This window comes from Labrus bergylta, chromosome 10 (genome assembly GCF_963930695.1).
Source record: "Labrus bergylta chromosome 10, fLabBer1.1, whole genome shotgun sequence".
Classification (NCBI taxonomy): Eukaryota; Metazoa; Chordata; class Actinopteri; order Labriformes; family Labridae; genus Labrus; species Labrus bergylta.
Window position 1 is genome coordinate 9,072,243 of NC_089204.1, and position 60,948 is coordinate 9,133,190.

General features: G+C 38.1%; 2 protein-coding genes across 4 annotated transcripts; one reads left to right on the plus strand and one right to left on the minus strand.

The window, feature by feature from the left end:
• Window positions 1-469: 469 nt before the first annotated feature.
• slc2a15a (solute carrier family 2 member 15a) lies at window positions 470-27,996 on the minus strand. 3 transcript variants are annotated; one of them, XM_065959745.1, is made up of 12 exons: window positions 27,741-27,996; window positions 21,660-21,758; window positions 17,584-17,744; window positions 16,226-16,350; window positions 14,886-15,031; window positions 14,251-14,383; window positions 13,442-13,629; window positions 8,236-8,346; window positions 7,543-7,644; window positions 6,999-7,074; window positions 5,293-5,420; window positions 470-4,319 (listed from the first exon to the last, which is right to left on the minus strand). In XM_065959745.1, the coding sequence occupies exons 1-12, from the start codon at window positions 27,783-27,785 to the stop codon at window positions 4,080-4,082; spliced, it is 1,554 nt and encodes a 517-aa protein (XP_065815817.1). In that variant the 5' UTR covers window positions 27,786-27,996; the 3' UTR covers window positions 470-4,079. The 3 variants fall into 3 exon arrangements, with proteins under 3 accessions (XP_065815817.1, XP_020493915.2, XP_029133968.1); XM_020638259.3 differs by lacking the exon at window positions 27,741-27,996 and adding an exon at window positions 23,733-23,936; XM_029278135.2 differs by lacking the exon at window positions 27,741-27,996 and adding an exon at window positions 23,321-23,720.
• Window positions 27,997-57,132: 29,136 nt separating this feature from the next.
• Window positions 57,133-59,705, plus strand: lbx1a (ladybird homeobox 1a). The gene is made up of 2 exons (XM_020638205.2): window positions 57,133-57,744; window positions 58,609-59,705. Exons 1-2 carry the CDS (start codon window positions 57,435-57,437, stop codon window positions 59,139-59,141), a joined length of 843 nt encoding a protein of 280 aa, XP_020493861.1. The 5' UTR covers window positions 57,133-57,434; the 3' UTR covers window positions 59,142-59,705.
• Window positions 59,706-60,948: the final 1,243 nt, after the last annotated feature.

Sequence of the window (60,948 nt, forward strand, 5' to 3'; positions counted from 1 at the left end):
CTTCACAGACCTAGACTGCGCCGGGCTTGACTAAACTAACGCTGGAATTGGCTGATAATTTAGCATTTTCTTACCACCCAGTCTTCTCCAGCTTCACCCTCTCTTTCAAGTATTGTCACTTATGGCTCTGTAAAACCAACCATGCAGCAGGACTCCAAACACTGGTCCTCAGGTCTGACTGTTGTTACTGTGGCTACACTCACTATGACCCACTATGACATTCTTCAGTCCTAAACTTTGTCAATGATCAGGCTGTTGTTAAATTTGAACCAATTAAATAGTCAGTCATAGGTGTTTCAAAATTCAGAACCAGCTAGGGAGAATATATTTTGTTTTGTGAAATATATTTCATGATGACAGTTGTGCAGTTTATAGTTTTCGTCTTATTTACAACATAGATATTTACAATACTGAAGAGACCATTTACTATGTTTGACAGTATTAACCAATAAAAAAACACAAAGCCACAGTTTTTCAATATCATTTCATTCATGTAGTTATCTTTCAACAAATGAAAAAAAGCTTACGCATATTTTCATGGCATGTATTTAAAGAATGTAGAAGTTGCTGTCAGTACTAGATATATTTAAGCACACTTTATTGCAATGCTCATAATACAGAGTACTCTGGTACAGCCATGAAAATAACTGTTATCTAAAAGCTATGAGCTGGTGAGGAATTTTATTAACTTACAAGTGAAAGTACAACAAGTAATAATAAAACTTAAAATAAAAAGAGTATGTCCTTCAAACATGCATAAATAACCCAGTTTCACACAATAGATGATTTTATTCTAATATACAAAAGATTAGAAATATATCTTTTAAAGTTTTATTTCTCTCAAATATGAATTCTGCAAACACATGCACACACATTTTTTTCCAAGCTGCTGTGTCTGTGTCCGCAGACTTCCAACACTGGAGTTCACCCAAAATCTTTATCCTGACAGACATGGGGTTGTTTTTGTTCCAGTGTGTGTTACCAAACTGACAATCATGTTTGCAACTTCAGCAGTGTAATCTTTCAAACAGTTTATCTATAGTGGCTTGCAGCTAGTGGTCTTCATTCTTAATCTTGCCTACAGAGCTTAGTCTGATAGTTTCTTTAATATCAAGCTCATTTAGTCTGGTCTCATTCGCTTTTTGAGATGTTGGCAATCACTTAAGTGACTTCAATATTATAACTTTCTAAAACAACTAGAACGTAAAAAATAAAGGTTACGTTACAAGAAAGCAATCCTTTTTCTTTAAAAAATTATTTGCAGTGAAAGCTTGTCTGATGGTTAATAATGGCATATTTTTTTAGGTCTTATGCATGTTTGTGCACCATTCCAAACAACTTGACAAGTTACTCATCAATGAATTTCTGAGATCTCCATATTAAATACTTATACACACTCCTAACTAGAAAGTTGAGCACAGTGGGTAAGAGATGATGGAAGTCAGTCTACAAAACAAGTTGGTCAATTATTTCTTTGACTGACTTTAAGAAAAATAAATAAAAATGATGCTGTGAATCCAAAACCATTACTATTGTGAACACTGTGCTATTGATATAGATAGGAACAATGAACAAACCAATGAAAATAAGACCCAAGTTTAAAATAACTGGAACTGTACTTAAATGGCTCAAACACAAATAACTGAAAAGTGGTAAATACTAGAACTGTAATGCATATTCAGCAAAGTTTTCAACATGTGCAACAAATCCAGCTTTAGTGAGTCCAGGGGCCAGATGTATAAATAATACAGACACAAATAAAGCATGGTATGCCTTTCTATTTAAAAAGTAAATAATGCAATAAGAATGTGACCCTGGGTACACGAGTTTAAAGGAAATGTGATGAGAAGATAAAATAGGTCATGACAGTAGCCTCTGAGTAAAATAATGATTATGTTGTGTCCCTATATCTCTGACTGTTATTAATTTGGGGTAATTGTTCCTTAAAATGTCTCTCAAAAGTGCAAATAGATTATGTAAGTGATAAAGACTTCAACTTTTTGTGTACATTCAAGACATTATTTCCCTGTGTTGATAAACTTTAATCTCATCACAACAGTTCTTTTAGTTATTTTCTAATTTCACAGATTTTTTTTGAACCTGACTTTTCAAAATATGTCTATGATCTATGAGTCATTATTGAATTTAGACATTGTTTTTATATACATTCAAGCCATTATTTCCCTGTATATAATAATATATCCACCTTTTAATTATATCTTGAAATGTGAAGCACTGACAAAAGACTCTTGAGAGTGAACACATATCTATATTCTTAAATACAGCCAGGTGTACAAGCTAGATGGAGGGGCAAATTCAGATGGACAGGACAGTCACTAATGGCACCAGTAACTTCTTAAACGACTGATACTTGCCTTGTCTTAATATTCAGTTTCAATAATATTGCACCAATAATCTATAACAACCATGCTCATAGAAATTGCAGCTCAGTTCAATTTGCTTTTGTTATGGATCTGATTGTGGAGACATTTTCAGCAGCTTGACTCTCTGCTGTGAGAGCTGCTCTCTGAGACAGAGCTCCATTTCATTCACGTAGAAAAGACGTGCTGGGATGGGACACAGTATAGTGGCCCTGAATGTCAAAAAAAAGAATTATAACTCACAAGACACAAATATTTCACAATACCTGACGTTATGTTCATTAAACACAAAAATATTTGATATTCATTCACGCTTTTCAAGGAACCCCTATTTTTCAAGACAATGCCGCCTAGCGATTGGATGACTGCAAAAAAGTCTTAATGACGAATAGGTAAAAAAATGTTTTTTTGAGTTGCCTAAGCTGTAATGGCTCCACATAATTTTGTAGGAGCAAATGCAGCCATGTCCACTTAAAAGTGCTTATTTTTGCCGCTGAAATTTCCCAAAAAGAAGACATAGCAGCCAATGTCACGATGGTCAGCTGAATGAATCAACTGGAGACATTTTGAACCTATAGGTTATTTAGCCCTAAAAACTATTCTAAACAGGGCCCAAACTTTATAAACATGTCTCTTTTAAACTAAAGGTTATTTGACAGAAATTTGTATTTGAGTGAAATACCCTTTAAAACTATATTGAGAAACACAGTTTTATTCATTAATCACTTTAGGAAAATGTATTTTGATTGAATAAACCTTAGAATCATTTGGGTGAAATGTTCCCTAAAAATCATAAGCTGGTGGACAGAGAGTTGCCTCATTGCACATTTGGCTCATTGCACTAGGGGGCACTCTCACACAAAGAAAAGCTCTTGGAGTTGCAGTCCTGCAGTCTATGTTACAGCAGTAACAAAGTTAGGAGGGATGGGCTATGTGATAATTACAACTAAGTAATTGCTCCTTCCTCTTCTGTTGTGTTTTTTGAAATGTAAATGTGATTTGTGAAATGTGTGCTTTCATGAAGAAGACACTTCTGTGCAAAGCACATCAGATCTGAGATGTTGTGAAATGTCTAGTTTTTGTGTAATGTTTTCCTTTTTGGAAATGTTATTGTGTTTTATGAAATATCATTGTTTTAACACTTTAGGGCCACTTCAGGACATCTCTATTTTCCAGTTTAATGTTGTACCCAGACTTAACACATCTAATACAAGTTTCCAATGTTTAATGCAGCAAGTCTGTGAGATACTTATGAGTATGTGTTCATGTGGCAGGCCCTGTCTCTAGTTAGCTCCAGACCAACTGAACTCTGATTGTAATAGTAGTAATGTCAACATATCAAATTCAGACGGTGGTTAGGGAGAATGGATCATGATCACAAGAGATTATGAGCCCCTGACACCCTTTCTGGATACTGTGCTGCAGTTAACACTTACCTGCTAAGAAAGAAAACATTTTGAAACATTTTACTCAAACTGCCTGTGGCTTCTTTTTCTGGCATTTGTGAATTTGGACATGTTTGGCATTGAGCTCCATTCGCATAAATGTTGGCTGCACAATCCATTTGTGAATTCAACCCAGTGTTTTATGCATCTGGCCCCAGGTGAGGTGATTTTTGGTTAATGTATACATTTTGAAAGTGTAGAATGGAGAATGTAATGAATGATTTTGAAGTCTCAGTGAGAACTTGGAGCCCGGTTAAGGTACAGAAGAAGAGCTGTCAAACTCCACGCCACCATAGCCGTTCATCTTCTTCAGCTTCAGCTGGTCCACATGGATTAGGCCCTGGGACTCCAGAACTGCTTCTTTCTTAGAAAACATGCGGCTAATTTCCATAAAGGTCTTGTTTTTTGTTTCTGGGATGAAAAAGTAGACGTAGATGGCCACAGAGAAACAAATGGCCGAAAACACCAAGTAGCAGTAAGACCCCACAGACATCTGTTGGTCGGATGTGGCAGATGGATGGAGATTCATGGGGGAATTGAGAGAAGAGGATAGAAAAACAAGAATAATGAAGGGGTTGACATTTGACTAAGAACTCACATCAGTGGGCAAACAGGCATTACAGGTGATCAATGATTGTAAATCCTAAGTTTTTTTTTATGAGAGCAGAGGGGGCTCAAAACACAGACCAAAGCTAAGGGAAAGTTTTAGGAATTCATGCTTTGATTGGTGAATAGCAACAGGCGGACATGATGTAGTAGAAGGATACAATAAACATTCATATTGTAATCATACTTTGGAAAAGCTTTCAGAAAGCTCTCAATTTCCAGCTTCACACTTTACAGTCACAATCTCCGACTTTCCTAAACTTGATGTGGCGGTGCCTAGAAATCATGCATCATAACTAACTTCATTTTCAGCTAGGAATTCAAATGTTTCATTTCATATTGTGTGATACAAACTGTATTGTTAGCTAGGAAGTGGTTAAATGCTAAGCTAAGCTATTGTCCAGGAATAGTTTACGGGTTATGAAATATGTTTTATATTATTTCAACTTGAAATATGGCCTATGTGAGACTGTGTTAGTTCAAGTAGGCTGGAGTTCAGAACTGGACTCAATAAATGTAACTCATGAAAGAGATTTTAAACTATTACTTGATCTTTCAAGCTGCTTTGCAATCATTCATGAATCACGAAAGAGGGATTTGTTAGTCATTTTATAGGAACATTACAGGTCCCAAAATGTAACAGCCTCCATTTGCAGCTTTCAAAAATGTAAGTGAACAAGAATGAGGATTAGAACATATCGAAGTGGGAGGTCAGTCATCAGATGGGTTAGTTCTAATCACATTAAATTCTTCTTAGTTAAAAGAAGCTTGAGTGTAGCCAGTGGTATTAGTATTCAGGACTGAGAAGAGCTAGCACAGAGCAACACAGCATGTAGCTTTCTTTAGCATTAAGCTGTCACCTGTAAGAAGGGGAAGACGAAGCCCACGGTGAAGTTGGACACCCAGTTTAGCAATCCTCCTACAATGTAAGCAGCTGGGCGGTGGGACTGTTTAAACAGCTCTGCTGTCATCAAGAAGGGAACCCCAGCTGGAACAGGAGAGAAGAAAAGTATTCAAACATCAATAACAATCAGTCTGGCACCCTTGATTCAATCTAATACTGGAATAACTTTGGTGACATTTTTATTGAAAGATCACAACAAAAAAGGTTAATTTTTTACAGAAACACACTAGAGATTGCTTTAAATTCCAGTAATTAGCTATGACAAATAAAGTGATCTTAATGTTTCAAATCAGTGACGTGTTTTTGTAAAGGGACAAGTATGTGGCTCGTAAACTGATGCCTCACACTACAGTACAGCATTTATAGCCTAAGCTAGTTAGCAATGTGCTAAAGTGGCACGTCACTTCAATAAGCTGCTGATCATGTTTGACATAATGTGTTTGTCTTTAATAACTTTACCATTCATACTCAACTACAACGTAGCTGGTGTCAAGTTCTGATGTCTCTTTTAAAAAGCACAATTGTACTTAATTGTGGAATATTTTAATTATTATTTGAAGTGACCCAAGTACTTAAACAACTGTTTTGATAAGAATAAGAATCAACTTGGAGCCATGTGGAAATTGAAAAATGATTTTTCACTTGGAGCAGTGAGCATGTCTTTTTTCATAAAATTGAGGTGTGGGTAATTTTTCTTAAAATATATGTGGGCCAGCATGTAACATATTTGTGTATGCAAACTATAATTTATGGTCGTGATTTTATGATTCATGTCCACAGATAAACTTGCACAGCAAACAGGCAAATAAAAGGCTAATTAGAGTGAAACAGCATCAGCCTGTGGGGTACTGGTCAGGCCAGCATATAGATGAGAGTCATATATCAAATACTGTATACCACTAATATTTCATTATAATATTCTACCAAAGAAACTGCGTTATTTATCTATCTTACAGGGGGGCATTGAACAGAGATATTTTGCATCATACATAATTGCAGAAAAAATAAATAAAATATGCATATTTATCACTAAATGTAACACGATTTGGAAAACAGTGTTGGCTTAAAATTAGGGAAACAATTTACATGTATTGTGTACAACACAACTATGGCTTCTATCAATTGTGTAATATATAATGTAATGATTAATTGATTTAAAAAACTGCAATTTATAACATGACATGATAGAGCAGCTTCAACACATTTTGAACCTTTCTTTCCCTCTGTTAAGTTTTTACAGTATGGCCTCTAGAGGGAGCCATTTAATAACACAAAGCAACCTCTTACTGTTTGAAGTACTGTTTGACACATCGAATGTGGATAGGTCTATAGGCCAAGGCAGGAAAAGGCAAACTTTGTTTTAAAAGTCAGTTGGATTTAAAAAATACGACTTCAATAAGATCAGATGACATTAGACACATACATGTTGCCTCACTTCCCTCAAGTTCAATGTTCACAAATCAGGACTGGACATGGGGAGCCCCTGCCCTGCATATGCTTACACAGTATTAGTTGAAGTCGTGCAAAGCATTAAAAGAGGTTTCACTAACACGTGGTTTTGGTGTTGCATAGCTAGGTCTTTTTCACAAGGGTTGAATAAGAAAATGTGTTTCGATTTTATGGCATTTTTAGTTCTTTAAATGACACAGAAGAAAAACTAACCTGGACCAATACAGAAACCAGCAATGATGCCGACCACACAGGCGACACTTAAGTAGTGCATAAATGGTAAATGACCCTGCAGGGAGAAGAAACAGGACAACACAAGACAGTCAGTTTGATAACTTTGGTTTTCTGTAATCGAGAACTTACTGTAACTCCATCCTTTTCCAAAACTCATTCACTCCTCAGTCAGCTGCTACAATTAAACTTTTGTCATTTATAGTTCCTCAGGGCAAAGCTGGAGTATATGAATTGTGATAAATTACTGAGGCACAGCTGTTCATCCCCACTCAGTTGAAATCACAGATTGTATGAGCATGTGACAAATAAAAATCTTGAATCTTGAGATGATTATTAGTTATTCCGATACAGCCTATAGTGTGGTACCACTGGTATTGGTGAGTACACCAGTAAGGCTACGATAAGATACCATTATTTATTAGCACATCCAGAAGTCAACTGGTTTCAGGTGTAAATTTGCTTACTTATAGTTTCTTCATCTTTAAGTCTGTGATACACATGACACAAACACACACAAACCAACCTGTAAAATCAGGGTCAATGTGATTCCAGCACTGCAGACGCCCATCATGGTAAAACCAAAGATCATGAGAGGCCTCCTGCCCAACCTCTCTATGGTGAAACACTAAAAGAGGAAACACAAAGCTTGTCAAACATCGAATGAATATACACAAAAACTTGTTGCCTAGTGTGCTTAAATGAAAAGGCAATGATATTTGTTTTTCTTTCTGATGGCTAGATAAAAAAAAAGTTCAGTCTTCATAAGCAGAAAGACTGGAAACAGAGGTGAACATCTAGCCTGCTCTGTGACCCCTGTGCTCTGAATCCACCAAATGTGATGGACTCAGTAAAATAGGGAAACGTATTTTAACCTTAATAGAGTTTATGCAGAACGATAACTAACAACATCTTTATTTGACTATTTTTCATCAAGAAAAAGTTTGTGTTCCAGGTTCTCAGAAACTAAAAGTTCTCACTTTTACACCTTAGCTAGTGTATACATAAAAAAATGTTAATACATTTTTCTACATTTACTGGTACTTTAGAGGTTACCTGGATGGCTTTTGAAATCTGCTTCAAGTATCAATGCAATGGAGCTTTACTTTCCTATTTTCCAATCCCACATCAATTTATTCATAAAGGCCTTCGAGGAGCAACTTGAATTTAAAACAGCATCAGCATCAGTTTAATATCGATCTCTCCTTTGAAAGTTTACCCCAACAAGTCCTGCGATGATCTCTATGATTCCCGTTCCTGCTGTGGTATACTGGATCTCTGCCTCTGGGATACCTGCATCCTCAAAGATGTCATTTGTGTAGAACCAGATCTGTGGTGGACAAAGGAAAAACTTAAAGATCAGTAAGTTTTAATCAATTTCCTCAGTCCAGCTGATCAGACTTCAGCAATCATTTAGACAAGCCAAACCTCTTCAGGTTTGCTTTGCAGTTCATGTTAAATCTGTCAATTTGATCACGAGTCATCAATTTTAATCAGATCCACCAATGGGCGCACTTTGATCAGGGTCAAGACAGAAAAAATACAGCATCACACTTAAAACAGAGATGTTGGTAATGACAATTGTGGTCGGCCATTCATCACATGAAAATTGACTGAACTAAGCAAATGACTGATACTATGGGAATTAAACATTTGCTTTCAATGTTATCTCCTGAATGTAATACTGACATTACAACCTGAACTTGCTTCTACTAACGATTCAGAAATAAAGTGTTGGTTCTTTGAAGCCGTTATTAAATGAAACCCACAAAATCTCATGTTCCTAATAGCCAGATATTTATTTACATTGTACTTACTTTAATTATACTACACTCAGAAGTGTTTTAAAACAGTTTCAATGCATCCATCTAAAATTTGTGTAGAATAATTAATTAAACCTGGAATGTTTGATGTGCAGATTAGTTTATTTGGTCATTTAGCAACTGATGCTGGCTGAGCAGAGCGACTAACCGCCAAGAATGAAAGAGCTCATACGAATCACTTGTACATTTTTAATCTGTCTGGCTGGCATTGATGCTAAAAAAAAAGTGGAAACATTTTACCGAACTAAAAATGAATATATGATTAGTTAAAGTGTATACGTGATTTTGGAGAGGTACGTGTTTATCTTACCAAAATGAATATAGCTGTTTGTTGTGAAAAAATCTTTTAGCAGCTTTCTAAAATCATTTAACCAGTTAAATATAATGTTTAAAAAGATGGTAAAAGGACTGAAAACACAGAAAATTGGGTTGATGTGGTGTTCAACTGAAAACAAACAAACCAACGGAACCAAAAGTTAACGCTTTTGTAAAAACAGAAGCAATAGAACAAACTGGTTCACCAGGTCTGTTAACATGGGTCAACATGCAAAGCATCTCACAAGCAGGGCTAAGATTCCTAAGTAGGTCCACATACAACACCCTCAAGTCCCAGGAAAAGCCAGCGCTGCAGAGGAATAATAAAACCAGGCCATCAAAATGGAAGCGAACACATGAGGTGTATAAACAGGAGACAGCATACGGTGAAAGTTAGCGGACCAGGTAGATCAGCACACAAAGACAATTGGCCAGGACAAACACACACACATACATACATACATAGCCCTGGTGAGCCAGAAACACATGCACTTAGGGCTTAATATCAACTAAAACATCTTCCACATGCCTCAACACAACTGCCATCATTATAACATCAGTGTACTCAAGAAGGTTGCTTAATAATCACGTTTTTTTTCATCAATATCAACCTGGTCACTGTCATCCCGCTTACATGTGTGTCACTATTCTCACCCTTAGCATTCTCATTCCAAACAATAATGTACACAATACCATCAACATTATTTTTCACTTTCACCTATTTTGAGCAAATATTACCAAATTCACCCCCATCATCATCATCTTGACTAGGTTACTATGAGGGCCATCATAACCATCATCAGCATCATGCTCAGAATCAAACTATCACCAATATTACTAAATCACCATCTCCACCACCATCTTCACAATCATTAAAATCAAACCCATCTTGATCAACAGAAACACTGTGATCATCCCTTCTCTAATAATCACCATTATGATAGTTGTTTTTCGCAAATATTATTATTAGGGTTAGGGTTACAGTTAGGTCACAATTATAAATATTACTTTTTAGTCAGCCACTCTGTTGTCAAGGTCATCTTTATAATTCTTGTCCCCATCATCATTTTCATCCTCCTCACCATCAGTGATCATCATTGATAATGTTTGTTGCTTCATTTAAAATTCATTTTATCATACTTTTATATATTACAGTATACATCATATATATATATTTTTTTTACCCCTGTTTCCATGACTATTATCACCACCATCAATATCAACACAACCCTCTTTATCCTCTGTATACCTCTTCTCTGAGTATCTGCATGTTTCAGCACTGCAGAGCTAATTAGCAGCTCAAAATACAGCCTGGAGATCGGCGTGCTAATGAGTTCAGCACCAGTGCTTACAGTGTGCACTTTCTGGCCCGGGCGCCCTGGTACTCATTGGAATAATTAATGAATCTTTGGGGCATAATTCAGAGGGGGGATTTGGCTAATCATATAGGCAGAAAAATGATTACATCAGCTTTTGGTTTTATTCAGAAGACCATAAAAAGCTCATGAAACAATGAAGAATCGTTTGGGCCTATTTCCATCTCAGTGTCTGTCTGATAAGCTAGATCAATCAGATGAGGGAAGAAACAAGGTTAGTGGTCACTGTGGAAAAAATTAGTGTAAAAGCAAATAGAGAACTATTAGAAATAAAGTGTTGGTTAGAGACATGAAATGTTTGTTAAGAGAATTCAATTTACCACAGCGATCAGATCTCCATGTAGTTTGGCTGAACCTGGAAAATGCCTAAGTATCAGTCCCACACCAGTTCATTACCTTTGATCACTACTTCTTCCATAGTCCAACAAGAATTGAAAACATAATATCAATCTATTCCAGAAACATATACAGTATGTCGGATGGAAACAAAACAGTCAAGTCCCAGAGCCTATCAATCAAGAAAGGAGTAATTGGAAGAATATGTATTCTATTCTGTCAACAGGCAGAAGATCCTGGTACTGGTAGTGCAGTCAGTACAAAAATCTTTGGAGAGTTTACCCCACTGATCTCACAAACAAACTCAGAGTCTTCTCTGTCATCGGAACAAGAGAACTGAGGGACAGGAGAAGAAAGAACTAGGCGAGCGACTGGGAACATTTAGGCTGGAGCAGCAATATTAAAAAAATAATGCCATACAATGCAAAAAAAAAAAAAATGCAGTTTCTCAAGTGTCCACTTAAGGTTGCCTCATAGAGCCAGTGAAACTCCATGACAGCCCATATAAAACTGGCCATATTTACAGCTAAATTAAATGTTTGCAGCCAGGAAAAAAAATGGTTTCTTCCATCTGTGTCAGCTGCAGCTAGCTATACAGTAACAACCCTGCAGCTGACACCGATTGGAGATGTTTTGGGATTTAAGGGGTGAAACATCTTGCAAAGGGTACCTCCCATTTGATCTGCAATTGGCTAATTGGCACTGGTGCAAGTGCAACATCATGCAATGACTTGCAAGTAGAAAGTCCCTGTGCATTCATCTATGATATCTGACTGACACTGTACTCAGGAGTTTATGCCAGTGTGTGTGGTTGTAACTATGGCCTAAAGACCAACTTTGGGCAGCCATCAGATGTTGGTAAGCATGTACATACAAAGAATATAGAGACAGAACAGATGGAATATTTTGGGCTTGTTTAAGGGAGGTCTAGAGAGAATGACGTATTTGAATTAATGCTTAATTTCTCTGAAAATAAATGCTTTATGATAAATTCCTCAGGCATTGGTAGCATTGATGTTGAACAAGCAGTTGAAACCTTCTCCTGTACACGTTTTTTTTTCCACAAACACAACCCCTAACAGCACATCATTTAACTGGACATAAAACGTTGATCTTTTACATACGCACCAGTGGCATCCACAATTTTAGTAAAGTAGGTGTGCAACAATGAGATCAGAGAACTGTTTTACAAAGGATACTTTGTAAAAGAGACCTCTGATCTGCCAGCAAAGACTCTGACATTTTCAAACTCAAAGAATGCTTTGTTGTCTCCACTTTCTGTAACTGCTTTATAAGAGTATTCAACCCATACTGTTTTACTGCTTCTGACCAAGCTGCACTGTATTCCTTCAGATAAATATAAATTAAAAGAAGATCCATATATCTGATACCAGTCACCAAAGCACATGGAAAACACCAAATCCATTCCATAGCCCTTTGAGTGCACCCCAAGCATTCTTTAGAGATGTTTTGGTGTGTTGTTGTATGTTAATGTATCTAGCTTATAAAGGCCCTTAACAATGTTCTTATTGAAAACAAATTTCAAAGATGTTTCTATGAAAAGCAGAATTTCCTTTTTTTCTCACGTGGCCCGATCACAAGAGGACAGCTCTGACTGCATTCAGAATGGATCCTCGATGGATAAAGCCACATTTGTTAAGCAGTTTGTACAAAAAGTGTCCAGGGCCACATTAAAGGCCACTCAGTCTATAAAAGCAGGGCAACAATCCTGCCGAGGGAAAGATGACTTGCCTTACTTTCAGTCATAGAATAACAATAGGCTTATTGATCAAGACAGTTTAAAATTAAATCAATACATTCACTTCTTCCCTTCTTTCAGCTGTTACTCTGTATCATATTTTTCATCCACTGACGTTTTTTACGATGAAACTCACTGATTATTCAGTCATAATTGGACACTGAATATGTAAATGGAGACGCATTCCGATGCCAAGACATACTAAGAGCAGTCCATCTCTTATCGTTTTATGGTCTTTCTTAAAATACATGTTAATGCCTGATGTAATCAGGGCTCCTGATTGTTACACAATTATTAAGTGATTATCACTATTCAGTGATTAAGTTATCACAACAGTCACACATTCAAGTCTTTTAAAAACCAGTTAACAGCATGTCACGTTATCAGGATAAAGACCACTTATTAAGGACTTGAATCTGGTAACAGCTAGTTGATGACCGAGTGGTAGATTCAAATGCAAAAAATGAACTTAATATTTCTTTCTGGAGTTAACTTTAGTCAAGAGATCAAGTGAGGGCAGGGGGTAAAAGAAGGTGTACGCTGCACATGCATCAGGTGAACAGAATGTGTCAAACTATTTGAGGCTGCAAACGTTTACCAAACTTTTTTGTCTTGGAGCTGATACCATATTCTATGTATGACATCCATGCTTTATATTTACATGGACATTTAAATAGGAAGGGGGGTTTCATCCCTGGATAAGGATCTTGAGATGTGGTGAAATTTGAAAATGTTAGGACTCCATGATTCCATCAAAAAATCAACAACAGCCCTTTGTTTTAATGTATACATTACTTAGTTTGAAAGAGTCCTTACAGCATCAATGCCAGACAGCTGCATGCCGATGTTGATGACCACCACGCAGAGCACCTGCTTCCGGACTCGGTCATCCAGCAACAGTTTCCATACTGACAGCGTCTCAACTGATGAAAGGGAGCGCTGCTCCTCCTGCATCTCCTCAATCTCAGCCTGGATGTTGCACTTGGCTCTGTAGTACTTCAGAGCTGAAAAACAGAGAACAGGATGCTACAGGGTTACAATACAACATAGAAAGATACTAAAATAAAGTTATTCAAGCTACACAGTTGTATTCTTTATGCTGATCCTCTGCCACATAATTTATGCTTTGGTATCGTTTATTCTTGCTAAAATAAAGACGAACAGCTGCAGCTCTTATTTAGTTGAAATATGATTTATTTTTTTAAAGATTTATTTTTGGGCTTTTTGTGCCTTTAATGTAGAGATAGGACAGTAGATAGAGTCTGAAATCAGGGAGACAGAGAGTGGGGAATGACATGCGGGAAGGGAGCCACAGGCAGGATTCAAACCTGGGCCACCTGCTTGGAAGACTATGACCTCCATACATGGGGTGCGCACTAACCACTGCGCCACCAGCGCCCTGTAGTTGCAATGTGATCTTTGATGGTAGAAATAATTAAAAACTGCCATAGTGAGTAATAAGGAATACATTCAAATGTATTACTGCTGTCTACAAACCAGAAGTCATTTCTCCATAAGGTTGGATAATACTCCAATATAATTTGTTTTCTTTCTCAAAATGTTAAATGCAGTGTTCTTCCTGTGCAGTTTCCATTGTTGATGGGCGGCAGAGCAACAACACTGACCTGTGATAGTGGCATGGACGTTGTGCTTCTCAATCAGCAGGTACCTGGGGCTCTCTGGGAACCATGGCAACGCCATCAACTGGATGAAGGTGGGTATCACCACTACTGAAAGAAAGAAGGGCCAGTGCTCCTCCTGCAACAATGAAAACAACACAACTTACTTAAATCCATCATATTGAGATGGGCAGCAGTGACGGTGTATTGGCTAGAGTATCAGCATTAGAAATATAAATGGGATGATACTAATGTTGATAATGGAGATAGCTGATGAAATATCAAAATTACAGGTAAAATATACATTGATTGTATTAATGTCTGTAGCAATTTATCTGAATAAAAAAATAATAATAATGAACGTTGTCAACTTCAGGACTTCTTGGTTAAGGCTCAGGTACTTGAACTTCAATCAGTTAAAAGTCTAACAAAAAGATTTGTTAAGCGTTTTAACTTTTTTTACAATGAGAACATTAGTTACAAAACTACAGGAAAACTTAATACCATGGGGAAAGTCTGACGTTTTGAGACAGATTTAGCATTTAGTAAAACTCTTTATCAATTATAAGTACCCAGTTTAGAGGGTTCAAAACCTTTGCATTTGAGGTTTAACAATGACAAAAGGAAACAGTGTTCATTACCTTTCCTAGAAGCTCATGTAGGCCAAGAATTTGGGCGAGGAAGACTCCGGTGCCAATAAAGATACTTGGCACAAGACCCAGGAAACCTCGTAGGTTCTTAGGTGCTATCTCACCCAGGTACATTGGTACAACACTAAGAGAGATGCCTGAAGTGAAAAAAAGAGGAAGACCTATAAAACAATGCACTACTTTGTTAAAATGCCCAATTACTATTATTCAACACAAGGAAAAATATGGGGAATCTGCACAAACAGAGCAGATATAAAGACCCTAAAAGTCCAAAAGTATTTGGACACTGTAAGAATACAAGAACATTTTTACAGGTCACAGATGAAAGAAGTGCTGAAGATGAATGTTTTCAAATAAGGTTTCTAATTGAAAACTTTGAAGAGTAACATGTAAACAGTCCAAGAGCCTAATGGTGACAAGAGCTCTACCAACTCATCTCAGCCTCAGAGATTGATTGCTTATAATTTTGATAATCAATAAACCATCAAAGTCATGCATAAAAATAATGCCAAATATTTGCTGGTTTCATCTTCTTGATTGTGAGAATTTGCTGTATGCTTTTGCAATATTTGTTAGGGTGACTGTTTGACTGAACAATGTCTTTGGAAGACATGGAATTTAGTCTATCATTATTTATTATAAGAAATCAATCAACAAAACAATTATATGGCAATAAATACAGTATTTTAACTAGTTTAAGATTGCACTGAGTGTTCTGCTGAGTGTTGTCCCAGCCTAGCTAACTTCTCTTTCTTGTGACCCTTCATTCACCTCTTTCCTTTTCTCTTGGCAACACTTTAGATGGCTGGCATAGATACTTTTCAGCATCTGACACCAGTAGCACACACAGAACACCTTACAGATTAAGATTAAGATTAAGATTAAGATTAACTTTTATTGATCCCCGCAAGGGGAAATTTCAGTTTTTACACAGATAAGCCATTAGACCATTTTCAAGGTTTAGGCTTTCTTGCAAGAGTTGAACCTGGCAGGATTACAGGATTTTGCTCCCAATCCAGAAAAATGAGTGATATCTGGTGAGATGGTCTTGCTCAGAGAAGATGTCCCAGTTTATCGCAAAGGTAGATTGATCTGGGTCAGGGATCTGTGCAGGCCAGTTAAGTTCTTACAAGGCATACAAGGAGCAGCATTACTTTATTGAACTGGCTCTGTGCACAACAATGTTACATTTTCAAAAAAAGGAAAACACCTTAACTTAATTTGAATAGTAGTGTGCACAAACATTTGGCTGTACAGTGTACAAGCCAAAATGTGTTTGTTATTGGGTCCATTTGTTTTAAAGCTCTGTGTTTATGTGTGAGTGACTATACCTGAGTGAATTCCTGTGATAAAACGGCCAACGATGACCATCTCAGGTGAACCACATATCCTGCTGAAGCCCATGAGTGATCCACCAATAAACACCAGGAATGTTGTGTTTACAATTGTACCTTTCCTGAAAGTACACACATGCAGAAGGCAGACATTTAGAGAAAGAAATACAGAAACTGCATTGTTTTCAATCTCTATTCTATTCAGTGCAGTGCAGTGCAGTTCATTTATACTATTTAAAATAGTTAATTTATGAAAAGGTGATGTTCAGGCCCTGGCAGCTTAACTTGAACACCAGCCTCTGGGGAATGAGTGTGTTTAATACTTATCCACAAACTATAAACTATAATCTCACACAGGTGTTCCTGTCATGAATATACATAAAATCACATGACCCAAAGGTCAATGAAACAGCAAGGCCAACAGCAGTATATGGACGTGATATACACACACAGTCATGACGATAGACCTGTGTGCCTGTATAAGTCCTTCTAAGCCATAAAACGCCAACACAACTCACAAGGGTGGTCATGAGCTGTGATTAGCCATAAAACACCAGTGTGTGAAAAATTTGTTCAGCCTGTATAGAGGATTATAAATTGCAAGCTTTTCATTTGCATTTAATCAACACTGAAGTTCAATGAAATGTTGGAGCATAAGAGCTCTCAGCTGATTTGAAGTGAAGGTAAAAGAACTTTTCGCTGCACTTTGAGGACTAGTATACTTTTGGAGGGCAATGGGGACAAAAGGATGAAAGTGTACTCTGAAGGACAACATATTACCAAAGGACGGGTTGGGGGGAGTCATGATTGATAGAATGCCCTGATCTAGTGCGTTTTGTGCCAGTGTTAAGTGTGTGCGGTGTGTTGTGTGCGCGTGTGTCTGTGCGTGTCTACAGTATTCTCCCAGTCTTGTGCTTCTCAACATAATTCACTTTGGAAATTAAATCCAACATAAACTGGACCCATTTTTTTTGTGAATTTGTGATGAATAATGCGAGTATCTTTATGGCCCTTGTAGTAGCAATGTGTGTTAAGGTGTTGATGTCATGGGCAGCACCAGATGCTGCTGAGTGTCTCTCAGGCTGGCACTGCCAACTGGCCACCATCCACTCTTGTGGTTAGATGGTCCTGAAGGGTTTTAAGGGTGTCAGGACAGTGCAGGGTCAACTTTCAAATACATCTGTGAGGGCTGCTGAGGACACTGTTTACCTCTTTGTTGTCAAACTGTACAGTACATATTTCACAAAAAACACATTATATTGACATTGCAGGCATAATCTATTGACAGCAACAATGACTGCTGTATAACTGGTCTAAAATCTTGAATGACCAGTCTGTGAAAACAAATGTCTTACCTGCCAAAGCGGCTGACAAGCATACCCACGATGACGGAGCCCAGCATACCTCCAATGGCAAAGACAGACACAGTAAGAGAGTACATGACGGTAAGGGTCTCTTCAGTGAGTCCTGTTCCATTTCGATTCAGCACTGTCTGGTTGTAGAAGTCCTTTATGTACTAAAAAAGGAAGACACAGTGTAAACGGGATGTGGGATGTAAAAGACATTATGTGAGGTGGCACAGGCATGGTAAAACAAAACTTTATACTTCAATAAGACAAAGCAAAGTAGTCCAAATGCCCTGTAGTGTTATGTTAAAGGATGAATTTGTGACTTTCAAAAGTAGATTTTCAGACGTAAATAAATGCTCTCTTCAGACACACCTCCTTCATCCCTCTGCTACCCCCTCCCCTCTTGTCTCTTCACTATCCCAGCTCCTCTCATGCTCTTTCTCTTTCAGATTTATGTGAGGCAGTGAGAGCAGCAGGCGACTGCTAAACATCAGGAAACAAGAGTCTGCGATCAATTTCAAGTAATGATATGCATCTCAGAGTTGTTATTTGGTGGTATTTTTAGACCAATGATAATATTTTCTTTGGTTTGGTAAGTATGTTAGTAATCCATCAGTTGAACCAACAGAGTCCCTTTGTGGGCGGGGCCTTGTCTCTTTCCCGACGTGGTGACAAGGCTAACAGTTGGAAGGGAGGGGGTCATTTGAAAAAAGAAAAGCATGTATGAAACATGTTTGAGCCTCTGAGCCAAACATAAACAAGCAAGAGGAAGCTTTGTCCTGTCCACACAAAATGAAAACAACTCCAGAAGGAATTCGACTACACTCACATTTTAAGAAGTAATTACTCCACAATATATTAACACATTTGACTTTTGCTATATTAATATTCAGAATATTTAATATGTATAGTCATGTCATACTATTTTTGTTACTTTCTGAAATGGTGAAAGCAGATAATCTAGAGACTGGCCAGTTGTGCCAAGGTTTAAAAATCTACATGGCTTCAGGAGCTTTGTTATAGTTATATGACCTATGACAAATCAAAGACCACCAGTTTAAAGTTAACCAACGGCTATGCTCTGAGCTGCGTTGACTGTTAACAGTACTCCTTCAGCTATTTATTTTGACAGTAGCATCCAAAACATAACTCGTGAGTTTTACATTTACTGGAAATGGAAATCATGCATGAACTTAGTTTTAAATCTGTTGGAGACAGTTATTGAGTTATTGAGTTACATTAGCCTATTATTTAATTTAGGTGGAGTTAAATTCCAGAATCATCTATATGGCACTGAAAATAGAACTTATGAGATTGCATTAAATTTTCAAATTGGAACCTCGAGAGACAAAGAAGAAGTGGACCTCAAATTGAACCCTTTGACCTACAAGTTAAGAGTGGTTGACCAGCTAATGGAAAAGTGATACAGCTAATTAAAATGTCAAATGGAACCTATTGAAGGCCAATCTGTGATACTGTAACGCTGGCTTATTATTATTGTTTATTTTGATAGAGACCGTGTACAGCTACTTAGCAGTACCAGAGTTAGCTATGAGCTAATACATCTGTATTTTCTGGGCAGGGGAGATATACATTTTCACTTATCTGAATGTTTTCAAAGTTTATTCCAGCTTTTTTGTAGATTATTTTATAATTATTGAAGGTTATAGATATGTTTTGTCCAGAAAAGTAGTTGGGCAATAACAATACTGACAGATTGTCTTTTATGCACACCTCCAAAACAAGATGATTCCTCTCAACAAACCATCAATACATGCTGCATGTGGGATTTCAAATATAATATTTTATATTAAAGGCCTACTATGCAACTTTCAAAGCACATTGTCAGACCATAACAAATTCTATCTTTGGACACAACTCCCTTCAGCCCTCAGCTCCCCCCTCCCCACCTGCTGCACCACCAAGTGCCTGTGAGACGGAGAGCGGCAGACAAGTGCTGATAAACATCTGAAGACAAGATTCTGTAATCAACTCTGAGTAATGATATGCATCGCAAAGTCGATTAGATGTTATATGATTGTCCTTTTAGCAAAGAAATTCTTTGTTTTGTTTTGGAAAGTCTGTTGGTTCTCCTTTAGTTGTACTCATGCGACAACAGTCTGTCATCATGCTTCTAGAAGCAGCATCGCTGACTGGGCGGGGCCGCCTCTCTTCACCCTAAATGAAATCTAGTTGTGTTACTCTGATATTCATAATGCTTTAGCCTTGACTGTTGATTTTCATATTTGATTGTGCACTTTATCAGCGTATCAGTAATAGACTTTTCTACATGATAAAGTAGATACATGCTTTTTTCTCGGCCAACAGCAGCTTGACATAGAGAAGAAACATGTGATGCAAACAGTTTGCAGATTAGTTATTTTCTGTCCTTATGAAGAAACATCACAGGGTTTTCAATGAGCCAGCCAGGCTAATCTTTTGAGAAACACTATCAGCTGGGATCAAGTTCATGTGCAAGTTCAAACTTCGAACATAGCTTATCAATAATTCATGATTTACACAATACTGAAATAAAATCAGATTAACCATTGACATAAGTTACCAAATACCTCTAAGAAAGAGCTAAATATATAGGTTACAGATGTCCCTGCCCTAGATGTAAATCATACAATGTGAGAATTATACTGTTAAAACAGTTGTTCTGGTACAACATTACCGTTTTTAACTTGCACACCAACTTATCAAATACTCAATTAATTCATGTAAAATGTAATATCAATCTAGCTCATGATGATACACATCAATGCTGAGTTGCTTGTGCCAGCCAGACAGCTAATGCGCACTTTAGTCCCTTACTTAGTAGAGGGCTTACACATGGCTGGGGCAACCTTTAACAATTTCAATGTTGGATTTGGTGGTTTTGGCTACTTTGCTTTTTATGGTAATCCCCACAATATTTCATCAAACATTATGCGTTTCTATTTTGATTGTGAATTTTTTTGTAAATAAACGTCATGCTGTTTAAGATACATTCTTCTAAATGATTTAGAGTTGACCCTCAATGTTAAAATATATCAACACCTATGGGTCCTCGTTCTTATATGTAACAGTTTTGGGAGCCTTCACACAAAAAAGTTTGACAACCACAAGAGAACAAATTGTCCTGCTAAAAGAGGAAACCTTGTCTCTTGTGTCATGGGGCAAAGGTATACTGGTTTCATGAGACCATACCAATTCACTCCTTTTATCTCTTTTCCTTTCTTCCCTCTGACATTTTCAGCTTCCTGTCTAATCTAATCCCCATGTCTTTTTTTTTCTTTTTACCTCAGCCTCTTAATCAGTTTAGCATGTGATGGCACGAGTTGTTGGACCATGATCAAATCCCCTAACTGCAGTAGCAAGCCTGGCAGACAAATGCAGACGACAAAGATGTGAGGAAGGCTCTTTCAACCCACACTCAAACATCATCAGGTGTATCTCAGCTGCCAGAAAAACTCTTTCAATACTGATGTTGTTGATTTTAAAATGCAGACCATTCAATGATGGCTTTAGATAAAACATTATCCACCCTGGCTTTCTTAGTTCATTTCCAAGCTTTACTTGAAGCAGTTTATCGGCTAACACTAGCTAAATCTACATTTCAACATTCTTAAGAGCTAATGTGAAACCTGAAAATACAGATTATGTTCCAGAAATAAGAAACCTCATTCAATCACACTGACAGTTTGTACCAACATAAACTGACAAAAAGTTAGCCTTGAAATTTCACCTCTCTAAAATACACCATGTGATCGACTCCATACATTTAGATATACGACTATGATAGAAACCAAACACCTATGATTCATTCTATTTATCTTAGCAGATATAAAAATGCCATAAGAACTTATTTAGTAAGACTCCTTTAAAGATAACAAATGGACTCTTAAGATAATTCACTTATTACATAATCAGTGGGGACACATGCTACCAAAAACCCTGTATGGAATGTAGGGAATCTTACACCTTAAGGGCCCCCTTGGGATGTACCCCCCCTGGGAACTTAATAATCCAACACTGGGTCACAATGGATGTGTATGTGTGAGTGAGTGTGTGTGTGCGTGTGTGTGTGTGTGTCTTACTGCAGAGGGGGAGTTGACCACAGCCAAGTTGTAGCCATAAAGCATGGAGCTCCCAAAGGATGAAAGGAACGCTACCGCCAACAAAGAGCCGGTCAGTTGCTGCAGAGAGATGGAGAGATGTGTTAAAAGAGCAGATGATACAACTTTCTTCCAGAGAAAGACTCTTAGTTTTTTCAACACAGATTGTGACGTTATGCTTTATTCTTTTATTTAAAAAACATGATAACATTGCAGATGTGCCTTTTAATGTATGTCTTCACCCTTGTCTGTGCCACATCATGCCACACATAGTTCCCTATCTCTGCGTTGTACATACAAAATCCAATCTGGGACAATATGTATATCAACTGTTCTCAGTAAACAGTTCTATATGTGCTGTTATTTAGGAGACAAACCCAGGTATCACAACCTACAAAGCAGTTTCATAAAAATTACATAAAACAATAAATAGTTTTGGATACAAGGTTATTTATGCAGGAGCATCCCTAATAAGCCGAGAAGCTACAGCCACAAAGCGATGGGAGAAGTTTTTTACAGAAAACATTTTCCAGAACCAATAATTTTAGCAGTAAGTAATTTAAGTAAAGCACCGCCGTCTCTCACCACCCTGTGTGAAGTCCTGTAAAACCAGGTAAGAGTCCAAAAGTAATAAAAGAAATGTAGACACATTTATTGAAAGAAATCAATAAAGAAAATTAAATCTGGGAACAAGAATTAGTTAAATCTCCAAAGAGAAACAGACAGTTTATTTTCAACTAAATGACTAAAATTAAAGGTGCAAACCGTGACAAATATTCAGTTCTTGAATATAACTAATGTTTTTGTAGCCTATTAAAAACAACTATTTAAGTGAGGGATTACAAAGTTTTAAAAACGTCAACCAAACCATTCTGAGTGACATCATAGGAGAATGATTACGCCAATGCTGTTTGATATGGTACAAAACTTTGAGAAGTACAAAACTCACACAAACTCCAGACAGTGCTATGATAGAAAATAACACATACAGTCACAAGTAGCCTATTTCTAATAGGAAGGATGTGCATACAACACAGTATTTAACATGATTTAACATTTTTATACCTTATCTGGCATCACAAAGCTCATAGGCTTATCCTAGTACACAACAAGGCTTTACCGTGGGCGGCTGTGGCTCAGTTGGTAGATTCATCGCCTCTCGATCGAAAGGTTCGATCCCCAGCAACATGTCTGATGTGTCCTTGGGCAAGACACCTAACCCTGCATTGCTCCCGCTGCTACTGTAGCAGTGTATCAATGGATTAGTGTTGTACCTACTCTATGATGCACGTCGCTTTGGATAAAAGCGTCTGCTAAGTGAATTGTTGTAACATTATCAAACAGAACATTTCAATTCACCACGTGTGAAGAATGAACATGTAGAGCCTACTTTAAGTAGGCAAAGTTGCACGTAAGGAAAAGAAATGGGCCGTATTGAAGGTGGAGTAAACAATTAAAAAAGAGTATATTAAACAATAACTCGGCCTAATATGTAAATGACAGCATTTCATTTGGCATCATCAATTATAACGAATTGTACCCCCGGTGCCGAACGAATGCTGGCACAGCACAACAGCTGCTCGACAATGTAACACTGGAATCAGGCATATAGGCTATATGGGTCTTCAAAACGTTTCCCTTACCCCCAATTCACACATACTCCGTGCGCGCCCCCGTTATGCTCCGTAGGACGGCTCGCGCCCATTCACACTGGACCCGTTTGTGGGACGTCAGCGCAGCCACGACACATCACAGGAGAACTACAAGATCCCGCGGGAATAAAGAGAAAAACATGCAAACGACATGTTGCTTTGTCTTTCTGAGTATGCATTGTTGTTAATTCGGTTCCTGTTTTGACGTCATGTTGATAAAGTGCATGAAGAAAACAGAATCACACGTGCGGGAGTGTGTTTTCACTGATTGTAGGTCAACAACACTGACCGCATGGCTACAGACACATCAACCACAAAGCCGTTTGGAGTTCGGAAAACCTTGCGATAGGCCTACCTTGTTTCAAATTAGTCTAATTATTTTAGTTGTGTTGAGATAGGCTACCTGTAGCGGTGGTATTTCAGGTGGTTCCGCTTCAGCACGCGCGTCGGGGTTTTCATTGGCCACAGCTCGTCCAATGGCTAAGGGCTCACTAAGCGGAAGCGGCTTTTCCGAAAGAGTAGCCATAGAACCACAGCAATCAAACCGACGGTATAGGCCTTATAATTTTAATCTAATGGAGAGTCGCTTAACACCCGTCTTACTCAGTCCTCCTCTAGCCTATTTGTTACTCAGTAACTCCCTATGTTACTAAGTAACATATTACTTTTCAGTTGCACCTGTCACGCAGTAGCCAGCAACTATAAATATCCAGACACGCTGGTTGCCATGCATCTTCACAATTATCCACCAACTGGTTTCCCAACATGTATGGAAGAAAGAGCAGGATTTAATCATTGAGCATATGTAGAGAGAATTGCAGTGAGTTAAAAGCTGTGACTCTATTTCTTGCAGAGAATGTCCAGTAATAACATAGAGCAGATAGCCTAATGATAAACTCGATCTTTATTAGACCAAACAAAGACACAGTCCTGCTCCTCAGCATACAATTTTTATTTTAAAGCTAACTTTGCCAATCATAAGTCTGTCTGTTCCCAAATACGGTTTGCTGCAGAATGTTAAAGAGATAGGCTACTTAATGCTCATAATTTAATTGCAAATTTCCCAACATGGGAGACTGTGAGAGCATTGAGGCCGAGCACCAAAGTTGTCAAATGTGGTTCTCAACATCAGTTGTTGGTACTATTCCTATTTTTCTTTTTATTTATCTAACGTTATTGCATATGTCAAATATATTTTCAGGTTGGGTCACTCAGGTGTTCACGAGAAAAGCTCGAAAAGTAGCTTTGTAAAAGATGAAATTTTTGACAGAGAGTTTCAGAGGTCTTTTTCACAATCGTTTTGTGTTTTGCAAGATTTTCTGTCCCAGAAAGCTATTAAGATTGCTAAATGTAGCCCTCTGATGTCAAAATCAGAAAGTGGATTTAAAATGCAACAACAAGGCTACTTTTTGTAGCACAAAGAGCTCTTAGATTTATATTATGAGCTCTCTAATGGAAAATCTCATTGTTCCTTTCCAGCTGATTAATGTATTTCCACCTTTTAGGAGAGAATATGAGTTGTTTTAAACATAGAGGTAGTTTAAAAAAAGGAATTGAACATTTAAATGTGCAAGTCTGAATGTTCTTGTTGGCATTTTTCACATTCTTCACTGCAACCTAACCAAAGTTCATGGCAGGCTGCCAACTCTGCAGGAGCTAAAAGCAGAGACATAAAAAGGTTGAAAATCACAGTTTTCCAGTATCTGCTAGAGAAATAAATTCAATTTCCACTCAAAATGCCAAAATATAAACTGTGCCTGAACACATTTTGTGAATAAGATGATCTAGAGCACAGTAAATCTGATTTATGAAGTATGCACAAGAAATCGAGGTGACTTCAAGTTAATTATTAAGTTGAAGGATGGAAGGTATTCTATAGTACGTTATAAAAACATAGATATCAAACTGAACCCTGGTCTTGACCAATTGAAGACACTGATAATTGCTAACAGGGAGGGCTCAGACCTACAACCAAATCATAGTCACACCAAACAGCCCAGACCATCCACTACACTCTGCTACTGCAAATTGTTCTTCCTGTCATCCACTATAAGGACCAGCTACTGCCTAAACTTACAACTGTTTGCTGTGGTTGCGTAACAAGCTCCCTGATGATATATAGACATCAGAAACCCTACAAATCTTTTGCTGCAGACCGAAAACTCACCAGTCAAGAATTCTCTATGTCCAATAAAAACAGATAGACATCTTATTGAGGTCCTCATGATGTAGTTCATAATCTTGGATGATATACAGTAGATATCCTTTTGTGATTCAAATACATTTCAGCGTTATGTGAATGCATTTACTGTAAGTCACTTTGGTTTAAAACATCAGCCATCAGTTTTAAAATGCCGGCTGAAAACAGGTTGACCCTTATGAGGGATATGTTTATAATCTCATTATTATTAGCATGCTAGCATTGATATTTGCAATCAACACAAAGTAAAGGACACCTAAGGCCGTTGAATGATTTTTACACGTTTTTTAATCCTAAACTAAAGTATTAAATAGCCTAACCAAAACTTTGACCTGCGGACAGTGTGAACCAAAAACCTGTTTAAAACAAGCTTTGGCAAAACCTCTTTTGGGACCATGAAAACATGTAATTTCAATGTCATTCATTCAGTAGCTGTTGAGATATTTTAATCAAACACACAAAAGTCAGCCTCATGATGTCACTGGAGGAAGTGTGAGGAAACATCAAAGTCAGTGTGATAAATCATCTGCAAACCATGTGCAGCTGTTCAACATCTCCTGGAAATTCACGTAAAGGTTATCAAGATGCTTAATTCCGGAACAAATGATAGAACCAACCAACACACGGACATTGCCATTCATATTGGCATGCCACCAGCATGGCTAAATGTGGAACTGAAAAGCGGTCTCTGTTTTAGAAGTCACATGATTTTTTTTCCATCCATCCAGACCTCCTCCCTCAGAGGCTACTTTACGTCTGCTTGCTCTTTACAGATAACCATTCAAATTCAATCGCTCAAAGGTCTTTGTCATTTCTAACAGAGAGATATGTCCTGCTCTGGCAGATAAAACCAACAACAGATGCTGCCATTTTCTGAAAAAGACACAGTTGGGAGAATTTGCTTCTGGAATGTGGACTGAATACATCTATGTTAGTTATTCTGATGTAGGCTATATAAATATTGATAAAACATCTACAAAAGACCTATTGACTGTCATACTGCCATTCTATACAGTATTTAGTCAATCATCATGCTTCCTATAGGCCAATACTTTAACTTATTTGCTCTTGCATCTTTAGTCTTCAATCATTTCTGCTTAAAGGTTGTAACCATGTGGATCTTCACCATGCTACTTACTGTTAAACATTAACTACCAGTCTATCACTAAACAAAGTCCTGCATGCATTCTCATGAATCAGTGTACAGTCCAGCACTACATAAACTTGACTTTGCATGATTAGTCAGATAAAAGATATTGTATATTCTGTCAGAAGACCACAAAAAACACACGCATGTTATTTAACAAATCAATAGCATGTTGAATACTGCTTGAATGAATGCAACCTTACAGAGAAGGAGTTATATTTCACACAGGTCTATTATTAGCCATATACTAATGTATGGCTGATATCACTTCTCTCATTGTTATGGCTAACAAATCATTACTTAAACTTGCTGCATTACTTACCATATTGTCTGTAATCTATAATCTAACATTAAGTCTAAAGGCATACAAGAGTTGTTATGATATTCAAAAGAAGCCCACATTACATTCCTGTAGCCTTTAAGGTTTTTAAAAGCATGGTTGAAAATGAAAATGCTGTGTGTTGGTTTGTAACAATGACACACACAGGAAGAATGATGTACAGCAACCTGAACATGATGCACCTCAAACTAATTATCAAACCTCTGAGCTCCCTGGTTTGGATTTTTAACGTAAATCAACTATTTAATTTACCAGTATAGAATGATTCTTTAACTCTAAACTGATTTAATTAAGATATACACTGGTTTTGATGTGAATTCAAAGAATGACACAATAAACAGAACAGTTGATAAAATATTGTAAATGTATAAAACGTTTTTAAAATAAACCAGGTCAGATCATTTGTTGATTTTCATTTGTCATTCCTTTAATTGGTTATTCTTAAATGACCAATAACATTGTCTGACTTTCAAATCTATAATTTGAAAATGTCTCCAATTTTAGGTCAAACCCAAATATCCGTTTAATGACCAACTTTAAAAATGTCACAAGATCTTATTCAGTGCAGCTCCTGATCTACTTATGAGTACAGGACTACAAGTTTGAAAGTTGGTAGTAAATGCTATTAGGTGCTTGGAATCCATGTCTAGAGCAATAGGGGATCAGACATCTGACGGTTCTTGCTCTGGATCTAACTTTGTTTGTACAGCCGGTCTGAACTTACCGATGTGACTCTCCTGGACGATGGAATTAAAACCTCCTCAGCCATTTAAGAAATCTGTAACCTGGTCAAAAACAGCAGAACGCAGAAGGGGTTCTCTCTAAACTGCATAGGATGGCATGGCTGTAGTAGCAGGCGTAGTCACACGGGGTCCAGGGAATGGCAAGTTGCAGTAGTCAAGTCAGCTCATGTGCAGCGTGTCAGGCCTCTTGTCCAGCAAGCAGCAGTCCACAAGCTCCTGATAACAAGCCCACACTGTGTCATCACATGACAGAGGGCAGCGTGACGGAGTGAGAGAAAAGCCTTCTGGAAGCAATTAACTCTAAGTGAATTTCCAAAGAAGGGGATGGAGGTGGGAGTTAACCAGAGGAGAGGAGGAAACCAGAGGGAGGAGGAAACTAGAGGGAGGAGAGGAGAGGAGAGGAGAGGAGAGGAGAGGAGAGCAGAGCAGAGCAGAGCAGAGGAGAGGAGAGAGGAGAGAGGAGAGAGGAGAGGAGAGAGGAGAGAGGAGAGAGGAGAGAGGAGAGAGGAGAGAGGAGAGAGGAGAGAGGAGAGAGGAGAGCAGAGCAGAGCAGAGCAGAGGAGAGGAGAGGAGAGGAGAGCAGAGCAGAGCAGAGGAGAGGAAAGGAAAGGAGAGGAGAGGAGAGGGGAGAGAGGAGAGGAGACGAGACGAGACGAGAGGAGTAGAGGAGAGGAGAGGAGAGGAGAGGGGAGAAGAGAGGAATACCATAGGGAGGAAAGAAGAGGAGAGGAACAAGAGGAGTAAACCAGAGGAGAGAAGTGAACAGCAGAAAAAGCAAAGAGAAGAGATGAGAAGGGAAAAAAGATAAAATAGACAATGACAAATATGAAGATAAAGGTATAAAGGAGAGGGGGAAAGAGAAACAGAGCAGTAGACAAGATTACTTAAACAAGGAGAGGAGTTGAAGAAAAAACAAGACAAGGCAAGTTAATTGTAAGATGAGAAAATAAAATAAAGGTGCAAATCAAGGAGGAGAAGAAGGATTGAGGAAGAGAGAGGGGAATACAAATTAAGGAAAGTAAAAGACATAATAGGAAATGAAAAGATGAATAATTGAAGAAAGGAGAGGTGAGAAATTTGGATGTCATGCAAAAGTAAAACAGGGCATGCAATAAGGGAAACTGAGTTATTATGTGGAAAGAAGATTAGAACAGAAGAGATCAGGGGTAACTGAGACAATCATGTAAAACACAAATGAAAGGAAACCAATAGTGCCAGGAAAAACATCAAACATTTTGAAATGCTACCAAAGAGATAGGTAACAAAGACATACTATTTGATTTTACAAAGCTTGAACTTCAGATACAGTGTCATTGCTGTTCTTACTGAAGTCAAAGTTCACCAAACTTCCTCTAAGAAGGCACATAGAGGTAACAGTTTGGCTCACAGACGCCGAAGAATTTAATCAAGATCATGTGCTCATAATTTTTTCAGTTGACAGAAGCAGAGCAGTGTTTACTGCGCTGAACTTTTGGGAACAATCACCCGCCCAGCATTACACACTTCTTAATCCTTTGACTTTACCTCCACTGCTGCTTGATGAAAGGTTGCTTTTGTTCTAAAAAATCCTGCCCTTTGGCTCATACGTTCTCTCCATTAGCCTTCAATTCATTTCACTTGATTCAGGTATTATTACAGAACTAAACATTTGTGAATTTCACCAGCTTGCTTGAGAATTTCGATACTGTAAGTCACGAGTGGACACGAGTGGTGAACAAAAGCACATGTGACCAACAGGAACACCAAAAACATTTCCTGCTAATTACTAATCTTTTCTTAGTAGTAGAAAGGAATATGTGTTAAGGATCATGGAACTTTAAAACTGGAGTTCATGTCCAAAATCATGCTTAGTCAGAAAATCATTTTGGACAAGGTGAGAGAAAGATGAAGGATTAAGGTTAGATATGAATGAACCAAAAACACTTCCTAGTAAACACTAATCCTTAGAGGTTAGCAGCTTAGTTAAAGAAGATGGTCATGATAGATGTTGTGTGTTATTGGGAATTAGAGATGAAAATATATGTTTGAATAGGTATTTTCTGAGGAGCAGGACTAACTCATGAGATGGTTGAACTGTTTAGCAATCAAACTTGTACTAGACACTTAAACACAGGGGTCACCTTCAGCAGATTTTCAATCAGTCATAAAAGAGAGGGCAAACAAACTTGGTTGACAGAGGAGATCACTATTTATGTCTATATTAAATGCAATACCACAAGCATTTCATTTCAGTGTGGGTCAAATGAATCGAGACGATGATCTTGCTCCAGCATTTCAGGAGAATGTATTCTCTTATCAGTAAGTCTGAAATCTGGACCTTCAGTTATAGTTTTTATTATAATTGTAAAGTTTTTCTCGACATTAATCTGCATGAAACTCCATCATAACTAGTGTCCTTTTCCTCCAGCCTATAATTAAATTAAATTAAATTAAATTCAGTAAGCCTTATTGGCTTGAATGTAACAATACTAGCAAAGCATTTAATAACATAGAATATTATAATTAAAGTAATTCATAGTAATTATCAGTGATTCAATATTAATGATAATAATAATCAATTAGAGTATTTGTTATATAATAATAATGATGATAATAATGATAATAATTATTAGTATTAGTATCATGGTGTTTATAGCAGATGCTAATTTGCAACACTCAGACAGACAGACGGAAAGAAGGAGACACGCACACACACACACACACACACACACACACACACACACACACACACACACACACACACACACACACACACACAAATATTAACAAAAACAGACATAACTGTACCCCCAAAAAACCTCTCTTAAAAACAAAATATTTTCTTTTTTGATTATTATTTTTTCATATTGATGTGATTATTATTACTGATACATCATCATTGATTACTTTTGTTATTTTTTACGTGATACTTTGGCAACGTTGTTACTGTAACATTCATGCCATATAAGCTTAATAAATTGAAGTTGAGAGAGAAAGAGAGGGTGAGAGAGGAGGGGGAGAGATAGAGATTAGTTTTATTAAAGAATAGACTTCATGATCACAATAACAAATCAATAGTGGATAGCGGGGCAGGACATCAAACAAGGGTTCTCTGCTGCCACCCCAGCTCCAGTAGACATTTTGAAAGTAACTGATGTCCCCAGACTCCCCACGCGTCCACAAGATCCTCAGGTCATGTGTGAGTCTAGGGACCTTATTTGTCCTTCACCATTCCACATCCCTCTTAACCAGGTTATCCATCAGCAGTGGACAGATTAAATTGAAATCGGCGTGCCTTTCATTAAGCTTTAATGAACAAACTGTATCCTTGTATCCCACCAACATCATTCAGTTTAACTTATTTCAGTCGTATAAAGATCAATATAAGTACAATTTCAATGTGAAAGGTGATGAAAGTAGGAAAAATTGCTGTTTTGCAGACTAAGCCTTTGGCCTGCTATACCGACTCGCTGTAGGCAGACAGTAGGCGCCACCTGTAGGCTTCAGCCAAAAATACAAAAGAAAAGAAAACACAAATATCACAGTTATCGTGTGATATTCCTCTGATGTGAAGAATAGAAGAATAGATTTTCAAATAAGCATGATTTCAACATCTAAATCATGTAGGCTATATTGTATCTGAGATGGACTAAATCTCACATAGAATCACCCTGGATCTTTGATTTTGGCTTTATTGCAGATAGAGCTATACATTCAGGTCAGTTTGGCCTGTATGTGTGAGGCTTTGGATTGCATGTTTCAATAGGTAGGCCTAATCATAAAATGGTTGTTAGTCCCAAATCATTTTCGAGATGTTGTAGGGTGGATCAAGTGCCATGAATAAGTGTTGACCTTCTTTCATGATTAATACAACATTAGGTCTTCTCTTTTTAACCCTATTCATTTTTTAACTGTCCATTTAGTTTCCTGACTGACATCTACACACATGAATACATATTATTATTCAAAGTTAATGATATAGATTGTATTAAGCTTTTTTAAAGCTTGTATCACATTACCCTTCCTCTATAATATGGTAAGTTCACTGTATATATATATGACACACACACACACACACACACACACACACACACACACACACACTCACGCTCACAAAAAGGTGTCAACTTTGCTATATTGAATCATGGAGGCCCCCTGGTGGTCACGTGTGTCTTCTGTGAATGAATGGTTTTAGGGACTGCCCCCTCTGAAGACTCATGGGGCTGAAGAGATCACACACACATCCAACCTAATGCAAAATAATGACAAAGCAACAGCAGTATACAGCAGTACAGTTTGTTTTAGCATCAATCCAAACCTTTATGGGACTTAAATGTAAAAAAGAGAATAGCACAAGGGATTTTTGCGTCACTTCAATAACAGCAGGTGCATCAGTGGTTGTTATAGTACAGTTTTAGAAGTCATTGCAGATGCAGAGTAAATGTATTTAATTAGTTTTGAAAGCCCAAGTGTGACTAAAGGTACTATCAACCTACAGGAGCAGTGACAGTGTGCTTAATAACAGATCTCATCGAGTGTTGTACTGGAGTAAACCTGTTATAATGCTGATCTTATCTCTACTGAACATCATTTTATTTTGTCCACTTCAGTCTGCTCCCTTAATAAACTAGCTGTAAGCATGTCTCTGTTTAGGGAGTGCACATTATATAAGAGCATGTAAAATAATTTGTTTGGACCATTGCAAAGACACCCAGAATAGCTGTTATTTCCCATCCATTCCATACCACCCTTTAACCCCTCCTTCAACTTTTCCACCCAGCCTTAGAGCTGCTTACCATTTCATAATGCTTTCCCAGCAGGTCGCCGGCCGTTCACTAGGGGGAGGGGCCTGAAGATGGATGACCCGGCACCACTATTAGCCATCAGGACCAATCAGCTGCCAGAAAGGAAATGGATGGCTCTCATTTGTTCTCATTATTATCGTAACAGCCGTAATGCTCAGACAGACACACACGATGCTTTCTGTCACCACCATGAAATGTTCCCATTTGTTATGCTGGCTGACAGCCTGAAAGTGTGTGTGTGTGTGTGTGTGTGTGTGCGTGTGTGTGTTTGTGTGTGTGTGTTTTAATCAGGAGGCTCCCAGGCCTTGCAGTGCAGTGATATAGCATCTCATTATACCTGCAGTATAGAGATTTAGAGTTAAAGGGCATTTGTAGATGCTTCACAGAGAGACAAGCTCTCTCCCTCTCCCACAAAGAACAAGACACCTAATGAATGCATTAACAAGGTCCAGAGGTAATTAACTCTTAATAAAAAGGTACCCCCAGAAGAGTCAAAGGTCAGATCACAATAACTATAAAGCGACCAAGAAAGAGAAAACAAAACTAGTAGAAGTTTAACTAAATATAAAAACTTCGTCTCACATCAGTCAACAAGCCTTGGGTATGAAATGAGCTAGCACATTTTATAGGAAGCTCTAGTCTATGGATCAATAAAAGGGATAAAAAAGAAACATTTGTTTTATTTCACATTCTACTACATGCACTTATTTGGTTCGTTTATATTTTTCTTATGTGTAATGGATTATTCATTTGCACCGCTTTGCTGTAGACCCATACTCAAAATTGATAACTTCAGCGCTGGCTGATAAGAGATTTGGATGGAGCCAGGAGAAATTGTAGATTTCTAATTGGGCTGTGATATTTTTCATGTTTGGGAAGGGCTGTTCTATAGCGTAAGAAGATTGAATAGATGAAGGAGGGGATGACTTCTCATACTATTTACTTGTTAAAATAGACACGGTTCTGATCTGATGAGCAGTTAAAATGAGCTTACTGGTTTAATACACTGAATCTGATACAAGTGTGACTGTAGAGGTAACTGGGAAAATGTTTGCAGTTTGAAGCTCTGTCCACTGTACTTCAAAGTTTAAGTGTGTTACCCCTCAGAGACCAGCATGCATCACTGTGAACACACCCAACCACATACAGATAAAGATAAACTTTATTGATCCATTCATCCAGCATTTTTTCCGCTCTCACACTAATGAATAAATGTACTGTTTAGCTGAGTTAGCTACTTTGATTCCAATTTAATTACTTAATGTAAATAAAAGTGAAACAAATATTATTGTATTAAAATGACTTCTTCTATGTTCTTGATTTTTTGCCCAGGTAATATCAAATAGATTTTGAAACGGTAAACAACAACAATGAACAACAATGAATGCTACTCAAACTAGGTTTCTTGTCATTTATTTAATTGAGAGACTTCTTTTTATAGGTATAAAATAATGTATTTATATAAATAATGTTCGCTGAAAGCCCTTCCAAAAATTTAAACAGCTTAAAGTTTCAAATGCAGAACAGAAATCAGTTGTTATTGACTATTTTCCCGATGTGGTCTTGCTATCTTGCTGTAAGAGGTGGTAAGAGAAGTTTATTGAAGCCTTTACCAATTAACATCAGAATGATGAATGAAGCAGCTGCATGTGTGTTTGTGTGCATGTGCCTGTGTTTGTGTGTGTTTTAACAGACTCAGCTGCTCATCAGGGACGGAGCTGGCTCAATGCTGTGTCCTCTCACCATGAATGATGAAGTCTGCACTCACGCAGTGCACACACACATTGAAGCCATCAAGCTGTGATCAGTCAAAGCTGGTCAACACAAAGGGATCACATGTTCCACACAATAAATTGCTGCATTTGTATAGAAACATGGTGGAGAGGCTGACAGAGGGTGGCTTCCTTTAATTGATCCATAAAGAGGCCTAAAGTCATTGAGCCTAATTTACCATCCGTTCTTAGCAATTCGTTCCTCAATCATATTCATGCAAATTCAAGAGAGTGTTTTTATGTGGGATTTTTTTGTAACTAATCAGAGAATCAACCAACAATGGAGAGCACTCATATTTGACGCATATTTAATAGCTGACATGCCAGTGCAAAACTATTGTTATTTAAGTTTTTGTTAATGTGCACATTTATATTATCAAATGTCATATATATATATATATATATATATATATATATATATATATATAGATACATGATTTACATGAGAGCAACTTTTATTTCAATCATGCACTGTTAAGTCTGAACTGCTAAATTTAAATTATGAATATAAACTAAAAAGTACTAAACTAAATATTGAAAAGACAACACTTATTTACAATAATTGTTACGTACCTTACACACAGGTATTTCAATGACAAATCTTTCACATTTTCCATTGTTTAACAGCGGCAGATATACATGCCCTGTCAAATGGTATTAAAAATGAATAATTATAAGAAATATTCAGCATCTGCTTCTGGCTGTTTCCCCTTCAGATTTAAGATCAAACTATTGTTTTTCACTTTGACTGGTGTGTCCCTTATTTAATGCAAACTGGGCCTACTTATGGGCCTATTTCTACATTTACAGTCCTGATCCAACTCACTTAGATACAGTACATACTTAATATACTTGGAGATTATAATGGAGATTCCATTTCTTTAAAACGTTTCCTTACTCATTTTTGTCTATCAAACTTTGCAGAACATAGACTAAAACAGAGCACATTACTCTCCCTAACACTGTTTTCATTAAGTATTTTTGTCAGTGAATAATTAAACTGATAAGGTCTTTAGAATATGAATATATTTTTTTACACAAGGTTCCATATTTGATATAAACTGGTTGTATAGAATAGTCCAGTATCTATGCTCTGAACTGGTTATAGTTTGTAGCAGTGAGTTAAAATCCAGTAGAACACTTCAATAAAAGAAAGCTTAACATAAGTTGGTTGTGGTTTTTTGTTTTAAACCATTGTTTGCATTACTCTGTCTTCCATTTCCATTAAATACAAGATCTGTGTTTTATTTCATTTGAAATTCAATTACATAAACAAGGATTCTGCCATAATACTGATAATGGAAAACCATGCATTAGGTTTTTATGCTGTGGACAAATATCTCTATGAGACAATGAATATGTCAACATTTTGTATTGTGGCATTATTTTTTGTGAGCCATCACTAGGCATCTGTATCACAAAGCAAGATACAGTTAACCAGCTATCTTCAGACTTAACTCAGCTTGTTGGGAGTGGGACCAAGAAGCTGACTTGATATTACCGGTAATTGTCATTTAAAAGCACAATCATTTGACCTCATTGTGATCGATGATGGCATTAGTTTGGATAAAAACATTTTGAACAATTCAAATGTAAGGGAGGGACTTAGAAGCCCTGTACCCAAGCACATTTCAGAGGTTTTATACAAATTAAACTGATGTATGCAACATTTTTGCCATTTGAAGCAGTTAATGGGAATATTGTGTGCAGGAAAAGAAGCTGAGCTGCAGTCAGAAGGCCAGCACGCTGCCTCAGGCTGAAGGCTGTTCTAATGAACAAAGAACTGCTCCCAGATATATCAGTAGGGAGAGGACAGTTGGCCATATGGTAGTGGCGGTCAATGGAGAAGAATAGGATAGGGTTAATGAGTAGATGGTGCATATTTTGATGACAGCACAGAAACCCAGGGTCAGAATGGAATTGTTTATATTTTTGGTCTGGAGATGGATCCAGAGCCACTGGCTATAACAAAGACGTGGACAACCACAGCATCATTTCAACTGCATGATGATGCTGGGATCAGATTGAATTACATTTGGTTTCCAGTTTTCTCAACATTATATTACTATGAAAAAAACGTCGTATTCCTATGCCTTAATGTAGGCAGCATGTCTTGTTTGATCATCAGGGAAAAAGATATGAGATTGCGACCAACCTCTGTACTGGCATCAGAGGTATTAAAGAGCCAAGACAGGATCCCTGTAAGATGACCGAGCCATGTCTGAGTTTGTATATGGACTTGTTAAATGTACTTGAGATGCATAGTCCTTTTCTAGACTTCTGACTTCTCAAAGCACTGCACCACAGGTCACATTTACACACTGATGACAAAGGCTGCTATTTAAAGTGTCCATCAGTATTTATTAATCACATTCATAAAAATGATTCTGTTTCATTTTGCACCAAAACGCTTACCACTGACAACAGACCTCCTCACCTGCATCCAAACCCCACTGTGTAGAATACCTAACACTATCAATCACCTCCACCTAGCAGGATATGCTTCTCTTTGATTTTTTTAAATCATTATCAATGTTCAAAGTTCACCTCTTCTTCATCTGCTTTTGGCCTCTAACAGCAAACTATAATCTCTCTGATATTTTCATTGAATTTCCTGACCGTCTCAGTTTTTACCTCAATTGAAGCACATCAGTAGAAGTCATTATTTCCCAGCCCATATATCTCTGCAAACAAAGCTAATACCCAGATCATTTTTGACCAACCTTGATGCATGTAAACCAAAGACGAACCCACCAAGCTTCACTTCAAGACCCACTCTTCTCCACCAAAACAAAGTTGCAACGTGCTTCTGGAGTCATACACCATCCTAGTCCAGGATTAATGATAACCACATAACCCATGTGCTATCATAGTGCCAGGGTGTTTTATGGTGTTGGCATTGAGCAGCTTTACTGGCACATTTACAAGATCACAGGAGAACTACACGATCATGTCACAATAAAGAGCAAGCAAACAAAGCACAGCCAACTTTGCCTTTGAGAGGTTGATTCGCTTTTCACTAGCAAAGACCACGCCACAACCATATACGTTTTTAATATTTAATGATGTCTCATCATTCATATTATGATAAGGTAATGGACTGACTATCGCTGTATATATATATTATTTTCAGTTCTCCCATAATCATTATCATAGGCCTGAAACACAGTGCAAGCAAAAATTATTTGACATAAATCACCTATTACGTAATAAAGAGTTAAAAGACACTGACCAGACAGTGAGCCAGTTTAACCAGTCCATTCTCCATGACTTTATGAACACAGTAGGTTAATTTTCCAACTCTTAAAGTGATTATTCAATCCATCCAAGCACACCATTGTTTTGTCACTATACAAAACTTGTAGACCCTTTGACTTTAATACTCTATTGGCATAAAGAGTTAGAGGTAATATGAACCTTAACTAATTTAACTAATTTGAAGCAAAAATATTACATGTGAAAAGAAGTGTTCAAAGAAAGTTTTCAAGGCAGTTAAAGATGCTTTGTTTCCAAATGTTTAAGTTCTGTGTTGCTGCAAATAGTGTGCACAGTAATTATTAGGTTGAGGTTCTAGTGAAATCACAGGAGCAGCAGGAGGGTGATAGCCTCTCTGCCTTCATCTCTTTCTATTTCCCAGCTAGCACTGACATACCTCACCACACAGGCACACAGGCGAGAAATTAAGAGCAAGGACACGCTGATAGCTCTAGCTAATGTTACAGGCCAAGAGGTTACTGACAAAACACACGTCCTTTGCACAAACTATTAGAAGATACTTGAGACAATGTAGACACATGGATTTAAGAGCTCTTTTGGGATCTTTTTCTTTATAAATCCCAATGAGCCGTACATAAAAGAATGCAGATACACAAAATACTGGCCACGAGTAGCAGCACAATGAATTTGTACAGTGAGAAATAAAGGGGAGTTGTGGGCCAGTTAGCAGAGAGGATGTCATGAACATAATGGTCAGTCTTTATAACACTCTGTCTCTGGCCCATTGACTTCTGTGGTCAGATTCAATTTCAGCCAGTATGACTCTGGGCTGCTCTGCCATTAGTTTTCAGCTATGTCTCGCTGCTGCAGACTTTGGGGGTCTGGCCAAATTTTAAGGCCAATTGACTTTTAATATGAATCACACTGGGATGCCAAAGACTCATCCTATCGCTGGAAATTAACACCCTGGAGCATACAGACACACACACACTCGTACATATGGGCACATATGATGCCCGAACTGACTCCCAAACAGTTATTAATGGCTTGACTGAGTACTGTGATTGTTTTCCCTGCAACTAGACAGGCATCATGCAGTGCAGCCTATGACACTTGTGGTGTAGTGTACAAATCAGGCCTTTCCATTTAAGGCTGTCAGCCCTGCTCACTGCATGGCACTAGCCTCTGGCTTCACCCTCCTGCTCTTTTGTTTATAGAAGCCTCCCTGCCAATTCATCCTCATCAGCATTAGTAACTCTTTGTTCCACCATATTAGTTCCATTTTCCCAACTTCTCATCTAACAAGCCAGTTCCTGTTCCCATCTTTTTTTTACAGTCACCATTAGATACTCCATGTATGACAGAGCCTGATAATCTAGTGGAACCACAAGGTCACAGAGCACCGAGAAGCCTGATGATTAAATCACTTATGGATGTTTAAATTTATGGATGCGTAGAAAATTTTATGAAATTATCTTGCTTTGTTTGTAATCCCTCACTGATCAGGGTATTAGTTTTATATCCAATGATTCATGTGAAATGTAATTTTAATAAAACTTTTTAATTTCTCTGCACAAATGTCTAAGTCATTTGTGAAGGTTTCATTTCTATTACTAATCAGTTGGAAAATGTTTGTAGTCACAATACATTAACACAAAGACTACATAAAAAAAAAAAAAATCAAGCTTTTTGTTCAGTGTTCTGGATGAATGCAATCCAATGTCTCCTTCACATTCAATTTATCAACAAGACATATAACAAATGTGTGCATATGGATCAGCCAAATACTTCTCCAAACATTCACACACTGATAGCAGAGGATGCTATGTATCCATTCAGTATCAAATAATCAATTCCAATCCGATAAAACACATTCACACTCCAGTGGGAGCCATTTGAGTTAGGTGTCTTGCCCAAGGACACATTGACATGTGACAGCAGGAGCTGAGGATAGAACCCTCGGTTGAGGGAGGACCTGCTCTGCCACTGAGCCAGGGTAGCCCCCAATTTATACCCAGTGCACACACTTCCATTGAAGAAATGCTTTCAAACCTACTATGGCAACCTTTAAAATGACGTTCAAGATTGGTGTATGTGTGCCTCTGTGTGTTTATCAATCTCAATCAATCAATCAAGCAATTAATCATTATTTGTTTAGCGCCAATTCATAACAAGTGTTATCTCGAGAGGCTTTGCAAAAGAACATATACTGTAGTATAATCTGCAGGAAGGATCACTCCTTTGCAGTCCTCGCATTCCTGTTGTCCATACTTGTTGCTGAGGTGGAGGTTAGAGCATGCCATGCACGACTGAGGATGGCGGTGGATGTTGGGATGACACAGTCCGATGGTGGTGGCTGGACGTCAGGGTTGACGTGTGGTAGTAGTGCCATATCAACTCGCTGAAGGTTGTGGAGCTCCATCTACTCGAGAGCCTGGCTTCTGCTTCCGGGACAAAAAACCTCCTGGGCTTCTCGCACGGAAGGGGGTGGGGGTCCATAGCAGAAGGCCATGCTCACTAACAACATGTATGCATGTGCAAAAAGAGAAATTATAGCAGTAGGATGTTTATGATTTCTGTATTATTCTTTCTGTTGAGGGTGCTTCAGAGTACTCCCAGTGAAATGTGCTGACGCCATGTAGAGAAAAAAACAAAAACGAATGTCACCTGTGGAGATCAGTGTGTGATTTAAGACTGAACATTTGGGCTGGTGAGGGAATTAATGCTCAATCCTTTATTACATGGACCGATATCAGATATCCCTGAGAAGGTGCTTTCATCTGACTGCTTTTAGAAGTCGTGTACATGTTGAACAAGGTTGAACATGGTTTTGTTCCTCGGTTGTGCTGGAGCAATTATTGTCAGCCTGCATCCATAAGCGACTTGTTTATTGAGACTGTGGAGTTTGCTTTCAATAGTCAGTAACATATGCACTTTATCTATTACTTTTATACCATTTTGTATAGCATTCAAAGTTTGAGTTGTATACCATTATGGGCTAAGTCTGTGATTTCCAAAGTAGTTTGATTTACTTTTAAAGCAGAAATTATAACCAAATTAACGATTCCAGCACCATATCTGTGTAGAATTTTTTTTTCTTCTGTTTTTAAGTAATGTAAATTTTGATTCTTTGATTTTTGGACAGTAGATAACGAAATCCTTTGACTTTGTTGCCTTGAGCTCTGCCTTAGATGGTCATTATATATAAAACGTTGAAACTTTTAGTGGTACTCCATGGCATCTTCTGCCATAGAGTCACTTTTTTACTCCTGTTTTCGGCACATCCCCTACTGAAGGCAATAGTTGTGCATTTGACTCTACAACCGGTGTTAGAAAGTTTTGACACTCAGTCCGACTTAGGGGGTGTGGTCCGGTGCGAAAGTGACATCAATGTATACCCTCTATTGCATATTTTACTTTGATTACATCTTGCCACAAGGGTGTACAGCAGTAACAGATTGCAACGTAACGTTTAGCTGTGTGTTATCAGTGTCACCGTTTTCTCAAGTTTCATACCAGGTTCAGAAAGTCATCTAATCCAGTTTTGTCTCAGGCTTGCATACAAATTATTAAATGAATCCATCAACAAAAAAGTTGTCTCTTTCTTTGTCGATATTAAAGTTAGCTTTATTCATTTGGAACCTTGCAAACTTATCTCAACTATCAGAATAAATCACCCTCTCCAATATAACCAATTAGCCACAGCCCATGGATATCATGGTAACAGTTGAATACACAGCTACGTACTCCACGTGTATACGGTTTGCAAACAACGGGCTGGAGACCCTTGCAGGGTAATATTTGCGCATAATCTGGTAATATTACTTTACCTTGTAAATTCACATGCTTTTTTGGCCTCTCACAACTTCATAGCACCTTCTGTTTGTCAAGAGAGTCACGTTGTCTAAGAGGGGTAGGCATAAAAGTGCTGTGTATGTTTTATAACAGCGCGGGTGCACAAGGACCTTTGATGGGCACAAGAAAGACCAGGAGGGAACTATTACATGTAACCTAAAAAATGGTCTCTAATTTGAGGCAAGGGGATTTTCTTTCTGAAACTTGACATCACCTTGGAATAAGGATTCAATCTCTAGACTCAAGTTTTTTGAGTCCTGTACTTATCATGCAACATCCAAGCTGCCCCCCCATTTAACTATTGGTAGCAAAAAAAAAAAAAAATGTATAAGGGTGGGACATGGCAAAAGCCAGAACAGTAGCATGTCAGTCAGGGAGTGGAAAAGAGGGAGTGACAGAGTTGAATGAAGAATGATGAATAATGTGTAAGAGAATATGAACAGTAATTCTGCTTGAATTTACGCTTAGCTCCATTACATTTTGGCATCAGAAATAAAACTTGAACAAAAATGAATCATTAGCATTGAAACACTTGTGTTGTAAAAGGTTGCATGGTAAATGTCACTGTAACAAGCATTTACACACAAAAAAAGTTTCACTGAAGAACAAAAACCAAGGCATTAAAAATTATTTCATTTTTTTCTGAAATGTATTTTTATGCATTGTTTTGTGTTTTTCTATTACTGTCTTGCAATATTTTCATCATGTCACTCTTTTTTCAAGACATTTTCTAAATGGCAAGTTTTCTAAATGATGACTGTCTTTTTTACATGACACTGGTTTTTGGTTTCAAATTTCTAACACAAGTATTGCGTCACGGGGAAGGTTTAAAGGGAAAGGCAAGGGGAGGTCTAGACTGTACTCTTTATTATTATATTTCACTGTTTGTGCCTGCTGTAACGTAACACCAGGCTCTGGATCCGTTTTTTTTTTGAGAACTTCAAGGCCAAACGTAAACGGGTTATTACACTCATGTATAAATGTGTTTAAAGAGTCCTGTGTATCAGGGTTTTTGTGAATTGACTCAGGATGATTTAATAACATTTCATAAAAAGAGATAATTAATTTAAAGTGAATCTGTGCATTAACATTCAGATAAGGCCTGATAAGTGGTGATACATCAAATCATTCCCGACAATGACCCTACCCCCCCCCCTCCATATTTGTGACTGACGTGCGAATTACATACCTTGGCAGTGAGTCTTGCATGGCCTCCGTGTGTGGCCTTCTCCCAGTTTCCTCACGTTCCCATGTTGCTGTTAAGAGGCCGAGGCGCAGGGGGAACGGTCACAGTGGAAAGCAATGGAATCTCCAGCCAACAGCTTTAATCCCAGCTCGTAAAACGGAGTGGCAGCAGAGATATGTTTGAACGTGAATGAGGCCAGACAAATGTTCTCGAACCAAATGGCCTGAGGTTAATGTGTTGACAAAGCAGTTGGCTCATTTTAAACTTAAAGCCCTTCTGATGCTAAAATTGAGAAGCATCCTTTGTGTCATGTGTTGAAAGAAGCTCGAGTCAAATGTTGCTGAATTTAATTGACTGTAATGAGGTTCTGATCTTGATGACAGCCGTTGCACAGTTGTAAATGTTCTTGTTGGGAATGTGTTAAGATTTTAAGTGGTGAAATATCAGTGAGTTAGCGTTGACCTACAGTAGGTGACAATAACATTACTATAAACATATAAGAATAGGATAGGTTTCTTAATAAACCTTCATGAATGTATTATCAGTATATTAATATGAGTATTATTAGTGTAGTCTTAAACTTTAAAAAGTGCAAAACCTGATTTAAGATTCTCCCCATGCGATATTAAGTAAACACTGAAACCCGTTACCTCTATTCCCCAAACTTTCTCAGAGCCAGACCTTTTCCTTGTATGTGAAGTATAAAAAAATTGTTTTTTTCAACCTCTCTCTGCCTTTAAGTGCCAAGCTGAATCATCATTGCCAAAATTCTGCACCTGTTCCATGGACACCAGACGAGATAAGCTTTCCCTGCCTGCATGGGCTCAAGCTTGCCATAGGCACGGATCACTGTAGCTATTGTAACGTGACAGTATCCGTGTAGAATGCATGAAGGGTTAACACGAAGCATGGTATCAGATTATGTTGAAGTTCAAATGTCAAGTCCTGAAACAACCATTGCTTATAAACAACAACATCAAAACACACTTTGTCCCAGATACGTGGAGTAGGACATACAGTATAGAGAAAGACATACAGAAAAGAAAAAAATCAGCCAGCCTTGAAATACTTAATGTACTCATACAAACCTCCGGTGAAGGATAACTAATGCTGTTTTTATTCAGGCTGTCCCAATATATGGCTGAAGGTGCACATTTTGTGTAACTGCATTTTTTTTTTTGTTTAGCACGGTATAAATTCCAGACAAAAATGCACCTTATTTGTGTAAAGTGTGGCATACTACCATCAGTGTGTGAATGGGTAGATGTGACACATGGTGTAAAAGCGCTTTGAGTAGTCAGAAGACTATAAGTGCTATACAAGCTCAAGTCCATTTACCATATAACCCCCTGGGTCTGAGCAGCTGTAAGCCATTCTAAGTGGAAATAAATAGGCAAAAGAATATGCACAACATCAAAATATTGTGTCTTGAGTTTTTGTGTTGACAGAGGTGGGCACAGTTACGTGTAATCAAAAATGTAACTCTGTTAACCCTTAATCCTTTAACAAAGACATTAACTTCAATATCAGTTAATAAATTAATGATGTGAATAATGAACTGCAGTTAAAATTAGCATGAATTGGTATTATCTAAAAAAAAACATCACCTTTTGCAGTGTAAATAGATTTGAATTCTCTAGAGATGATAATGAGAGCGATGATGACTTAGACAACTTAAAATTAAACAACTGCTGTGAATATCACTAATACTATACATCGCTAATGAGCTACGATTTTTGTGACTCAGACCATATTAACCATTTCAAGAGCCAACACAATCTACATATCTGTCAGACTACCGTCACAGAAACAAGACTTTCTGATTCATTTTTTATTACTGTCTCAAGCGCAGCGGTCCTGCTGCATCTGCAAAGGTCCCCATGATCCAAATCCAGGACAATATTGTATCCAAACACATTACAACCATAAAAATCCTCAGATTATTTCAAAATATTCCACTGTGGTTTAACTGTTTTCTCTGTACTGCACTCTAACCTTTCAATTGACACCTTATTTGATCAATCAGGACCTTCACTGTTCAAGGCTACTATAGCCTATAGGAGCCTGAATAGGACTTTCTTTGTCTTCTCTTCATGATACAGATGTGGCAGTTCAAAAAAGGGATAACAACAGGGTAGGCAATCTTGTCTCTTCACAGACTCAGGGGCAAATAGGGTCAGCTGCCCTGACTTGGCTAAGGTAAATTAAACCAAATTTACCCGAAGTCACATGCTCCTATAATCATGTTTGACTAGTGTCATTAAGATATCCGTAGTCAATCTTGTCATGGTTTAAAAATGGTGACCCTCTTCTTTCTTTGTAGTTAACTACTATTTTACTGACATTGCTAAGTGGTTCAAGTTGCCTAAACAAAGTCCTCAAAACTGGCTTTTTCAGTTTAATGTATGTTTAGGCTGTAGGGAAAAACTCACAATGAATACATGTTTTAATTGTCAATATAAGAATTATTCACATCAACATGACAGAATATTGGCATGCAGTATAGATGCAGATGTAAGTTAGTAAGGAGTAATATGGAGTTATAGTGTGTGTGTGTGTGTGTGTGTGTGTGTGTGTGTGTGTGTGTGTGTGTGTGTGTGTGTGTGTGTGTGTGTGTGTGTGTGTTTGTGTTTGTGTGTGTGTGTGTGTGTGTATGTGTGTGTGTGTGTGTGTGTGTGTGTGTGTGTGTGTGTGTATGTGGTTATATTAGTTGAACTGTGTAATGTATACAGGGGGGCTAGGCTGTGGGGTTCAGATCAGATGTCCATCTTTATGTTTGATCTATGTAGGCTGTAAACTCTGATAGGCCTGTGTGCGTGGATTTGTGTGTGTGTTTGCGTCTGTGAGTTTGTGCGTGTGTGTTTGTAAGAGAGTAAGAGACTTCAGACTGTGGTGTTCTTATTTCTATCCAGCAGGCTTCACTTTCGATCAAGAAACAGCTGTTGATGTCAACAAACAGCAATGTGTCTGACCTTTAAAAGAGGTCATATGAAGGAGAGAATGGGAAGAAGAGGACTAAAACAGTGAGTGGAAAGATGCACAGCAATGAATGGTGAAAATGGATGGGTGTGGGTAGAGAGCATCCTTTTCAGTCAATACAATGCTACAGTACAGTGTTAGTGTTTACAAACCCTAATTTCACATCGTCAACCAGGCTGGGATAGACACTCAACATGACTCCATGTACAAATTGCAAAGTGTATCTCCCATCACTATATGAACATTATGTCAAAGACAGGCACCACATGACCGGAAAATCAACCTCGGCAAGGCAAATGAACAAGATGTTTGTATGTTGTTTTTTGATTTCCATGGTATCTTACAGTTCTCCTGGGATCTCTTGAACTTGTAAATCCAGCTGCTCTTGGCTGTGCTCAGCATGCGCAGAGCTTCAAGACTGGTCAAGTAGAGTTTTGCATGCCTTTGGTGCAAAACCATGGCAGAAACAGCACACATGAATGCTGTGGGTCTCAGTGAAAGCCATGATTCTCTACAGATTAAAAAATGGGTTTATAAAATATCAGCAGCACTGCAGATGGTGTGTCATACTGTTGTGTTAAAGAGGGAGCTGACTAAGAAAGCTTTCAATATTTACAACTCAGTCCAACCCTCAGCTCTGGTCATGAGATTTGAGTAGTGACTAAAAGAACAAGATATCAGACAAAAGTAGCTAGAATTAGTTGTCTCTGTAGGTTGGCTGGGTTTAGCCTTTCTTGCTGGATTAGGAGCGCAGACATAAGAAGAAAACTAAAGGTAGAGATGATTCTGCTTTGCCTCAAAAAGAGCCATTTTTGTTGGTTCAGGCATCTGATCAAAACACCTTCTGGTAAGCATATTGATGGCACACTTCTTCACTATATCCTCAAAGGGCTTTTATAAACAGTAATTCAGATGACACTTAGCTCACTCTGTGTGAAACCCAGGAGGCAACACAAATCATTGTGACCTCCTCTTCCTTCGAAGAAACATCTTCAAATCCATGACCTTTCAATTCCTGTAGTGTTCTCTATTAGTGTGTTGAAATGCTGAATAACACCAAGTTAAATCCATGTCAATGAAGACAGAGTTGGTTTCTTGTATTTACTTATCCTTATTAACATACTGGTGAAAACTGCAAAATAAAAACAATAAATCAATATTTGTCTTTGTACTTGCTGAAAGGTTGCCTGTACATGACATGACAAAAAAACTATTAATTTAAGAAATAAAAAATATTCTTACAATAATTAATGATATACAGTGATGACACTTCTATTTTCTAATAAGGAAGTAACTCTTGTAAATAAAAATTTACTTACTGAGTTGACTGTGAGTTGATCATCTCTCAATAAAAAGGTTGGCAGTTCAATCCCTAGCTCATGCAGTATACAAGTTGTATACACATTGTCAGCTCCAAAGTCAGTTGGCATTGCTCCTGGTGGCATAGTCAGTGGCAGATGATTATGTATGAACAGGATTAGTTAGTACTGATGGGCACTTTGAACAGCAGCCTTTCACCCACCATCAGTGTATGGATGTGTGGGTGAAAGAGTGAATGTGGCTTGTGTGTAAAGACGCTTTAAGTGGTCCATTTACTTCTTTGACTCCATGTGATTTTAATTTTCAAACCAGAGACTTCCTGTACTTTGTACTTTAACTGCATGGCCTCAAATGTTCTCTTGTAAAAATAAAAAAAACAAGTTTGTTTACATTCAGTTCTCTGTCATTTATTTCAATACATCGGTCAATACATATCTAATTAAAGAAAGGTAGAAAATGTGTTTTCACTTTCCAAAGATGACCTCATCAAAAGAGCAACCCCGAATAAATAATTCTATCACACTCACATGCACACTTGCTCGCTCACTCACTCACTCACTCACTCACTCACTCACTCAGTCACTCACTCACTCACTCACTCACTCACTCACACACACACACACACACACACACACACACACACACACACACACACACACACACACACACACACACACACACACACACACACACACACACACACGTCTTCATGGTGTCTCTGCAGGCTGTGAATGATGTACTGCTTAAATGAGCAGCTTTATCAGAGAGGTGGCTTCATGTCATCAATATCCTCTTATATAAATGTCAGCCAGGCCATTTTACTCACAGCTATTTCCCACACTGCTGATTTCATTACACTCAGACTCTCTCTTTCAGTCTATCAACTACCTCACTCACCCTTCCTTCATTTTCTCTTTACCTGCCCTCCATTAATCGGCATCCGCACTGACTGAGTGCCTTTTTTTTCCCGTTGTTTCCCCACTCTCCCCATCTATCTCCCTTTTACCCCCCTCTCTCTGTTTCGGTCTTGATCCATCTAAGGCGCTCATGCTCGTTCTGACTTGCCCCCCCCCCCCCTCCCTTAGTACTGTGTCAATACCCTGCCTCCATGAAACAAGTCAATTTTCTGCTGCCTTGGCAGGGGAATAAATCTTGGAGCAATCTGAGGGCCAGGGATATTTATTTGAGCGTGTGTTTGTGTTTTCACGTAAAACACACATGGACATACATTCCCACACATACATGTTATGCACAGACTCAACGCACCTTAGCGCAATCAATTCATTTTGTGTGATTGTTTTGATTGTTTATTTGAAAACACATGTAAATGTTTGGCTGCTGGCATAAAATTGTATAAAAATGCAAAACGGGCCAGTGTGCAATAGCTGGTGTTTGTGTGTCATCTTATCAATACACTACTGACTAGTGTTATCTACTGTAAGACTAAGATATTTCAGATATGTGTCTTTCAGTCCTATGTGTGGAAAGGGTTATTTTCTCTGGCATAGTATGTGCCGGCTCAAACAAAAACACACCCAGTTAATGTTTTGTGAGCCATGTGAATTCAAATGTGGAATAGCCTGGAGGACATCCAATAGAGAAAGATCCCTCAGTTTGGTTCAGTCAACAGCAGAAGAGATTCTTGTGTCAGTTTGAAGCAGACACTTAAGGTTATAGAAAATTAAATGAGTCTCGTGTTAGTCTTTGTTAAGTTTCCTCTTGCTGTTCCTACTCGTCTAATGAAACATACATTTAAAAACAATTTCTGAGCATGATGTATGATTCAGCACTTGATGGATTTTGCTGGCTCTACCGCCCTATCCGTTCTGACTAAATCTGACTTTTAACCCTTTAATCTTACTACTGGTACTAGATAATGGAGTAGACAAACTGGGACTCAGTGCAGATAATCCAGAATTGTCGTGCACAAGTCCTACAGACCCAGACCCATCATCCCTGATCAACCTGTGTTACTAGATTTAAAATGTAACAACATGTGTTTAAAGCTATGATGCTTCATTATCATATAAAATAATCAAAACTGATGAACACATCCCTCCAACATTTCATGGTTCAGGCACAGCCATAAAATACTATACATAATTATTACTGTGTGTTAGGTATAAAAGCATAGAAATAATACATTTCTATTTGTTTTTTACATGTCAATATAATTTAGTTTATTCCGATTTTTTGTATACGTACATGTCGTGGACCAAGCAGTCAAGGCAAGAGAACAAAGGTTAAAAGTTCAAAAATCAGGTTCCTTTATTCAAAAAGGATTTTTAACAAAAGCAAAAAAAAAGTAACTCAATCAAAATATATAGCCTACAAGTAGAGGATTTGTTAAAAGAGGTCAAAATAACATAACTCTACTGAAACGTTGTGCTACTTGAACAGGATACAAACTCAATTTACAGACAATAAACTGAGTGGGATGTTTAAGCCAGCTGACCAAACCCAAACCAACACACAGGCGAGGACTACACAAAATAACTACAAGTTAACAGCAAAGAACCCAGATCCCCCCATGATGTCCGAGCACTTAGTATGGTCCTCTTCCACAAAGCCAAGCTCCACCCTCAGCCTCATCCTTTGTTCAAACCAGGAAGGAGAGCACTTCATCCAGGTAACTCAAAAGAAAAGACAAATGAATGAATATAACTTTACTTCGTAAACAAACCATGACAAAATAAATCCAATGTGTGTACTTAAATCAAAAATTTGAATAAACAAATGCTAAACCAAACAAATAGTCTGTGTTATTCTTTTAAATGGCTGCAAATAAAAACATGCTAGGGTTGTGGTGCGTTGTGCGGCCTACAACCTTTTACTGTGTGGCTGTGTCCATCACAAAACACAGCCTAATCTGTCTGTGTGCAGTGTTGGGCAGTAACACCTACTAGTAACGCGTTACAGTAATTTTACTTTTACTAGTAACGAGCAGTGTAACGAATTACTAATGAAATTCCAGTAGTAATATTACAGTTACCGACGCAAAAAACAAGTCGTAACAACCTTACTGTTGTTGTTTTAACCCCACTTCTGATTTAAAATGCAACAATCCCCAGATTAATTTCGTTGCGCAAGTCAGCCAATCAGGAAGGTAGCGAGCATCATGTTTTGCCAGGTATGTGGTTTTCCCGCAGAATTGGGCTTCTTTTTAGGTGCTGCCGCGGGTAGTTACTTTTTTGGCCATTAGGCTTGTTTTGTCAGTTGTTGTCACACATACCCGGCAACCCTGGCTAGCTTGGAAGATAGCATATTCAGGAGCATATTCCGACTAACGCGTTTACATGACCCAATATTCGGGTTGATACAGGCATATGCCAGGGGTCTTATTCCGGTTTTTAATAATCGGAAAATGAGCTTAATTGGGTTATGACAATTGGAATATGGTGTTTACATGACTCCTACGCAATCAGAATATTGTCATTATTCCGATTAATACAGGAATATGGTGTGCATGTAAACATGTCTGTGTGTTATACACTACACTTTTTTATTAAATTCTTAATTTCTATAGCACTTCTGTCTCACCTTGTTTTGTTTAAACATGTATATTAGTATTATACTGTGTTCATGTGTGTGTGTTTCTGTGTTGAGTGTATGTGAGTGTATACCTTAAAGGCATGGTGGGAGTGAGAAGCAACCTTTTAATCCAATCAGTGTGAGCATAGAAGGTCGTGACCCCTGAATTTCCCTTCCGCCTCAGGAAAACTTTTATTCCCATTGATCTGGAGAAACCAGCATTCGATCAATGCAGGAGTGAGTGGGATGGCATTTCAAAGCTCTGTTGTTGGTGTTCAGGACCAAGGTATAGAAACGGGGTCTAATTTTGTTCAGTGGTCAAGGATGTATATAGATAATTGAATAATGTATAAGAATCGATCACTGTTAAACTATGTAATTAGGTGTTAAAGTCTTGCATTGAAAATGGTTCTCTAGTTAAAGTATGCCTGTATAATCAGGAGAATGAATGCTAGCAAAAATACTGAAAGTACCTATAGCATGAAACTGACCATTCCAAGATGTTGTCATATACCATTAGTGATTCATTGAGTAGCCCCTCACTGTTGTAATTGGTTTATTACTTTAACTAACACCTTTTCTTTAAAGCACAAACAAAGGTGCTGTGCATAGGGTTCATTATCTTTATATTCTTGTGTTTATATTTTTTTTCATAACTTCATAGATATGCATATCATTTTTTGGGGGTCTTTTGTTATTTAGGCTATTATAAAACTTGATTCAAAAAACATTCATCATTAATTAATAGATTTCAACCCATAAGAAAAAACCAAAACAAATGATCCTAACTCTCAAATATGTCTTTATTCATGGGCACTTCTAAATGATGTCACATTTGCAGGGCAGACTGTGTCCTCCGAGATGAAACCTCTCATTGACAGTCAGTCAGCCTGCACTAATGCACTCTTAGAGAACTGACACCATGCCACACCCACTCACTAATGCTCTTGATTTAGTAAAGTGAAATACTGAAATGCTCCAAACCTGTGCAGACTGCAGTTCTGTTCTATGTGGTTCTCAAAGTCACAGACACATAGCCTACTGTTATTCTACAAACAAATACAACAACAACAACAACAACAACAACAACAACACACACAAACATACGTGCACACTTTCTATGTGATCGGTTGTATTTTTGTTCCTGGTTGTATATTATCCTGTGCAGAGGTGATGGGAGCAGCTAATTAGTGTTCTAAGCTTCCAGTCAAACTGCAGCATTCAGCTGAGACTGTCTACATTGAAAAAAGCTCTGACTTTGTCTGATGCTGCTAAACACCTTTCCTTTAATTAAACATTGATTTTTCTTTAGCACACTTCTCGCTGAAAAATGGCACGCTGCTCAAGCAGCAATAACAATATTTGTTGTTATTAATGACTGCCAAATACTAGGAAAAAAAACAGCATTCTTTTGTTCGCCATTAACTCCATGAAAGGAAAACACCGGAGTATTTGAAACTTAACATTTGTAATGTTAAGATGTGACCATGTGGGCTGAGTAATAGAGATTTGTGGGAAGAAGTCTTGCTTGTGTTCGTAAAGACATTATGGTCGAGGCAAGTGAAATTCTGTTAAGTAACATTCTGGTTTACTTGGACAACTTTTAATCCACCAACATAACAATTAGGTGTACCAGCGTGATGTTCATGCAATCAATGAATAAATGTAATATATTTTAATTATCAAAAATTTGAACATTTTAGAAAACCTTCAATCCAACTTTAAGAGATTTTTTTTAAATATTTAAAGGTTTCACTGACATTTGAAGACAGATAATAACTTTTAGTTTGCTACCTACTTTTAGTTTGCTTCCACACCTACTGCTCCTTTGTCTGTTCAGCTATTAATATGTTTTTAAAAGTATGATATTGATTAAAATGATAATAATAATTTAGGATGGCGCTGATGTTGATTAGAGTTCTCATGAGCAGATGCTGTTGATGATAATATATATAAAATCACTCCTGTGCATTCCCTTTGTCTGTCAGCACTTGTGTCCAATCAGACTTAAAGGTCAGATATTATGCAAAATACACTTTTGAACATGTAACATGAACCCTTAGTCTGTCTACAAACCCCCAATTATGAGTCCATCCTCTACGTCTTTTGTCTGCTCCACTTTTCAGAAAATGTGTACTCAAACAGGCTGATTGAAGATTTTCCCTTTGTGACATCGCAAAGGACAGTAACCCTTCCCCCAGGTGGGTGACACACCCACATCTAGATGATTGTTCTGCCCTCTGAGTCCGCCTTCTCACTGTAAATAATAGGGCATGGAGTGAGAAAGCCTGAGTCACGTCCCCGTCCAGAGGAGCGTGGTCGAACAGCTTACTTCCATTTAAAGCTAAAGATGAAAAAGCCTGCTCTGAGCAGGGCTGAAATATAGGAAGAAAAAAGAAGATCGTACAACATGCGACCTTTAGAGCTGTTCGTTAACGCTTATTGATGTTTGTTCCTCCTTTCCAGATCCTTGCTTTTGTTGTACTTGTTCTCAGATGTCCGTTCCTTTGGACAAAGGCATCAGCTTAATGAATTGGAAAATGTCATTGTTATCTTTTTAATAAAATTAAAACAAGTCTCTCTGACTCCTGCATTAGCTATTTTAATGATTGTATGTGGCCCAGTGTGTCACAGCACATAAATAACTCCTCACACTCTGGTTGTAGTCAGGAAGAGAAAAAGAAATGAACGCTGAAATTGGAGAAACAAGTTTTTTCTCCTTAAAATGGCGATTTGTTCCAGTCTGCAGCTGGCAGGAGGGAGGAAAAAAAGGCTTGGTCGCACTGCTCACTATTAATGAACACATCAGACTATTGTCATCAGTCATCAGGGATGAATAAATCACTTTAGTCATGGTCCGCAGTCAGTGAAGACAGCAGTCTGGTAAAGTGAGTCTGATCACAGGACCTGATCCTGCCCTCTGAGCCCAGACAGGGATCTCTAGTGGAGCAGGCTCTAACAGCTGGATTTTAAATCTGCCATTTTTAAAGGTTCGGATGGTAATAGACTTTCTCGGGTTGTTCAAAACAATAAAGCATGATTTTTTTTCTTTCAAATCTGTTATTGGTTTCTGTTTGCATTTCCTGTCTGTCAGTGTGTTCTTCTGCTTTACACTGTCCTCAGCTTGGTGAAAGTAGTGTCATCGATCACATATAGCTCCTCTCTGAGTTCTCCTTGTCGCTGCTGTCCTGTTCTTTGCTCCCAGCAGCAGCCTCTACACAACAAGACATCCATCACAGGTAACGTTCTTCCTCATAAGACATGCCCACACTTCTGTTGTGTGAATGTGGATACATATTTTCTTACAGGATGTAGTAACACAAAGCTTGTATCTATTTGTATCTATTTATATGTCTTAAAATATAACAGTTTTTAAGCTTGTATCTACAACTGGTAGGCTGCACAGGAGGTTGTTGGGAGTTATCCAGACTGCTTAATGTTCTATATTAGCCTGTCCTTTAGACAGAAAGGATTTTTTCTCTCTCAGATTTAGATTTTGGTTTAACCATCTTATCAGCATCCATGTCTGCTGCTGTTACATGCTCAGTAGCTTTCCTTCTCTTCCACTTCTTGTCTCTTATCCTCTGTTTCCCTGGTGGTCAGAGTGACAGTGTGATTTGTAGCTTATGTATGAGAAGCCCTTCTTCGGTTGGAGACGGACAGCAGCTTGTTAGAAGGCTACCTCAAGTTAAGACTTCAACAATGTCCTGTCATACCTCCCTATCTCCATGTCATACCACAGACAGGCTCCACTGAATTGCAAATACTAGTCTATGAAAAAACGATTTTGAAGGAGGGGGAATATTAATCAGTCAAAAATATTTACTTGTAAAAATATTCAAAGTGTTTTTAAGAAAAAGCATAACTTTATGATTAATCAATGGATTGCACTTTGGAATTCACTAACAATGACTTATTCTTATATAAGAGAACTTACATTTAGCAGAGCTAAACAGCCAAACACCACAAAAGATGACAAGATGATTTTCTTTTGAACATTTTCTAAATCTGTCTTTACACTTCAGTGACTTATAGCTTACATTTCAAAATAAATCCAAGATTCAGTACCAGATATCAATTTTGTGCGAAGGCAGTAACAATACAACACATTTAAAATATGAGCCTATTGGCTTTTTATGTTGCTTTTAAAAGTTTCCCAAAAAGAAAAAAAACTTTTTCATTGTAAGGAAATAAAAGGTTTCTGTTTTCCGGTTTGATATAAATCTGCACATAACCTTCTCAAACCTCTGCTTCAGACTCAAATCCAAGACCAACACACAGTCAGCTAAATATATTCCAGTGTGAACATCATTTAGAAGTTGTTTTTTCTGTGCTTCTGATTATTAAAGTTAAATGTTAAAGGTAAAAAATGCGTCAGTTCCTGTTATAGATCTGTACAGCTTGCTTGCAGTGTCGGTGGGGGCCTGTACAGCTACAGGGGTCCATATTTACAACAGAGCAGCTCTGGGGCCCCAGGTCAGCACTTTCCAGAGAACACTTCCAAAAGATGAAATTAAAACCTACGTGGAAAAGTGAATGTTTCTCCATTTGAGAGCGGGTATCAAATGAATATATCCCATCCATCAGAGCGGACGTTGAGCTCACTGAAGGATAATGAAACGGACGAGAGTGCAGGCAGGAGGCCCGTTCCGAAAAGATCCAAGACAAGGCGTATAATCAAATGTCACAGCATGACCAAAGCAGGAGTAGATTATAAAATAAAACTGTCTGAGGACTTTGTCAGAGCTCCAAAAGGCTGTGACTGCAGATGGCCTCCCTAAACTCTGCTAATCAGTCATCCATCTTTTTTATGGCCTGCTACTAAATGTTTAGCTGTTGGCAAACTATCTTTCTAGCCATCTATGCTTTTATATTGTACATTGTTTTTATGCTGACACGATTTTGTGAATATCAATTTTCCCCCATGTGCTACAATTTACGATATAAATAGATAGATAGAACCTGGAAGGAAATGGTCAGTATGTCATTGATTTGGAAGATCTAACATTTTCATAGTTGCAAAAATCTTTTTCAGAACTTTGCAGGAGAACAATCACTTTATTTATTTTATTGACATAGAAGCTAATACCTGAGATCGTGTGAAAATAATTCTGGCTCCAGTTCTGCACGATTGTCATTATTGATATTCATTATTTATTTGTCTGGTTCAATATTTAATGGTTTTGATGTTAAGTGAAAATCAAGCTGAAGCCAGACACCAATGCATTATTTTGTCAAAAAGAAAATTCAATGCAGTCCCCAGATTGTCAGTACTGTAGTAATGATGGACAATTTGTCTTATTGCTATGAGTACCACTGCTATAAAAGGAGCAGGAGAACCAATAATGTAGCATAAGTTTGTCCTACTTTTTGTGATTCAGTGTAAAGAAACTGTTATGGTGACCGCTTCCAGGTCTCTGCATCTGTTTTCCTGCAGAAGATCTCCCCACCATTACACTAAATGAAGGCCTGAAGTCCCGACAGTACCAGAAGTATAATTCTGGGAAGAATGCTTATTTCTTATTTTAATAAAAGTCAAAAATCTGGATTTATACAGAAATGCATTTCAAGCCAAGAGTCCTGTAAGTGTAGAAAATCAAAAACTAGTTTCAAATACAGAGTCACTGTCTTTAGGGTTTGTTGACTCATGAGAAATGGTCAAGCAACAAAACACACAGTTTAAACGTATTTGTACAGACAAAGCTCAAAAGACACTGATGAATTAAGCAGTCAGTAATATTTTAAGTGTAAATAAGACTCAGAAATGATACGTCTGAAGAGATATAATTTAACTTTATAACTTAATATTTTACCAACATTTACACTGATATGTGATTATAATGTGTGTGTACAATTAAGCACATTTGAAAAATATTTAAAAAATATCAATCCACTGAATGGAGGAATGATATAATAAGATTATTAAAGTAGCCTCTACCAAACATGAAAAGTACCTCACCACCAGTTTATCATTTTGATCATATCATTGTTTATCATGGAACAGTTAGTTTTTAAATGCATCAGATTTTGGTTTATTTTATAAAGTAAGTTTTGATCCTAAAAGTAAGTTTTAAAGGGAGATATGTCAGATATTTGAAAATGAATGTCACATTATATGTATCCTCTCAAAGCGCTGAAGATTTTTTTCCAGTCTTCTGTGCTTCAGCTTAATTGAGCTAGGCTCAGCTATGTTACGACTTGGGATGTCCTCCTCTATCAATCTGCCTGTCTCTCTCAGGTGCTATCACGTTGATGTATGTCTCTTTCCCGCGCGCGCTCCGATATGCTGTGATGTTATTTCAACAAGTGACTTGATGTGAGTTAATCATTTTTTGTTCTTGAATGTAATTGTTCAGAAAATTGACGCAGAGCGGGTTAATCCAAGATGGCATGATGCCCTCGCACGATCCAGTGATGAGCCGCGCGGTGCCAATTACGCCGTGCAAACGAGGACAATATCTCGCAGGGGGGGGGTAACATATGTTTATTTTTTTTGAAAAATCTCCTAATTTTGCAATGAAAGTGTTAAACATGATTGTTCTGCTTTCTAATTGGACTCCTCCCCACTACCTCGCCTTCTAATTACCACCCTGCTTTCTGGCTGCATCACAAACTCTGATAGAGAGAGAGAGAGAGAGCGAGAGAGCGAGAGAGAGAGAGAGAGAGAGAGAGAGAGAGAGAGAGAGAGAATTGATTACCTTCCTGTCAGGAATAACTGGTAACTGGTGGTCAATCGCTGCTGCTTTTGGTGCATCACCGTCCACTGGATGGGTTCGGCTCATGCCTCCTTGTGCGTCACGCTGGATAAGTGGACCGGAGACGTGGTGAAACTGGTGGGAGTCAAAAGTGTCCCAGCAGCATGCATCTGAGCGGCAAACATGCGGCGTGAGGGACACGTGTGATACGAGCTGTGGATTATCTGTTCTTTTCTGTTTCATCTCCTTCTAGAACTTTAGTTAAGTCTGTAAAAGTTTCCTGCAATAATCGCTCCTATCTAACTCACTTTAGTCAGGTGAGACCCGCTCCGCCGCCATGACCTCTAAGGACGAGTCGAAATGCCCCGCGGGGCTCGAGGAGCGGAGACGCAGTCCGCTAGATCAGCTGCCGCCGCCGGCCAACTCCAACAAGCCGCTGACGCCTTTCAGTATCGAGGATATCCTCAACAAGCCGTCAGTAAGAAGGAGCTACTCCCATGTCTCACCCAGAGAGAAGCTGCCCTCGGTGGGCCACAGCCTGTCCGGCCGCGCGCTACTCAGCCAAACATCCCCGCTGTGCGCGCTGGAGGAGCTCGCCAGCAAAACCTTTAAGGGTCTGGAGGTCAGCGTCCTGCAGGCTGCAGAGGGTAAAAATGATTTTCTTCTGTGCGTTGAGTGATTTGAGCATGCCAATACTGTATATTGCAGCCCTATATTTTTTCAAGACTACAAAATAATATGGAGCTCTTATGGTGCTGTGATTTATATATGAATTGTAGGCTATTTGTTCCAATCAATTATCGAATAATAGATGAAATAAACATGAAATAATCATGTTGTGCTAAAAAAAAGTGCAGTTATAGGTGGAGAACACTTAAAAACACTTAGCACGTGCAGCTTTATTAACAGTGTTTATGTACCCATGCACTGCTGCACTTTGATTTCGCATTGAGATTTTTAATGTAGCTAACTTGTGCTGTTTTACGTTCTGTCTTTTACGTGTGATGAGATTTGATTGTGATGTGAGGATTTCTGAGCTTGAAACTTCCGTGAACACTGACAATAAATTGTTCTTATTACACTGTGGCATCAAAAATACGTTGCATTAAAAATTAACAAAATAAGTAAAAATGTTTTGGTTTTTTTAAAGTAAAAAAACAAACGATATAAAAAGAAGAAATTTAGCAATTTAATTGGTGCATTGTTTTTATACAAAAGAAACAAAGGTATTTTTGGGAATGTTACGTGACTACTTAGTTACATTATGATTTATGTAGATGCCACGTGTTCAGTTGCGTTTTGAATAAATCAAACCATTATTTTTTCATTAAAAAATACAGATTATACATGTATCTTATTATTGATAGGCAGGGGAAAATCTAGCCAGGCTACATCAGTTGTTATGCATCTATGGCTCATGATGCCACGCAGGTACATGATTGAGGCTTGAACCACAATTTGTTTTATCTTAATTTCCCCCCTTATGAAACCCATGTATCCCTCTCTCTTAGGCCGAGACGGCCTGACGATGTTTGGTCAGAGGAACAACCCTAAGAAACGGCGGAAGTCACGCACAGCGTTCACTAACCACCAGATCTACGAGCTGGAGAAGCGCTTTCTGTATCAGAAGTACCTGAGCCCAGCAGACCGGGACCAGATCGCCCAGCAGCTCGGCCTGACCAACGCACAGGTCATAACCTGGTTTCAGAACCGGCGAGCAAAGCTCAAACGTGACCTGGAGGAGATGAAAGCGGACGTTGAGTCCGCAAAGGCCGCAGGCTCTGTGGCCTTAGATAAGCTATCCAAGCTTGCAGAGCTGGAAAAGTGCGCGGCCGGGGTTATAGGCGGGGGTATGGTTTCAGTGCCAGGCCACACTGAACATGACACTGTCCCCTCAAAGGCCGACAACCACACCACCGTGAGCCTTGACTCCTGCATACCGCACCGGTCGCCTCCTTCACCCTCGTCGGAGTGGTACGGGGACCGGCTGAGTAGCAAGTGCTGCTCGGAGGACGAAGATGAGGAGATTGACGTGGATGACTAGACTTTGCCAGTGGTCATCGAGACAGCCGTGTGAAATTTCAATCAACCCGATGTTCCAAACAGAATCTCTTACTTTACCAGGATTCCTTTCTTGAGGGACATTCAGTAGCCTAATGCGTTGAAACTATCCAGAAACAGTCGAGCTGTTCCGGTTTGGTAGTGCCATAGGCCAGTGTTTTTGTTGGCGAACAGGCGCGCGCCCACAGAGAGAAACATCACAAGGACAAACTCCAGGAAGCGACCATACAGGTGCTCACTCAAACACACACGAGTATGTTGATTGAACTGTTTTGAATCACTCAAATAAAAATTCAACGCATGTTTAATTTGCTTTTATTTTGGGTTCGAGCTCACTTCTTTCACCTTTTTGATACATGTCTATAATTTTTTCTAAAATGATAATCATAAATAGAATTTGTGTAGCTGAACCTTGAAATAAATGATAATTTAATATATTTATAATGCTTTGAAAATCCCTAAAGTGCCTTTAAATATACACAACGCATACAACTGTTCTAAATGTAAACTATGATGACATTGTAAAATAAAATTAAAATTTTCAAATATTCAGCCTATTGCACTGTTTTATGAGTTATTATTTTATTTCAATGTTTTTCAATATGAGGACCGATTTTATGTAGCCTATAGGCCCTATATAGCTACTGGATAAGGTTTTTGTTTTTTTTAAATCATATTTATTAGAGTCAGTTACATGTGTTTTGGGGTGTTTTGGCGCAGAAACGGTGTTGTTTGCCAAGTCAATTTACAACAGCAATTTGGTTTCTGACCTTCTGTGTGTATTTTCTTTTTTTCTGTGAGAAAAACAATCTGGAGTCGAGAAGAGGCTCTGTAGTGTGTGTGTGTGTGTGCGTGTGTGTATGTGTGTGTGTGTGTGTGTGTTCTCTGGGGAGCTCTCTCCAGCAGCGCGCAATACGGACACAAGCTATTCGTCTGCCGCACCGTCCGGCGGGCCTGAGCGCACAAAGGCGGTCAACGGAGAATTATTTTGCGGCCATATGGTTTCAGGATTCTCCTCTCATTTACGAGTCACTTTGATGGATTGACTTAACCCGTCCTTTCAGCAGCGTAGCCCCTCTTTTGTCGCACACAATGCAGACACACTCGCTGCTCCCCGTCCCGCTGCGTTTAAACACGACAATGAATGTGAAAGCAGCTCATGTGGGCAGATCGGTGCCTCGTTTTGGTTCGTGAGTGTTCAAATGATTAACTTCATGATTACATTGATGCTTAAGTCACACACTTCATCTGCTCATCATCCGCTGTCTGCGGCATTTTTTGTAGCCAGCAGTTATTCTGGCGGTACTTCACATAAATATCAGCCTATACATTTAGTCATGCTATAGGTTATTAGCCTTAACAGAAAATAAGAAGAATACAATAAAAGAACAGCACTGTCTAGTCTGTAAAAAAAAAAACCTCACTGCTATAGCCTATATTTTCACCGTGTAGGACACCCACTGAATATATGGAATGCATCATTATTTTCTAGGCTATATTCTTTTATTTTTATAGGCTATTAAAAAAACAAACACTTTTTTACCGAGACAATTTCCTCATCACCAAACCAACAATTTGGCCTTTTTCATAATGTCCTTTATAGCCTACTTATCTCAAAAGTTATTGGTCATTTTTTTTCCAAATTCTTTTCAATTGTATTAGTATTTATATTTATTATTTATTTTGTAAAAAAATAATAAAAGAAAAACCCTCTGTCTCCAATGAAGCCACTCGATTGGAATTGAGGGAGGTTTTTCTTCAAATATTCTGACATGTAAATAGAATGGGAA

Bases quoted from the DNA above. Each gene is read 5' to 3' on its own strand.
- slc2a15a (XM_020638259.3), bottom strand. From the start codon at position 23,855: ATGGCTACTCTTTCGGAAAAGCCGCTTCCGCTTAGTGAGCCCTTAGCC. The intron at 8,347-13,441 runs GTAAGGACTCTT...TGTCCACCACAG, and splicing joins AGCTGTCTGGCATTGATGCT to ATCTGGTTCTACACAAATGA. The intron at 7,645-8,235 runs GTAAACTTTCAA...TTCCTCTTTTAG, and splicing joins TCATCGCAGGACTTGTTGGG to TGTTTCACCATAGAGAGGTT.
- lbx1a (XM_020638205.2), top strand. From the start codon at position 57,435: ATGACCTCTAAGGACGAGTCGAAATGCCCCGCGGGGCTCGAGGAGCGG. The intron at 57,745-58,608 runs GTAAAAATGATT...CCTCTCTCTTAG, and splicing joins CGTCCTGCAGGCTGCAGAGG to GCCGAGACGGCCTGACGATG.